This window comes from Myripristis murdjan, chromosome 23 (genome assembly GCF_902150065.1).
Source record: "Myripristis murdjan chromosome 23, fMyrMur1.1, whole genome shotgun sequence".
Lineage (NCBI taxonomy): Eukaryota > Metazoa > Chordata > Actinopteri > Holocentriformes > Holocentridae > Myripristis > Myripristis murdjan.
The window spans coordinates 26,843,850-26,915,938 of NC_044002.1; the positions used below are offsets into that span (position 1 = coordinate 26,843,850).

Genomic DNA, 72,089 nt, shown 5'->3' on the forward strand with positions numbered 1-72,089 from the left:
TGGGTTTCTTTGAACAAAATGTCAAGGACAACACATTGGGCCCTATCTTGCGCCAGACTCCCTAAACCCTCTCTTTGCGGATTTAGGATTTAGGAAGAGGCGTTCCCCCGTAAAAGTTGCTATCTTGTGCACCTCCCGCTATCCGCAAAACACCTGCGCTACCCACTATATTATGCATAGGCGTGTTTTGGGCGTTACGCCAGTTACACCAATCAGTGTGCCAGGTGCCATTGCCTTTAAGGGCAGGATGCGCTATCCTAAATCCTAAATCCTAAACCCGCGATGGAGAGAGGGAGGTAGATTTTCTCAGGGCTTCTACTGAGGCTAAAGCAAGTTGGCTTTATATACATATTATATATTATATTATAGGCGAGTTAATTCGGGAGGTGGAGCCACATGTGTCCAAGTGGACGTGTCACAAGGTTGTACTGATTGAGTAAAATCCCCGGGCCACACCACACACACACAAGAGGCAGAGGTGGAACTATGTGTAAACTAATTTATTGACAAGGTAGATTGGGCAAATAAAATATTAAAAATAAAAATATAGCACAGCTGCTTGCTTATGATAAAACAATAAAACGTGCTGGCGTAAGTGTCCAATTAAAACAGTCTTTCCTCTAAACAGTCTATATGAGTAATATACTCAGTCCATTCCGGAGGCGTCCCGGTATCAGTCCGACCATGTGCGTGGCGAGGCTCCGTCGGGGCGCGCATTGAAGCCGCCTGGGCGCGCTCTAGTAACAGCCCAAACTCAGTCAGGACCACCCGCTATCCGCTATCCCTAAAGTGTGTGCGCAAGATAGCAACTTTAGGGATAGCGCATGAAACACGCCCACGGACACACCTCCAGGCGCAAATGATGCAGTCGGCATAACAGATAGCGGGTAGCGGGTGGCGCAAGATACCGTTTAGGGATAGCGGAAGTTCCTAAATCCGCAATTTGTGGGTAGCGGGTAGTGGCAGCGGATAGCGGGTGGCACAAGATAGGGCCCATTGTGTTTCATGTGAACTGGGTTCGGGTTCGGGGTTTGGTTTTTCTCACTTGTTGCATTGGGACGATGCCATTCATTGACTGGAAATTTACTGGCCCAAGAAATGTTGTTTTCTATGAACTTTTAACATGTCATCTACAGGCTTAGCAGAGGAGACTCGGCTGCTAAAAGTTGCATGCTGGGTAATTTGAGTAATTAGCATAAGGAGCTAATCATAAAAACTGGAAATGACTATAATTTCGCTTGTAAAGGTGATCTGAGAGTCTAACTCCATGTTGGTGATGTCCAGAAAAAAAAAAAAATAATAATAATAAAAATGAAGTAATCTGAAAACATGGTCATCTGCTGATTTTGATCTAATTTGTACAAAATTTATGCAACTTATGCTAATGAGGAAAGGTCACATGACTGCAGCGTGGTAATGGATGGATTTCTGGACGTCACTAACATGGATGTAGACTCTTGGATGAGCTTTTCTTTCATTATTTTGTTCATAACAATGAATTTTAATACAGCATTTGTCACTTTTTTTTTCCCTTTATTGAATTAAGTTCAGGTCAATAACATGAAATTCAGATTTAACATTTTTCATCTGAAAAAATTCTGTAAATATATAGTATAGTATATTTGGAATAAAAATCAAATCAAAATAAGTTACAATGAGCAAAAAATAAAATGCAGGGAAAAGAAAAAACTTCAGAGAGTAAATGTGAAATATCAAAGTGATCTAATGACTTTTGTCAATTTGTGATTTAAGAAATGATCTTTGAGGAAAGCATTGAATAACTTTATTGATACTCCCATCATGACAGAACGAGCAGCGTGTTATGAATCTCTCTGTGGCGGCAACTTGTCATGAAAATCGATGCTGCTAAAGTTCTTAAAATGCAGTGAGCTGATTGGATGTTGCCAGGCAGGTTAACTGTGTGATGTTAGAAGTGTTTCTCCACACAGGAGGCGATTCTCACTTCATCTGACACACACACACTGAGGAACCTAACCCAAACCAAAACCCAAAGCCCAGGTACAGAGGCTGAGTGAATGTGGAGGTGAAGGTGTGGAGGTGGATCAGTGTGTCAGAGGAGACGCTGTAGAAGGACAGAGAGCCAGCAGGCCAGTCCAGATACACTGCCACTCTGTTAGAGGAGGGGGGGACAGGGATGGGTGTGCAGATGTTGTTGTGCCTGACAGAGAAACTTTCATCAGAGCAGATCAGACTCCAGGAGTTTTTGTTCCGTCCAAACCTGCTGTCATCACCGTCTCCTCTCCTACTGATTCCTCTGTAAGTCACTGCGATATCAATTCCTCCTTTCCACTTGACCTCCCAGTAACAGCGACCAGTCAGACCATCTCTACACAGGATCTGTTCCCAGTAGTCAAACCTCTCTGGGTGATCAGGATATGGCTTCTTCTGTCTCACTGCTGCCACCTTCCTGTTGTCCTCAGACAGGACGAGGTCTCTGTGTGCTGTGTTTGTGTCCAGTTTGAGTTCACAGGAATCTGATGGAGAGAACAAGACACAAAACACCAGCAGATTGTTATCTAACACACCTGTTGTCTTTGTTATCTGTTGCTTTATTAACAGTTTCAAGTCAATCGTTTAACACGTTCATGATGCCAGAGCTGTTTATATGGAAAACAAAAGGTTTTTATGGCAAATCATTTTTTTTTTTGTCTGTTTTTTCATTAATTTAATTTCAGCTTTTTTAATTATACACGTTGTAGGTTATGTTTTATCCTATTATATCATGCTATATAAAGAAAAACTTTGTGGCCTTGTTTTGAAAAGTGCGAAATAATTACAATAATAATTATAATAATGATTATACAACACGTAGATCCGACCGAGCAATCTGATTGGTCAATCAGACGTTTAGAATGAGCTCAAATGAGCATGACTGCAGGGCTAACCGTGCTCAAATGAAAAATACCTCATCACTGAAAATATTACTCCGCCTATATCTTATTGCCTGAGTCTGTGTGGTTTCCATGGCAACACAAAACGTTTCACTGAAACCCACACCAAAAGCCGCTGTCAGCTTTGTTCGCCTGCATAATGGACCGTTTTGTTGTCAATTTTGATTTCTTTGGCGACCTAAGTTTGGATAAATGGCTGAGCGAGGAAGACAAGACAGAATAGAAAAAGGAGAGATACGCGAGAGTGACGAGTGAAGAGCTGGATCAGCTGGAGAGGTCAAGAAATGAAGCCGGTACGGCCCGGTCAACGTCTTGGGCCGTCAAATGTCTACAAGACTACCTGACAAACACCGGGCAAACAGCTGATTTCTCACCTGTAAGGAAAGAAGAGCTAAACAAGATCCTCCGTGAATTTTATGGAGCTTTAATTTCTATAATAAAGAAAATGAAATGCCTCAGCTAGGCTTGGCACGATAACAAATTTTCCTGTGTGATTAATTGCGTCAGAAATGATTACCATAAGCGATAATATTGCGTAATATTGTGCTTTTGAGACCATTTTTATTATTTTTGTAATTTTGACATTTTCAGACCATTCTTTAAACTTATATGATAATAAAGACATAATGATGCAAATACACCCTTTTAAAGATAAATAAACATTTACTCAACAATAATATTTAAAATGTAAACAAAATTAAATATACAAAATAAATAACACGTAAAAATACCAAAATATAAATAAAGACCTTATGAATACGAAAAAATTGACCAACTGGCCCTGAAAACAAAAAGTGCACTGTAATAAAACACACACACACACACACACACACACACACACACACACACACACACACACACACACACACCAAAAACGTTGAAATGGACTCTCTTATCAAAAATTGCACTTGAATAAAAACCAAAAACAATATAAAAAACTTGGCTTGTGTTTTTTTCTTAACTGGGAACACTGGGCGGGCTGGTTGTGCTTTAGCTGTGCATTGAAATTGCTGGTATTCCCCCTTTTAGTTTGGACAGTTTGAAAACGCAGCGCAGTGATACGTCCAGAGGCCTGTATCACGAAGCGGGATTAAGGCGTTAGCGAGATAACCTCAGGCTCAACTCCGGATTTTCTGTATCACAAAGCTGGTTCACCTCTGATCGGAGGATTGAATCCTACATAAAGCACCGCCCCCTGGCCAATCAGCTCAATCAAACCGTGGCCTGCCCAATCATTGACGATCCCATTGAACGACGAGTCCAAATGAGGAGAGCATTACGGCATTAAAGGATTTTCTTTGACCAGTCATATCCGTAACATTTTGACAACTCTCTGTATGAGAGAGAGGCTGTAATATTAATGTGAAGCAGCACTTCAGCCTGGCTAACAGCTGCCTGCTATACAGAGCTGACACTCTGTAGGAGAGGAAAACAGAAATGAGAGATCATTAAGATTCAGATTCATTTTATTGATTTGTCCCTTAAAGGGCGATTTGGTTTGCAGCAGATCACATTTAGTCAGATTTAGACATAAAAACATAAAAAAAAACATGCATGATGATACGAGCAGTGAATTACATCCGATTCACCAAGTGCACAGTTACAATACAAAGAGGAATAAATTAATCAGTGAATAGATACCAACCAGCTACACAGTTGCAGCAACAAGAACCACGGTGCAATTACCTCCTCTTCTCTACAGCGTTTAAAGCCCGGATGGAGAGAGGCACAAAGGAAAATGTATATCTGTTTTTAGTAGCTGTGGGAACAGTTAGGCGGAAGCCAGAAGGAAGAAGCTTATATTCGTGGTTAAGGAGGTAGGTAACATCCCTACGAATGGACTTTGCTTTCTTAAGCACGTGAATGTTAAAAATTTCGTCCAGGCTGCTGAACTACACCCCAGCTACTTTGGAAGCAACATGCACAATTCTCCCTAGGGAGTTTTTGTCCTTGCTAGCAAGGTTTCCATTACCAACAAAGGATGCAAAAGGAAATGACAGACTCAATAAAACCACTATAAAACATTTTCATCAGGCTTGTATCTCCTGGAATTTGGCGAGCTTCCTTAGACAAAAGAGGCATTGCGGACCTTTTTTACAAAGCATATCACACTTCACATCAAATTTGAGCATTTTATCAATTATAGTGCCGTGATATTTGTAGCTGTTCACCAGTTCAACTGGCTGGTTATGGACCACACTACATTGAGGAGCTGGGGACGGACGTCTAAAATCGATACAGACCTCCTTTGTTTTAGAGACATTTATTTTAAGGAATAATTAATCGCACCAGGATATAAAAATCATCAAGTACCTGGCCATGACTAACTTCACCATCGCGAAGCAGGCTGACGATAACGATAAAGGCAATCTTACCAAATGCAATGATGTTCTTCTGTTTTATTTTTATTATTATTATTATTATTATTATTATTATTATTGTTATTATTATTATTATTATAGCCTTTATTTAACCAGGTTAGTCCCATTGAGATCAAAGATCTCTTTTTCAAGGGAGACCTGGCCAAGAGGGCAGCAGCATAGTTACAGTACATTAAAAACAATAAACAGCACATAAAGTTTACAACATTAAAACTTGATTACATAAAGCACTTTTACTTGCTTCCACATTCTTTTAATCCCTGAGGGGTCACACCTGGAGGAATTAAACTATACTTGTCATACACGCAGCACATCTGTGCAGTGCAGTGAGTTCATGGGTTTCAGCGTCAGATGTGGACTACTTGCGCCATCGATGTGTAACTTGTGCATTTATGCGGTCGACAATACATTGCCACGCATTCTGGCTTCTCTTCGCGGCGGCCGCGGTGTTCGATTTACTATGTAAATTTTTTTTTCCTCCTCAAACTTTTCCAGTATAACACGCTGCTCCTGCGCCGTGACATACGCTGTGCGTTTTTCCTTGTCGCTCATGTTTGTGATTGGTCGGCTGCCTCGGAACCCGCCTCTTATACGTGCACGTTCACAGCTCTTGATGAGGCAAACCTAGGTCGAATGAGCAAGTTGATAACCAGCGTCGTGATACCGGTTATCCCTGATCACCATGATCTCAAAGAGTGTATCCGGATAGGTCTGAGTAATCCAGTGAAAACTAAGCTTGCTTCGTGATACAGGCCTCAGGTTACTGGGCTCCCCTCTCTCATTTGAATCCAAAACATTCCCACACGGGGGCTGTTGGTGCGTTTGGTTTGGGATGTAGTTCTCGTTCTCTGAACCAGATGAACCAGCTCACCTCACTGACAGACAAGGCTCGACAGTGAACGCTCTTGTCGTCTGCTCTCTTTGGCAGAGAGAGACGAGGAAAACAAACATGCATGAATGTGGCAACAAATTGCTGTCAGAAAAGTTACCGACTTCATTTAAATTTACCGTCCAATTAACCGACTTATCGCATATCGTGACAGGCCTAGCCTCAGCAGATTCAGCACCACAGGCAGTACCTGACAGATTTTCCACAGAGATGTGCGGCTATAACTCTGTTCTTGTTATTAATGTGTTAATGTTATCAGTTATTAATTAGCATATTGATTGTTATTCATTTGTTCATTCTTTATGAGTTGCCTAGGCCATTGCCTAGGCTATACAAGACATTCCTAAAGCAGAGATATATAAGATATAAGACATACAAAAATAAACTCACCAATATCATCAGACTGAAAAAAAAAAAAAAAAAAAATACTACCACAAAGAACTGGAAAAACATAGAGGCAACATCCAAGCTACCTGAAAAACTTTAAACACCATCATTAATAAAAACACAGCTAGAAGTGAATTTCCTAGGTACTTTAATAAGGATAATACTACCATAAATAATACTAAGGATATTGCCAATGGATTCAATAGTTTTTTTTTTTTTTTTGCTGATGTTGGTCCAAGCCTTGCGAATCAGATACCAGAACCAACAAATGGTGGTGGCATAGGTTATACAAAAATAAAACTAAACCCTCATTCATTTTTTCTTAGCAGAGTAGATGAAAATGAAATTTTGACAGTTGTAAATCTACCGACAGCACAGATCTTGATATGACCCTGATAAAGACCATAATGGAAGCTATTGTCACACCACTTGCCTACATCTGTAACATTTCTTTTAGAACTGGCATTTTCCCCACAAATATGAAGATTGCAAAAATAATACCCATTCACAAAAGTGGCAATAAGCATCAGTTTACCAATTATAGACCCATATCCTTGCTTTCCCAATTTTCAAAGATTTTATAAAAATCATTTGTTGCAAGGCTTGACAGCTTTGTAGATAGATATCAATGTTGTCAGGAGGTGTTGACAACAGGGAGTATACAATGGGTGTTTTTATAGACTTAAAAAAAGCATTTGACACTATCGATCATAAAATACTTTTTTAAAAAAAATTAGAGAGATACAGAATTAGAGGAGTTGCCCACTCATGGCTTGAAAGTTACCTTCATGAAAGACAACAATATGTACGTATAAATGATACTGATTCAGAATCTCAAATAAGCACACATGAAGTCCCACAGGGATCTGTGTTGGGCCCAAAACTTTTTATTTTATATATCAACGATATCTGCAAATCACTGCCAATGTTGAGATGCATTTTATTTGCAGATGATACTAGTCTACACAGCTCTGGGAAAAATCTTGAACAACTCATGCTTAAAACTGAAAAAGAGCTAGAAACTCTCAAACAATGGTTTGATGCAAACAAGTTGTCACTTCGTCTGAGTAAAACTAAATATATTATATTTGGAAATAAAAAAATACAATAGACAACGTTGAAATTGAAAGAGTCTATCATATAAAATTTCTAGGAATGATCATAGACAGTTGTCTTAGCTGGAAAGAACACATTAAAAATACAAAAACTAAAATCTCAAAAACAATAGCAATATTATATAAAGTTAAATATTTTGTCAATACAAATTCTCTATGCACTCTATACTACTCACTTATACTTCACTCTCTCACCTACTGCATAGAGATATGGGGACATACATTTAAAACAGTTAATCCACTTTTCATCTTACAAAAAAGGCCATTAGAATCATAAACCATACTCACTATCTTGCCCCAACAAATCCACTTTTTCTTAGAAATAATATTCTCGAGCTAGAAGATCTAGCAGATCTCAACACATTAATATTTATGTACAAGGCACATAAAAACTTACTTCCATCCTGTATTCAGGGATTATTTGAAAGCAGAGAATCACAGTACCAACTTCGAGGAGCCCATATGTACAAAAAACTTTTGTATGTATGTACTGTGTGTGTATGTATGTATGAATGTATGTATGTATGTATGAATGTATGTATGAATGTATGTTTGTATGTAAGTATGTATGTATCTAGGCATAAATCCAGAACAAGCCTTCGGTTCGATGTTACAGCAAACGATTAAACTGTCTTACTTGTTCTTTTCTTTCGAATAATGTAGAAGCTTATGTCTAATAATATATTGTCTTTATTGTTTCTCAAAATTGTTTGTATAGAAACACAAAAAAAGTTTTCTTTCAGATTTCTATACATCAACATTCCTTTAAATATTGACTTTGACTTGCTATGATTTAGATAGGGTGGGCCCACATAAGCCTTGGCTTACAGCCCAAACCTTTTGGTGCCACATACTCCTGAACAGTGATGTGATGTGATACTATGTACTTCCTTCAAAGCACCAAATAAAACAATTCAATCAGTCAATCAATCAATCAATCATTGATTTAATTAATTTGTAAATTTGTTTGCATCTGTACATTGAAATGAACATTTAATGAATCAACACATCTGTGAAAACTGTCATCTTTATTTCAGAGGTAAATTGATAACAGCCTGAAAAGGTGATTATACAACTATGTTTAGCCTTAATGTGACTGCTTACTGTTGTTACTTTTGCTGCTCAGCCACATTAATTGGAGCTGACATTAAGTTGGAGTGACACAATGGGAAAATCACGATGTCTAGAAAACATGATAAGCCCAAGTTGGCTGGGTGACAAGGACTAGTTAACGTCAGATCGCATGTATTTCCACTGAAACGGAGAGAATACTAGCAAAAAACTTTGATATTTTGAGAGAGAAATTCCCACAGTATGAATACATTTTGATTATACATTTTATTTTGTTGGGAATAGTTGTATATTCTTCAGCCATGCTAACGCTGGCCGCATCACAGTCCTGAAAATAATAACAGTCAAGCACACCCTCTCGTGTAATAATGCTTAATAATAATTGTTGTTATTATTGTTATTTCTATTATTAGCATTACCATAATTGGCATTATTCTTATTGTTGTTTTGTTATTGTTATTATTGTTATTGTTATTATTATCATTATTATCATTATTATTACAGTTTCCTAGCAGACACATAACAGAACTGTGGTCATAATTCATTATAATTGGCCTGTCATTTGTTGTAAGGTTCAACATGTTCAGTTCTGTTTTGTGCCTTTCTGTGTTACTCGTTCACTTTAAGAGCTAAGTGTGTTGCCATAGTAACAGCTAACTCCTTGTGGCGGTATAAAAGCAGTTTGTGGTGCGTGTTACGGCTCCATGTTACTGAGCAGCAACACGTGTTAGCACTGCAACAAACAACACGCCAGTTGGCCAAGTCAAGCAGAGAAGTTGTCTGCCTCTGTTTCCCCACAACATCCACGCTGGAAACACACAACTTCCACATGTTAGACATTTCATTACAGAGATGGATACCACTCAGTTAGGATGATACAAGCATGGCCATTTTTACTTTGTGGATGTCAGTTGTGATCAAATGAATAAAAATCAGTTGATAAAAATGAAACAGCCAAATGAGGATCAGGGAATAAAGACGGTGTTTATTTTCGTGCAGCAACTAAATGATTTTTGGTTCAACATTAAAAGCAGCTGAGAACAAACAGCAGAAGCTGCAGCTACACCATCTAAACAGCTGAATGTTTGCTGCTTTGTGCTCAGGAATCAAACTAAATCCACACTTACACTTCCTCACGCCTGGTTTCAACCTCTGCTCTCCACCATGGTCCACCCTGGAGGAAGAAACAGAGTCAGAGCAGCAGATTCTCTTTGAGGATGGAAACATGGGCAGTAAATAACCTTCCCTATGAAGGATTTAGCAGACCACATCACTCATATCCACCATTCAACATGAGACAATATCCCTCAGGCCTCTAGAAGACATTGTGTGTGTCTCTCCATACCTGAGAGCCTCCAGTCTCCAGGTTGGATCCTCCAGTCCAGCAGAGAGCAGCTTCACTCCTGAGTCTCCTGGATGATTGTAGCTCAGGTCCAGCTCTCTCAGATGGGAGGGGTTGGAGCTCAGAGCTGAGGTCAGAGAAGCACAGCCTTCCTGTGTGAGCAGACAGCCTGACAGCCTGCACATGGACACACCAACAACAACAACACAGTCTGATACACATACATGTTGGACTTTTTCATCAGCACACTAATCTGAAATTAGCTGGGTTCATTCAGACAAATATTCAAATGTGTGATCAGCTTTGTGTTTTCATTTAGTCCAGTTTGAAAGCTCTTGAGTTCTCCGTTCCTGACCTGAGAGCCTCCAGTCTGCAGTGTGGACTCTCCAGTCCAGCAGAGAGCAGCTTCACTCCTGAATCCTGCAGGTCGTTGTTACTCAGGTCCAGCTCTCTCAGACTAGAGGACTGGGAGCTGAGAACTGAGGCCAGAGCTGCACAGCTTCTCTTTGACAGATTACAGCCACTCAGCCTGGATGGACATTAAAACAGAAGAAAGTGTCATAGTTGTCACTTTTCCTGGGACACTGCCGTCATGCTGCTAATAGTGATAATAATCTTTCTTCATGACAGCCTTATCTAAAAGCAAGCTGACAGTGAGCTCTGCATGCTGCTGTAGCTCACTGAGCTGAATGCAGCACTAACAATACCAGGGACACTGGTTTGATTCTCACTGCGTCCCTCATGCTGAAAATATAGGCACACATTGTACTGTGAGGTGGGTTGGATACATAATCCAATAAAAGGTATTTGAATTTGAAGAATCCCTAAACTCCACCAGTTTGTTAATTTCCCCACCAGAGGAAACAACACTCTGAACCACTGCTACTGCAACATTAAGCGTGCTTATTCTGCTGTTCCCAAACCCCACCTTGGTAAATCTGACCATCTTTCTGTCCTGCTCAGGTCAACTTACACCACAAGGCTGAAAGCAAACTCTGTCACTGTGAGATCTGTGAAACAGTGGACTGACAGTGCACTGGAGGAGGTGTAAGGCTGCTTAGAGGCCACAGACATCAGTCATCAGAAATCTTCAAGGACCACCAGTGACACTCATGAGTACACGGACACTGTAAGCAGTTATATTAATTGGTGCACCTCCACCTGTGTCCCCTCCTGTACCCTTCGTCTATATCAAAATCAGAAGCTCTGGTTCAATGCGGATGTACACAGCAAGATAAGGAACCGGTGCACAGCTTTCAAATCAGGAGACACCAGAGAGTATAAACATGCCTGCTACAAGCTCCAAAAATCCATCAGAGCCGCCAAGAGGACATACTCTAAGAGGCTTGAAAGCTGCTACAGGGACAACAACACAAGAGGTATGTGGCAGGGAATACAGTCATTCACAAATTACAGGACAAACTCCAGCAGTGCAGAGGTCTGTGACGCCATACAACCACACACATTGAACAGTTTCTATGCAAGATTTGACAGGGAAAATTTTGACACCGCCTTAAAGTCCCCATGCAACCCTGAGGAGACTGCACTCCAGGGGCTCTAGTTTCCCAGCACAGTGCAGGGTGGCGCAGTGAGGCGAACCCCGCGCAGAGCTAGTGGTTTTTGTGGGCATCTATTGCATTGTTAATGTGCCTGACATTCTGGAAACCTGCCTGTGAGGTTTTGGTGACGCGCGTGCACTGCACGGCGGTCAGCCAGACGTCCACTACACCAACTCCGCTCTACCTGTGGCAGTAGACCTCCATGTCAATTGTGTAAACGTTCATTACACCTTTGCACAGCGCATTTTAAAGGCGAGGACAGGGGCTCATTTGATTGGTTTAAAGTGAATCGGCTGTGTCAAACCCACTCCACGCCTTCTCTCCTCCCTTCCGCCAGTAGGAGGGACAGCGGAGTACAAGTACCAGTGCGTACAGCGTGCCAAACTTGCAAAATCCACCTGGCCACACCCAGTTGGTGAAGTGCAGCTGCGCCCCCGCCTCGCCCGGTCAGCGAAACTAGAGCCCCAGGTGTCACACAGAGGTGGTGAGGTCATTCAAGAGCGTCAATCCCCGTAAGGCTGTGGGACCTGATGGGGTGGCACCAAGAATCCTGAAAGCTTGTGCTGAGCAACTGGCAGGGGTGTACAGAGACATCTTTGACACTTCCCTCATGCTGGAAACTGTGCCTCGCATCTTTAAATCTTCTGTGATAGTCCCTGTTCCCAAAAAATCAAACACATCCATCATGAATGACTACAGACCAGTGGCACTTACACCAATAGCCATGAAGTGTCTGGAAAAACTGGTTCTCCAATCCATCAACTCTGTGGTTCCTGACAAAGTAGACCCCATGCAGTTTGCATACTGCCCCAACAGATCAGTAGACGATGCAGTGGCTCTGGCCCTCCACTCAGTGCTTCAATATCTGGATGCTAGCAGCACATACGCATGCTTACTGTTCCTGGATTACAGCTCAGCCCTCAATACCAATGAAACTGACTGGGAAGTTGGCAGACCTTGGAATACCACCCAGAACTGAATCCTGGACTTCCTGGTAGATAGACCACAGGTGGTAAGGATTGGTGCCATTGAAGGAGACGAGGCCTTTGAAGACATTTTTGGTTCTTAAAACCCTTCTCTCGCAGATGCCGTCTGATGGTTATGGGACTGCAGTTGGCACCGGTGACAAGCTTACTTTGGGCCGAGGATCGTCCCGTGTCTTGATGGACAGCCAATTGGATCCTCCGGCTCAGGGCCGGTGAAAGTTTTTGGGGTCTACGACTTGACTTTTTTGTTCCATAACCCACAGGATCTTTTAAGAAGTTTAAAATGACTGTCTTACTGCGCCCAACCTCAGCAGCAATGGCACGCTGCGAGAGGCCTTGTTGTTGGGCCTTGCTTATGCAGCTCAACAATCCGACCGCGTTCAAGGAGAGAAAGCTTTTTTGCCTTTGCCATCAGGAGGTCATGACAGTGTGGATACCTGACAGAAAATGACACTGAATCCACTTTTTTTGCCAAGATTTGGGCTTTTAAAGACTGTGGTCTTAAACTTTTGATCAGCTGATGAACAGCCTATTTCAGTTTAATGTTGTTTGCAATAAATTGCTTACTCAATTTTTTTGGTCTCACTGCCATTTCTTCTTTTTGCATTTTGAAGCTCTACTTAGAACCTTCTAAAGATCCAACAGAGTCCAACAGACAACAGCTTTAGGAGTAGCCACATCAATGGTTTGCAAAGGATTTTCCTCCAAATATTCAATATAATCCTTATAATTATAGTCATGTATGTTATATATAATTTGTCCCATCAGTTTTTAGACTCTGAAATTGGGGTGACAGTGTAAAAATCTGCCTGTAATTAAAAAACAGTAAGCACCAGAGTTTTGTTCAAACCCTTAAATTAAAGCTAAAAGTCAACATTCTTTTCCGGTCAGGAAGTCCATTTGGACAAATGTGTAAAAACATTCGGAGGAACAAAAGAAATACTGGGTCTTACCTGAGAGCCTCCAGTCTCCAGTGTGGACTCTCCAGTCCAGCAGAGAGACGCTTCACTCCTGAATCCTGCAGCTGGTTGTTACTCAGGTCCAGCTCTCTCAGACTAGAGGACTGGGAGCTGAGAACTGACGCTAGAGCTGCACAGCTTCTCTCTGACAGATTACAGCCACTCAGCCTGAGGAATTAGTGAAGAACAAGATAAATTTGAAAATATCAATTTTTTTCTCACGTAATAAAATTCACCTATAGTTCACCAAAGTTAAAGTATTAAATATATCCAATTCTAAATGAACCTACACAGATTTCTTGGAGGCTTTGACCACAGGCAGCAGCCTCAGAAGAGCCTCCTCTGAAGCAGAGTATTTCTTCAGGTCAAACACATCCAGATCTTCTTCTGAAGACAGTAAAATGAAGACCAGAGCTGACCACTGAGCAGGAGACAGTTTGTCTGTGGAGAGACTTCCTGAACTCAAGTACTGTTGGATCTCCTCCACTAGAGAATGGTCATTCAGCTCATTCAGACAGTGGAACAGGTTGATGCTTCTCTCTGGAGAGGGACTGTCCTGGATCTTCTCCTTAATGTACTGGACTGTTTCCTGATTGGTCTGTGAACTACTTCCTATCTGTGTAATCAGGCCTCGTAGGAGAGTCTGGTTGGTCTGCAGTGAAAGACCCAGAAGGAAGCGCAGGAACAAGTCCAGGTGTCCATTTGGACTCTGTAAGGCCTTGTCCACAGCACTCCGGAGGAGATGTTTTTGTTTTAGTTTGGATTTCTTTAACCCTGTAGACCACCTGGAGGTTGATTTTTGTATCAACAGATTGACTCCAGAGTTGATGAATGTCAGAAAGACATAAAGAGCAGCCAGAAACTCCTGAAGGCTCAGATGGACGAAGCAGAAAACCTTGTCCTGGTACAGCCCACACTCCTCTTTAAAGATCTGTGTGAACACTCCTGAGTACACTGAGGCTGCCCTGATATCAATGCCACACTCTGCCAGGTCTGCTTCATAGAAGATCAGGTTGCCTTTCTCCAGCTGCTCAAAAGCCAGTTTTCCCAGAGACAGGATCATCTCCCTGGTCTCTGTAGTCCACAGTGGATCTGTCTGACCTCTCCCATGATACTTGATGTTCTGCACTTTTGACTGAACCACCAGGAAGTGGATGTACATCTCAGTCAGGGTCTTGGGCAGGTCTCCTCCCTGACTGGTCTTCAACACGTCCTCCAGAACTGTAGCTGTGATCCAGCAGAAGACTGGGATGTGGCACATGATGTGGAGGCTTCGGGACGTCTTGATGTGGGAGATGATTCTGCTGGCCTGCTCCTCATCTCTGAATCTCTTCCTGAAGTATTCCTCCTTCTGTGGGTCAGTGAAGCCTCTCACCTCTGTCACCATGTCAACACATGCAGGAGGGATCTGATTGGCCGCTGCGGGTCGTGTGGTTATCCAGAGGCGAGCAGAGGGAAGCAGGTTCCCCTTGATGAGGTTTGTCAGCAGAACGTCCACTGAGGTGGACTCTGTAACATCAGTCAGGATCTGGTTGTTGTTGAAGTCCAGAGGAAGTCGACACTCATCCAGACCGTCAAAGATCAACACAACCTGGAACTGCTCAAACCTGCTCATTCCTGCTTCTTTGGTCTCAGTGAAGAAGTGATGAAGAAGTTCCACCAAGCTGAACTTTTTCCCTCTCAGCAGATTCAGCTCTCTGAAAGTGAATGGAAATGTGAAGTGGACATGCTGGTTGGCTTTGTCTTCAGCCCAGTCCAGAGTGAACTTCTGTGTTAAGACTGTTTTCCCAATGCCAGCCACTCCCTTTGTCATCACTGTCCTGATTGGCCGATCTCTTCCAGGTAAAGGTTTAAAGATGTCCTCACATGTGATTGTTGTTTCTTGTGTGTCTGGTTTCCTGGATGCTGTTTCAATCCATCTGACCTCATGTTCCTCATTGAGCTCTCCACTCCCTCCCTCTGTGATGTACAGCTCTGTGTAGATCTGATTCAGAAGTGCTGGGTTTCCTGCTTTAGCAATCCCCTCAAACACACACTCACACTTCTTCTTCAGCTTAGATTTGAGTTCACGTTGGCAAAGAGCAGCCGCAGTTTCTGAATGAACAAACAAACAAAAACATCAAAAAAACGATGTTGTATTACATATGAGAAATGTGAATATTTCCTGGTAAATGTATCTATTGGTCCTGTTCGACTGTAAGAATGTAGCAAGGTGTACCGAGACCTGAAGGCTGTTTTACGAGTTCTGCAATCGTTTCTATAGCAACAATATGGTTTCAGGTTAAAGTTCCTGGAAGCTGATTTGGGCCCTGCTTCAGGAACTTTTAGTTCGAGCTAAAAGGGCTGTCCGTCCTGATTGGTCAACGCGTTGCCATGACAACACTTCTGTAAACATGAGCTATCAGAGGACGACGACACAAGGCAGCCACCGCCAAACAACAGACTGCAGGAACAAATGAAGAGCTGCACGTCCCGATCAAGATTTGGGGAGAATAAAGTTCACAGTTTAACAAACAACACAGCGCTGCCTCAGCCGGAGCGCCGCCACTGTCCCGGGGAAGCCGGCGGGACGAGACGGGAAAGGAAGCTGCTCTTCAAGCCGCCCCCTGCTGGCCGGGAGGAAAACTCATTGGCTGAAATAATCTGTCATCAAGCAACAGCCTGACGCATCACAGCTGGTTTGATCTGATTGGCTGTTTCACTCGGCTGGTAAACTGACATTTTTCGTTAACTAGTGAAAGTTTCTGAGAAATGAGGAAGAGAATTTAAAAGTTTAGGAGAGCTGGATGTCGAGTGCACAACCAAAGAAGAAAAATCATGAAGCAAAAAGACTAAAACTAAGATTTTTTTATTTAAAATTTTTTCCCCCTTACTGGTCTGCAGACACTCAGCCAGCTCCTCCTGCTTCATCCTCCTCAGGAAGTGCAGTGTGATCTGCAGAAAAAACTCTTTGCTCCTCCTCTGCTCTTCCTCCTCATCCTCCCTGTGCCTCTCTGAGCATTCTGGGTAATCTGGCCTCAGAGACCTCTGCAGGTTTTTCAGCTCATTCTTCACAAAGGTGACCATGTTCTCCTCCAGCAGCTGCAACACAAAAATAAAAGAATTAAACTTCCAAATTAAGATTTGGACACAAACACAAAATCAAATCCAGGTCAAAGAGCCTGAGGCTGGGCTGCACCAACGAGGATTCATTTTTAAACCCAGTTAAATCACGGTTTGCACCAACCTTTAAAACGGCATGAAAATGAAGACGGGTTCAGTTTAAATCTCTCTTTAAACCCCAGTTAAGTTTCTACTCTAAAACTAGATTAAGTTTAATCCTGATCCTCCAAAACTGGTGTTTGATCAGTTTAAACTATGATCTGGTTTTAACTTTAATTTACACTTGAGGGGCTTTAACTTTGAAAATGTCTGCATTTTGAAGCAAAATGATGGAGTTCTTCAAAGACAGAGACAGACTGTCCTGTCAGTCAGAAAGTCTCTTTTTTCTAATGATTTTGTTTTCTTTTATCTTGCAGAATTTGTCCGGCCTGCTGCATTTATTCAGCCCAACCTGTTTCTCAGAAGAGGAGGAGAAGTTTGAACGTCTGTGGAGCCACGATGAGCAGCTCACTGCTTGTTAGCGAGCACTGGCGGTTCTGAGGAGGGGCCAACAGGGGCCAGTGCCCCCGTAACACTGAGTCTGGACCCCGCTGTGCAACCCCCCCCCCCTCTGAACAAAGATTAGAAATTGTGATGCGGCTTTCACATAGCGTGCGGTTCGGGCTCTGCGCTGTGTACCGCAGACTTGCGCAAAGCAGCGTGCACACGCGTGCAGAGTAGGGCGCACGCATGCACGGCATGCAAGCATGCGGTGCTGGTTGCTACGCGACCGAAACAGACGTTAGGAAGTAGTTTTCCGTTCTGGTGCACTTTTTCTCTGGCGGACAATACAGCAGCTTCAGATGAATCATGTAAATAGGCAAATACATTCTTTAATTTATGAATTAGCTGAACTAATGCTTCTAAATAAATTATGTTACATGAATGAAGGCTGTATTTTTTTCCCACCTGTTACCTGTTGTGTGTGTGACTTCACATGGAATTTTATAATAAATGTATGACTATACTGCATTGTCTTTGCAAAAGTGCAGATCTCATGATGTCAATCATCATATAAACGCAGACCAGTGCGGCCCTCGCGCTCCGCGATCACATCCACAATGACTAGCTGCGCCGGCCGAGGGCTGCACCGTGCGCGCGCTATGTGAAAGCCGCTTTAGAGCGCTGCAAATGGAAACGGTCAGTTTGGGTGATCTACAGCGAGCTCGAAAAGTTACCAACCACCCGACGAGAGGCAGTCAGAAGCAAGAAACGACTACCACGAACAGTATTTTATTGTTACAAGGTAACAATAAGCTTTTAGAGTGTAAATATGATGATGATTTATTGATGAAGATGATAAGAAGACAGTGGTGTAATGAAGATGTGATGATGATGTTGATGAAACTGCCTGATAAAGATTTTAGAAGCAGGACTTTGTAGTAAGTGAGGAGTTTGTCTGCACTAAGGTTGCACTGAAAAATAGGATGTTTCCATTGTTTCTGTCTCTTATATTTGTGTCTCAAATGTGATATTTTGAACCATTCAATTTGGGTACAATGGGTTATCACTAGTTTTATGGGGGGGGGGGGGATCAGATATCATTTCGAATCTTTGTCTTTTTCGCCCCGGGTTGAATGTGCCCCTCTGACAAAACCCCTGGCCCCAGCCAGGCCCCTCCAGTAAAATTGGTCTAGAACCGCCACTGTTAGCGAGCCACAGCAAACTGGTTCCCCTGTCAGAGGAAACAGACAAACTGGTTTCTCTCTTTCTGCTTCCTGGCTTCTGACAGCATGTGAGTCCAGCTGGTTTTAGTCCTCAACCTTCATGTGATCACTTGTTCCTCTGTTTTTCCTGTGAGCATCTTCACTTAACTGTCATCCACTGAGTAAAGTTTAAATCTGTAAACTTGGATGAACTGAATCAGGATCAGTTTTTAATTGAGCAGCAGAGCTCTGCTTCCTTTGAAATCTGATCTGTTCTTTTTAAACCGGGCTTTGCTAAACTCCCAGGGCTCAAAATGACGTTTTTCCCTCAGTGTCCGGAAGCTGTCCCCAATTCTGCCTTCAGCTGTCCCAGACTGAACAACCCCTGTCCAAGATCTTTTTTTCATTGTACACAGTACATATGGTGTAATAACTTTATTTCAGTAACTCATCACTTTACTGACTCACTCTGGTCCAACATGGAAGTTCTGGTTGTTCACTGCACTGATATCTGAATAAAGACATGAAATCACCCAAGGTGTTTGGCCACAGTCAGTTTTCAATATTCTGTTGGTCACTGGCTGAGTGACAGTTTTTTCTGTATTTCTGCTGCTGCTGGATCAATAAATGCATCACAAACTGCAGTGCAAATGCAAACCTGTCTCTGATTGGTGTATGCCGATGGAAATTTACACACACACTGTCTTTCAACATCAGTCCTCTCCTTCTGGTGCAGCATTACATTTTTTCCTGCCTTCTCTGCATCACAGAGTCGAACCTCTGGGCCGTGGACGGAGGTGCACAGCTGCCCGTGTGAACCGGCTGATTTCTGCAAACAGCCCGTGTTGGAGATCCAACATGGAAGCATTTTGCATTCAGCCTTGTGAGCGTATTCTTGTCTAAAGCAGCGAGTTCTGCAGGCAGCTCGGCTCACATTACACTGATTCTTGGGAATTTGGATAAAACAGGTTTTAATTTTGAAAAAAAAAAAAGTGCGTTAAATTACAAAATCTGAAGGTATATCATTATAGGCCAAGGTCTTGGCTGTTCAGCAATGTACCGGTGCAACCTCCTCATTTTGCATTTTTTTCATAAAATAGGTTTTTCCAGTTATTAGGCTACTTTGTTTTTGTCAACACCGTCACCGTAATGTTTTTTTTTTTATTTGAAAAACATATTTTTGTATTAAAGAGACTATTACTTTAATAACTCAACAGCACCACAGAGACATATTGTAAACATATTCATTTAAAATCCTTCCAAATCCTTCTTCTCACCTTCAAGGCTATCAACAACCTCGCCCCTCAGTATCTTGCTGAACTCCTTCACATTAACATACCCACTCGTACTCTCAGGTCTTCCTCCTCCATCCAATTAACCCTCCCACCTGCTCGCCTATCCACCATGGGGTCGAGAGCCTTCAGCCGCTCGGCCCCCCGCCTCTGGAACTCATTGCCACAGACCATACAACACTTAGACTCTGTCACTACCTTTAAATCCCGCCTTAAAACTCACCTCTTCAGACAAGCATATGCACTTTAATCTTGGGACTGGAATGACATTACTGTTGCACCTTACTGTTGTTTTATGTATTGCACTTTGTTTTTCATTGATTATTATGTTTTATTGATTGTTTTTATTGTCCTTTTGTACGGTGACCTTGAGTGTCCTGAAAGGCGCCTTTAAATAAAATGTAATATTATTATTATTATTATTATTATTATTAAAACCAATATAACTGCCTCTGACGGTGGTGACACTAATATGACGGTGGTGACAGTCGCCTCATTAAAACATACATTTCCAAAATTTATACCACTCAAGTCAATGGCTTCTTGCTTAAAAACTTTATTGAACTATTTGGTACAAAAAATAACAGTCCTGAGCTCTGATATAAGCATTTTTCAGACTTCAGTCATCACCGTCACACAGAAAACCTGACGGTGGTGACGTCTGACGGTGGAGACAAAAACCTGCTCTTTCACATGATAAGCATGAGTTGTTCACATTAGCCAGCTTGTTTTCGCCCTGTTGCTACCTGCATCAGACCTCTTCTTAAAAAGTATACATTTGTTCCATAATCTAATTTAATATTTTTTATACAGAAGTGACGGTGTTGACAATTTATGGTTGTGACAGTAGCAGTGTCCAAAAATATGAAGAGATTTAAGAGAAAATAGAAAACTTCCAGGAGCCTGAGCGGTCTTGAAGCATGCAGTAGAGCTGAAGGTTTGAAAAGGGCTCCTCAGGAATGTAATTGACCTTGTAGTTTTTTTATTATTATTTTTTAAATAAATATCTGACGGTGGTGACAAATATCTGGGACACATTTTGAGCAACCACAAAATAATAGTAAATATTGTTCAAAACCCATCGTTTGTAGTTTTTAATACATATTATGATGTACTCTTTCATGTGGTAAAGATATTATTCAATGAAATTATTACTTTTTGTTGTTTTAATCAAGTTGAAATGATTATCTCCTATCCGAGGACAACTGGTTTTGTAGGGTATGGGCCAACATATAATCATTAAATTAATACAAATTAAAAATAAACCTATAAAAGAACCTTACAAATGTGCAAAGGATCCCCTGATTATGCCCTTGATTCTTTTTATTCATTAAAATGTTGTAAATTTCCAGCAGAAATAGCATTTTTCTTAGTGGGACATGATTTATCCAAATTCTCAAGAATCAGTGATTAGATATTTTACAAAGCCAAGTAGCAGCGAGCCAATGGAAGAAAACCTGAGCGCTGTAGAAGCAGTGAGAGACACGAGCTTTTAATCTCTGTGGACAGAGTGACTGACACAAACCATGTGGACACAGCCTCCCAGTGACGCTTTGCCTTCATCACCAGTACGCACACTGACACACTTCACTTATTTTAGAATCATTTCATTTGTGATGCTGAGTTTCTCTCCTGTCCCAGACACTGTATATTTGTGTCCCCAGTGCTGTTTTTATCGTCCCCAGGACAACGGGACATCCTTCATTTCCAATGCTGACTCTGACTGGACCTAATCTCAGATTAAATGAATCCTTGTTGCTGTAATCCAGCCTGAAAGATGTGAAGAGAGCAGCACGGAGATGATTCAGAGCAGAATGGCTGTTTTTCAGTTGGTATGTTGTTGGACATTTACACACCTTAAATATGGAGGCCAGGTCTGTTTGATGCTGCTGGTCAGACTGAGCACTAGGAACCTCTGAGCTCTGCTGCTGGACTCTGTGGAGGACACACACACACACACACACACACACGGTTATTGGATGTGATGTTTTGAAAGAGGAAACTCAGTCAACAGAGTCTGAAGGATCAAACCAATTCTGGATCTCATGAATCTGATGACAGAAAAACATCTGATGTATCATCAATTTGAAATAATTACCCATCATCCTCAGAGAGGAGGCTGCCTCTGAACCAAATAGGAAGACCCTTAGAGTGGTCACTCTTCATGGACACACAGCTGGGCTCAGGTCCAGGTCCAGGGGAGTCTGGTCTCTCCTGCTGGATCCTGATAGAAACATTATGAACACACTGAAGAGATCTGCTTTGTTTTCTTAGTAACATACTAAGAAAATGATGACTAACTTATGTTCATAAACAACATTCTGTGTAAAATATAATCTAAGCACACCCACAGTCAGAGATCCTCATCTCACCTCTTAGCTTTGGTCTGGCTGTCATGTTCCCCAGACAGAGAGCTTTCAGAGGCAGGGAGCCCCTCCTCTCTCTCCTCACACACATCCATAGCTGAGCCGACACCTTGACACAAACACAGTGGCTCAGAACTTTGAATCCTCTGGGACTCTTCACAAATGGACTGGGGGGAAAACAGTTTGAGTGAAAGGTAATGAATTATAATTCATTTGTTTTCAGTCAAGCATATCCATGTCACCGGCTTAGATATGCTTGACTGAAGAGCATTTCTTGTGTTGTTCCTCCTACATATTTCACCACATGATCTGAGATTAAAATCAAACCGATGCTCACTTCGGTCACCACTGAAAAAAATTCAGGTAACCATCTTTAGACAATATTAATGTTAGATAGATAGATAAATTTATTTCTGGATTAGGATGATAAAACAGCAATCCAAAGAATGACATGCTAAAAGTACAAAACTTATTTCCAGCATGGTCCTTGGTGTTACACACAATAAACAAATCAGACAATCTCAAGACAAAAGACATACAGGATTAGGTGGGAACAGAAGACAGGCTATAAAACAAATAAATAATTAAATAGCAGTAAAACTATCTAGAATCAATACACATTCACCTTCCTCCATCAAACAAAACGATAAGCAGCTTCAACGCTCTCAAGATGGGCAACATTGATTCTGTAGTTTTATGTATTTTATTTTGTCTTCGTGAAGATGCAGAAAATTAAGATAATTGTTACACCTCACAAATTGCAACAGACTATCCCAATTAAAGTAATTGTACACATGGCTACATTGTAACGTACCTGATGCGCTAATGGTTGCTATGGAAACATCACGCAAAATGCCTATCTAACTCATTTAACTAAACTTGCATTTACAGGCGTTGTTTGGATACAGTTAACAGCTAAACCGAATCTATGGTGGTAGTTATAGGCATGAAAACTTATCAAAACGTCAATATATAAAAATTAAGATGGTCTAAAACATGCTTCACAATTCCAGCAATGGTGGCTGATCCAGAAATTCAACTGGACCGAAAGGTACCCTGGGAAGGCTGTGATGTCGGCGGCGAAGCATTGTGGAGGTGTATCCTGCAAATTAGTCCAAAATAGGCTGGATCTGTCGGTCATACAATCTCAGAGCAATATTATATATGAATTATTAATTATATAATATTACATATGAACAAAAACGTCACAAAAGTCACAAGCAACTGCTTTGGCATTTGCTCTTATCACCTTTCCGCAGTTTGGGCAGCAACCGCTGCAACTGATGGTAGGCTTGCTTTGCTGGTATTTCGCTGTTTGCAAGACTGTTGGGCAAAGGCACTGATGGATATCTCCCGAAAGCAGTAGGCAGATGGGTTCCTCCAGATCTTGCTTTGCATGCGGCTATGGATTTCCAGGTCATCAAGGCAATACCACCATATCCACAAAGTTTGTCAGCATTTACTGACAGGCGACCGGTTATGTCCAAACGCTCAGCATTCCGCTGCAAAAACGTATCATATTCCAAGCACTCCTCAGAAATTTTTAAAACAGTGACCTAAAATGCTTAAAAACACAGTATGAACTGATACTGCTACTAGAGCTCCAAACACACCTGGTGCACCTGACACCATTGCGCTGAGGACCACTTCTCTGATTAGTAACCTACCACTGCTGAGAAGGAGGAAGATGAATTGAGAATGTTGTTGACAAAGTCAGATGTTAGCAATGAAAACACAATGGTACAAAGAATTCCAGTAAAAATGTATTTCTACAAAACATCAAAAGCTCATTTTGACAGATATCACTGCCATCTTGTCATCCCAGTGTGCTCTCCAGTCCTCCAGTTCTAAAACACAATGTAGGAGCCTGTTCATCAAACATTTCTAATGATCCCTGGTCGGCTCTTTACCTGCACAGTCACATCCACATCAAATCCAAGAGACTTTCCAGCTTCACCTGGAGGGGAAACACAGAGAGAGAAGACGCTGCTTGTTCTACTGTGTCAGTTCTGTCCCTGGAGTTTTGATCTGCAGGTGAGGCCACATTCTCATAACTTTAGTATGAAAATAAAACCTCATCAAACTGGTCTAACCTGTAGCCACACGCCCACAGTCTGCAGCAACACATTCCTGGATCAGGTGATGTAGTTCCACACTGTGTAGAAATACCCAACAGAAATGTGAAGGACCTGTTGAAGTTTCACTTTCAGCTCTTTCTGTTCAGTAGAATAAGACATGCAGCTGTGCAAGAAATTCTTACACTTCACATCCTTTCAGAATGCCATCAGCCACTTACACTGATCAAAATGGAGTTTTATTACATTACATTACAAATCTCTCTCTCTCTCTCTCTCTCTCTCGCTCTCTCTCTCTCTCTCTGTCTCAGACACACACACACACACACACACACAGAGTGAAAAACCGAAACCATCCGAGACGTGGGGCCATTGGCGCCCCCTCCTGGCAGGGACCAATGGCAACAAAAGGAAATACAACTTTAAAATCATTGTTCTTATCAAGTATGACATGTATTTTTATTGATCATGGGACTGATAATAACTTTTCTCCCCAAGTGTGACCAGTCATTTGTGTTTCAGCAGGATGCCAGATATTGTAACAGTTTATTAATATCATGATTTTTTTTTTCTTAATTTTACTTTCATGATTCAGATCAGGGTCTGTATTAATCATGAACTGCACACAGTTGTACAGGTGAGGTTACAGTGTCACACGTCAAAATCACAATGCTGACAGTTTCAGACACACACACACATCTTTATGGGCCAAAGGAAGGAAAACATCTCCAAAACCAGTGTAAGAACCATTTATTCCTTTGTTTTCCTTTGTGTTTATTGTTGGATGTTGCACTACACATTCTGAACACTGGGTGGCAGTTGTCTGTAATTGCGGGTGCAAATACACAGGAAGTGTCACTGAGTCACAGGTGTGTTGCCAAGAGGGGAGGCTGGCCCTGCGTTCCAATACCCATACTACCATACTATTTAGTATGCAAGAAAAAGAGTATGTCCCAATACATAGTATGTCAGATGCAGTATGCCAAGAGAACCAGGATGTTTTACTACACCCGCCCTGCGTTCCAAATCACATACTTATACTTTTTACTTTTAGTATGTACTGCAGCTGGCCTAACAAAATATGTCGTGTAGTATGCAATATGCATGCGAATACATGCTTTATTTAATTTGACACTACATATTAGGACAGCAGTGATCTAATTATACACTACTCCCAAAAAGTTAGGGATATTCGGCTTTCGGGTGAAATTTCAGGATGAACCTAAAATGCATTCTAACCTTTACAGGTGAACTTAATGTGACCTTCTGTAAACTTTTGAATGCACATGTTCAACTGTTCAATGTTTCAGTACTTTTTGCACAAGTTGCTGTTCTCTAACAAGGAGCTTAACGGCAAAATTCACAACAGGTGTTTGATCCATGAATCGACCAATAAATTTCCTGGTTCAATAAGAATTGGTATTTAAACAGTCCTCCTCATGCTGTTCACATTTTGACATCATGAGACCAAGACGACACCGAACAATTGATCAGCAGCAACTCGCCATTGCGAGGCTTCAAACAGGATGTTCTCAGACGGAAGTGGCCACTGAGCTTAGAGTGTCACAGAGTGTCATCAGTAGGTTGCAACAGAGATACAGAGAGACTGGAAGAGTCACAGAAAGGCATAGAAGTGGACGTCCTTTGGCCACATCCCACACTGATGACCGCTTCATTGTGAACAGTGCCCTGCAGAACCGGATGATGAATGCCACTCAACTCCAGGCACGTTTAAGGGAGGTGAGAGGCACCCAAGTGTCACGTCAGACCATTCAAAACCGTTTACATCAACATGGTCTGCGTGCTAGATGACCTGCAAGGGTACCTGACCACACCACCAGGCACAGGTGTCATCGTCTTGCATGGGCCAGGGAGCATTTACGCTGGACGAGGGACCAGTGGGCCTCAGTGCTGTTCTCTGATGAAAGCCGATTCATGTTGAGCAGAAATGATGGCCGCCAACGATGTTGGAAGCGTCAAGGAGAGCACTATGCATCAGCCACTGTTGTCACCAGACGAGCCTTTGGTGGTGGTGGTGGTGTTACTGTGTGGGCAGGTGTGTCTAGTCAGTACAGAACTGCCCTACACTTTGTGAATGGTACAGTGACAAGCCCATACTACCTGAATAACATCATTAATCCAGTTATTGTGCCCCTGCATGAACAACACAGGCCTAATTTCATCTTCATGGACGACAATGCTCCAGCTCATCGAGGTCTTATCATTAGGGAACGGTTGCTGGAGACTGGGTTACTTCAGATGGAGTGGCCTGCACTTTCTCCAGACCTGAATCCCATAGAAAACCTATGGGATCAGCTGAGTCGCCGTGTAGAGGCTCGGAGCTCTGTACCCCAGAACCTCAATGTCCTGAGGGCCACCCTTCAAGAAGAGTGGGATGCCATGCCTCAGCAGACAATAAGTCGACTTGTGAACAGCATGAGACGTCGTTGTCAAGCTGTAATTGATGCTCAAGGGCACATGACAAGTTATTGAGACATTGACATTTTTTGTTGTGGTATATCCACCACTGTTGTTGGCTTTTGTTTCAATAAATTGTTTGAGATGAGGAAATCACCAGTGCATGCTTCTACTTAAATGCCCTACTTTCATGATATAATATCACTGTAGCGTGAACTTTTTACATTTTCCGTAAATTTCACCCGAAAGCCAAATATCCCTAACTTTTTGTGAGTAGTGTTTACTGTCACATATCATACAGTTTTGCAAGAATATGGTTACAACATTAAGTTTTATTGTGACTGCACAGATAATAAGTACTGATTCAATGTTAGGGTTCAACTATGACTACATTATAGAAGATTCTACCAGTATAGGCAATGGTGTAAGTGTGGTATAAATAATGAATAAATATGACTAAATATGAATACACTATGGGTCAGGTATGAGCAGTATAGATGAGTAAATATAAAAATAGTAAAAGTCAAATATTAAGTACTGTAATAAGAATGTGCAAGTGTGTGACACTACAAATAAAAGTAATGTGACTGTAAGGCTGCTTCACATGCAGACAGAACATAGTGCCAGCAGCTGCCCAGCTGTGAATATATTTAACAACAAACATCTGCCAGCAACAGAGAGCTATGTGTGAAGGAGGCTCATATGCCTGCTGGTGACTAGTTCAATAGACAGGCTACTAATAATATACAGTACAGGCCAAAAGTTTGGACACACCTTCTCATTCAATGCTTTTTCTTTATTTTCATGACTATTTACATTGTAGATTCTCACTGAAGGAATCAAAACTATGAATGAACACATGTGGAGTTATGTACTTAACAAAAGAAGGTGAAATAACTGAAAACATGTTTTATATTCTAATTTCTTCAAAATAGCCACCCTTTGCTCTGATTACTGCTTTGCACACTCTTGGCATTCTCTCCATGAGCTTCAAGAGGTAGTCACCTGAAATGGTTTTCCAACAGTCTTGAAGGAGTTCCCAGAGGTGTTTAGCACTTGTTGGCCCCTTTGCCTTCACTCTGCGGTCCAGCTCACCCCAAACCATCTGGATTGGGTTCAGGTCCGGTGACTGTGGAGGCCAGGTCATCTGCCGCAGCACTCCATCACTCTCCTTCTTGGTCAAATAGCCCTTACACAGCCTGGAGGTGTGTTTGGGGTCATTGTCCTGTTGAAAAATAAATGATGGTCCAACTAAACGCAAACCGGATGGGATGGCATGTCGCTGCAGGATGCTGTGGTAGCCATGCTGGTTCAGTGTGCCTTCAATTTTGAATAGATCCCTAACAGTGTCACCAGCAAAACACCCCCACACCATCACACCTCCTCCTACATGCTTCACAGTGGGAACCAGGCATGTGGAATCCATCCGTTCACCTTTTGTGCGTCTCACAAAGACACGGCGGTTGGAACCAAAGATCTCAAATTTGGACTCATCAGACCAAAGCACAGATTTCCACTGGTCTAATGTCCATTCCTTGTGTTTCTTGGCCCAAACAAATCTCTTCTGCTTGTTGCCTCTCCTTAGCAGTGGTTTCCTAGCAGCTATTTGACCATGAAGGCCTGATTGGCGCAGTCTCCTCTTCACAGTTGTTCTAGAGATGGGTCTGCTGCTAGAACTCTGTGTGGCAATTATCTGCTCTCTGATCTGAGCTGCTGTTAACTTAGGATTTCTGAGGCTGGTGACTCAGATGAACTTGTCCTCAGAAGCAGAGGTGACTCTTGCTCTTCCTTTCCTGGGTCGGTCCTCATGTGTGCCAGTTTTGTTGTAGCACTTGATGGTTTTTGCGACTCCACTTGGGGACACATTTAAAGTTTTTGCAATTTTCCGGACTGACTGACCTTCATTTCTTAAAGTAATGATGGCCACTCGTTTTTCCTTAGTTAACTGCTTGGTTCTTGCCATAATATGAATTTTAACAGTTGTCCAATAGGGCTGTCGGCTGTGTAGTAACCTGACTTCTGCACAACACAACTGATGGTCCCAACCCCATTGATAAAGCAAGAAATTCCACTAATTAACCCTGAAAAGGCACACCTGTGAAGTGAAAACCATTTCAGGTGACTACCTCTTGAAGCTCATGGAGAGAATGCCAAGAGTGTGCAAAGCAGTAATCAGAGCAAAGGGTGGCTATTTTGAAGAAACTAGAATATAAAACATGTTTTCAGTTATTTCACCTTTTTTGTTAAGTACATAACTCCACATGTGTTCATTCATAGTTTTGATGCCTTCAGTGAGAATCTACAATGTAAATAGTCATGAAAATAAAGAAAACGCATTGAATGAGAAGGTGTGTCCAAACTTTTGGCCTGTACTGTAGGTGTGGAATTGTTTACGTGAACATGTGAATAACTATGAAAATAACACTGACAGAAAAATGTTATTATACTGTAGTGACCCCTTTGCCCATCAAAATAGGTTTGGTTTTGACACGTTACCAAATAACAAACGATGGTGCCATGGTCACGGTCACGGTCAAAAACTGTTTGCTCCTGCCAACCAGCAACAGCTGAGTCCAATCAACCCCCTGAATATATAGACCTTTGAACTCTGGCAGATTAGCAACATTGCTCCCCCTCTGTGGGATGTTTAAGGGTGCAGCAAAACAAATAACAGAAATGGCTCTTAGACACCGGCCCCTAATTGGTTCTGACAGAAGACAAACCAATTCAAAATCATTTTACATAACGAGCCATTAAATTCAAACCAAAATTAGAGCTATACAAATGAAAACTTGACTGATTGCAAACAATCAACCTTACAACAACATTATAAATCATGAACTGTGTTTCTTTATCTTGAACCATGCATATGGGTTCATTATTTTTTATTAATTTGCCTCACAAAGAAGACATATCTTTGTCACTGGTCTTTCAAGCACACTGGTCTTTGTCTGAAGTAAGTAAGTAAGTAACTTTTATTTGTGTTGCACTTTTCACAGAGAAAGCTCACAAAGTGCTTTCCAAGATTAAAAGGAAAAACAACAAACATGATTGCATTCAAACAACAAACATGAATGCATACAAACATAAACATAAATAAAATAACAGTAACGGCAAGTCGGGTGTCAGGCCGAAAGGAATGCCTGCCTAAACAAATACGTTTTAAGGTGCTTTTTAAAACTGACAACAGATGCTGCAGCTCTCAGGGTCTGGGGGAGAGCGTTCCACAGTTTAGGAGCAGCTATTTAGTTAATAGCCTAGCAGCGGCATTCTGCACAAGTTGGAGGTGATCAGTGGAGGTTTTACTGAGGCACAGAAACAGGGAGTTACAATAATCCAAGCGGGATGACACAAATGCATGAAAAATCATTTCAATTTCGGCATTTGATACAATAGAACTCAGTTTTGCAATATTTCACAGGTGAAAGAAGCATGTGCAGGTCAGGGCCAGAATATGTTTATCAAGGTGCATGGCCTGGTCAAAAATAACTCCCAGATTTCTCAGACTAGAGTGAACATTGGAATTCAGTTAGTCAATTCAGCATTATTATTACACAAATTTAATCGAGAATTGATCGATGTCACCATTGGGCCACATACAGTTAAGTGTTAAGTGTGCAATGGCCGCCGCGTCAGCACGTCGAGCACCACAGCGCAGTGACGTATCTAGCTTTCTCTCTGGCTGAATCTCAATCTCCTCCCTAAGCCCTGAGCCCTCACTGACTTAAGCAGCTGCACCTGGAAAGTGATTGAGTGCATGAGGCTGCAAGGGGCTGCAGTAGTAGTAGTACTATAAAAAGGGAATGGGACAGCCCTTTGTTTGGTTGTCAACAGCAATGCATCATATTTCTCACAATCGCAGCTTTGGGACTTTTTTATTTTACGTTTTTTGCTCGGTATTTTTGAGGAGTTATGAAAACTTTGTGAAAAAAGTTGTGTCACTTTTTTTTCATTTATTGAATTAAATTAAGGTCAGCAACATGAAATTCACATTTTACAAACATTTTTCACCTGAAAAAACTCTGTAAATATACTTTGGTATAAAAATCAAATCAAAATAAGTTACAATGAACAACAAATAAAATGCAGGGAAAAGAAAAAAAACTTCATGGAGTAAATGTGAAATATCAAAGTGATCTAATAATTTTTGCCAATTTGTGATTTAAAAAATCATCATCGAGGAAAGCGCTGAATAACTTTATTGACACTCCCATCGTGACAGCACGAGCAGCGTGTTACGAATCTCTCTGAAGTGTTTCTGAAGTGTTTCTCCACACAGGAGGAGACTCTCACTCCATCTGACACAGAGACACTGAGGAACCTAACCTAACCCTAAACCCGGGTACAGAGGCTGAGTGAATGTGGAGGTGAAGGTGTGGAGGTGGATCAGTGTGTCAGAGGAGACGCTGTAGAAGGACAGAGAGCCAGCAGGCCAGTCCAGATACACTGCCACTCTGTGAGAGGAGGAGGGGGCAGGGATGTCTGTTCCTTTGTTGTTGTGCCAGACAGAGAAAATTCCATCACAGCAGTACAGACTCCAGGAGTTTTTGTTCCTGCCAAATCTGCTGTCATTACTGAGTTCTTTCCTGCTAATTCCTCTGTAAGTCACTGCGATATTAACCCGTCCTTTCCACTTGACCTCCCAGTAAGAGCGACCAGTCAGACCATCACTACACAGGATCTGCCACCACCAGTAGTCAAACCTCTCTGGGTGATCAGGATATGGCTGCTCCTCTCTCACTGCTGTCACCTTCCTGTTGTCCTCAGACAGGACGAGGTGTCTGTTTGCTGTGTTTGTGTCCAGTTTGAGTTCACAGGAATCTGATGGAGAGAACAAGACACAAAAGATTGGCAGATTTTTATCTAACACACCTGTTGTTTTTATTATCTGTTACTTTATAACAGTTTCAAGTCAATCGTTGAACACGTTCATGATGCCAGAGCTGTTTATATGGAAAGCAAAAGGTTTTTATGGTAAATCATTTTTTTTCTTTTCATTCCTGTTTTTTAATGAAAATAATTTCAGTTGTTTTAAATCTGAACTTTGTAGGTTATGTTTTATGTTTTATCCTATTATATCTTGCTATATAAAGCACTTAGCTTTGTTTTGAATAATGCAAAATAATTACAATAATAATTATAATTAAAGCTGCAATCAGCGTTGGACGGGATGCAGGCAGATAGAAAAATCCTCATTCAGTCCAGTGGAGAAATGGAGAAAACCCACCCCTGTTTGAGGTGGCACAGCTCGGTCACCGTTTGAGTGACAGACTTAATTTTAACTTTAAATGTGTCACAAGACCTTGATCTACAAATCTCGTAATTACAAGTTTTTTCCATCTTTTACCATTTTTGGGTTATGGCAGTTTTAGTTTGAGAGTGTTTTCTGCTCCCTCTGAGGTCTTACAATGGGTGTGTATTGCACATTCCTGGGGCAGCTAGAGTGAGTCACATTTCTCCATTGGATTGAATGAGGATTTTTCTGTCTGCCTGCATTTTGGTCAGACCATGACTCAGCTCCCAGTACTCATGTCACACACACACATACACACACATACACGCACGCACACACACACACACACACACACACACACACACACACACACACACACACACAAACATACATTTTGGTCAGACAGTGACTCAGCTGCCATTACTCATGTCAATCACACACTAGGACATCCTCGGCCTTTCAAAATAAAAGCCCCGAATTCTTTCTCCATTGGATTTAATGAGGCTTTGTCTGTACAACGCTGCTTGCAGCTTTAATTGTTATTACTATTATTAGCATTATTGGCATTATTCTAATTGTTGTTTTGTTATTGTTATTATTATCACTATACTTATTATTATTACAGTTTCCTAGCAGACACATAGTAGAACTGTGGTCATAATTCATTATAATTTTCCTGTCATTCATTGTGACATTCAACATGTTCAGTTCTGTTTCATGCCTTTCTGTGTTACTCGTTCACTTTGAGAGCTAAGTGTGTTGCCATAGTAACGGCTAACTCCTTGTGGCGGTATAAAAGCAGTTTGTGGCGCGTGTTACGGCGCCATGTTACTGAGCAGCAACACGTGTTAGCACTGCAACAAACAACACGCCAGTTGGCCAAGTCAAGCAGAGAAGTTGTCTGCCTCTGTTTCCCCACAACATCCACGCTGGAAACACACAACTTCCACATGTTAGACATTTCAGCACAGAGATGGATACCATTCAGTTAGGATGATACAAGCACGGACATTTTTACTTTGTGGACAGTTGTGATCAAATGAATAAAATTCAGTTGAAAAATTAAACAGCCAAATGAGGATCAGGGAATAAAGATTGTGTTTGTTCTCGTGCAGCAACTAAATGATTTATGGTTCAACATTAAAAGCAGCTGAGAACAAACAGCAGAAGCTGAAGCTGCACCATCTAAACAGCTGAATGTCTGCTGCTTTGTGTTCAGGAGTCAAACTAAATCCACACTTACACTTCCTCAGGCCTGGTTTCAACCTCTGCTCTCCACCATGGTCCACCCTGGAGGAAGAAACAGAGTCAGAGCAGCAGATTCTCTTTGAGGATGGAAACATGGGCAGTAAATAACCTTCCCTATGAAGGATTTAGCAGACCACGTCACTCATATCCACCATTCAACATGAAACAATATTCCTCAGACCTCTGTGAGACATTGTGCGTGTCTCTCCATACCTGAGAGTCTCCAGTCTCCAGGTTGGATCCTCCAGTCCAGCAGAGAGCAGCTTCACTCCTGAGTCTCCTGGATGATTGTAGCTCAGGTCCAGCTCTCTCAGATGGGAGGGGTTGGAGCTCAGAGCTGAGGCCAGAGAAGCACAGCCTTCCTGTGTGAGCAGACAGCCTGACAGCCTGCACATGGACACACCAACAACAACAACACAGTCTGATACAGATACATGTTGGATTATTTCAGCAGCTCACTAATCTGAAATTAGCTGTGTTCATTCAGACAAATATTCAAATGTGTGATCGGCTTTGTGTTTTCAGTCAGTCCAGTTTGAAAGCTGTTGAGCTCTCTGATCCTGACCTGAGAGCCTCCAGTCTGCAATGTGGACTCTCCAGTCCAGCAGAGAGACGCTTCACTCCTGAATCCTGCAGCTGGTTGTTACTCAGGTCCAGCTCTCTCAGACTAGAGGACTGGGAGCTGAGAACTGAGGCCAGAGCTGCACAGCTTCTCTCTGACAGATTGCAGCCACTCAGCCTGAGGAGGAATTAGTGAGGAAGATCAACATGTTTAAAATATTAGCTTTTTGTATTATGGAGTAAAGACCATGTCCTGTATTTAAGATATCAAGTTCTCTATGAACTTACACAGATTTCCTGGAGGCTTTGACCACAGGCAGCAGCCTCAGAAGAGCCTCCTCTGAAGCAGAGTATTTCTTCAGGTCAAACACGTCCAGATCTTCTTCTGATGACAGTAAGATGAAGCCCAGAGCTGACCACTGAGCAGGGGACAGTTTGTCTGTGGAGAGACGTCCTGATCTCAGGTACTGTTGGATCTCCTCCACTAGAGAATGGTCATTCAGCTCATTCAGACAGTGGAACAGGTTGATGCTTCTCTCTGGAGAGGGACAGTCTTTCATCTTCTCCTTGATGTACTCAGCTGTTTTCTGATTGGTCTGTGAGCTTCTTCCTGTCTGTGTCATCAGGCCGCGTATGAGAGTCTGATTGGTCGGCAGTGAAAGACCCAGGAGGAAGCGCAGGAACAAGTCCAGGTGTCCATTTGGACTCTGTAAGGCCTTGTCCACAGCACTCTGGAGGAATTTTAGTTTGGATTTGTTGAACACTGTAGAAAACCTGTAGGTTGATTTGTGTGTCAGCAGATTGCCTCCAGAGTTGATGAATGTCAGAAGGACATAAAGAGCAGCCAGAAACTCCTGAAGGCTCAGATGGACGAAGCAGAAAACCTTGTCCTGGCGCAGCCCACACTCCTCTTTAAAGATCTGTGTGAACACTCCTGAGTACACTGAGGCTGCTCTGATATCAATGCCACACTCTGCCAGGTCTGCTTCATAGAAGATCAGGTTGCCTTTCTCCAGCTGCTCAAAAGACAGTTTTCCCAGACACAGGATCATCTCCATGGTCTCTGGAGTCCAGAGTGGGTCTGTCTCAGTTCTCCCATGATACTTTACATTCTGCACTTTGCTCTGAACCAGCAGGAAGTGGATGTACATCTCAGTCAGGGTCTTGGGCAGGTCTCCTCCCTCACTGGTTTTCAACACGTCCTCCAGAACTGTAGCAGTGATCCAGCAGAAGACTGGGATGTGGCACATGATGTGGAGGCTTCGAGACGTCTTGATGTGGGAGATGATTCGGCTGGCCTGCTCCTCATCTCTGAATCTCTTCCTGAAGTATTCCTCCTTCTGTGGGTCAGTGAAGCCTCTCACCTCTGTCACCATGTCAACGAACTCAGGAGGGATCTGATTGGCCACTGCGGGTCGTGTGGTTATCCAGAGGCGAGCAGAGGGGAGCAGGTTCCCCTTGATGAGGTTTGTCAGCAGAACGTCCACTGAGGTGGACTCTGTAACATCAGTCAGGATCTGGTTGTTGTTGAAGTCCAGAGGAAGTCGACACTCATCCAGACCGTCAAAGATCAACACAACCTGGAACTGCTCAAACCTGCTGATTCCTGCTTCTTTGGTCTCAGTGAAGAAGTGATGAACAAGTTCCACCAAGCTGAAGTTTTTCCCTCTCAGCAGATTCAGCTCTCTGAAAGTGAATGGAAATGTGAAGTGGACATGCTGGTTGGCTTTGTGTTCAGCCCAGTCCAGAGTGAACTTCTGTGTTAAGACTGTTTTCCCAATGCCAGCCACTCCCGTTGTCATCACTATCCTGATTGGTCGATCTCTTCCAGGTAAAGCTTTAAAGATGTCCTCACATCTGATTGGTGTTTCTGGTGTGTCTGGTTTCCTGGATGCTGTTTCGATCCATCTGACCTCATGTTCCTCATTGAGCTCTCCACTCCCTCCCTCTGTGATGTACAGCTCTGTGTAGATCTGATTCAGAAGTGTTGGGTTTCCTGCTTTAGCAATCCCCTCAAACACACACTCACACTTCTTCTTCAGCTTAGATTTGAGTTCACGTTGGCAAAGAGCAGCAAGAGTTTCTGAATGAACAAACAAACAAACAAAAAACAGAGAAATTCATTTCAGAAATGTCTGGATTTGCAGTCGAGTTTAGAAATGAAAATATTTCCATTCTCCCATCATTCCTCCTCTCCATCCTGTTGAAGGTGTTAAGATTCTCTTACTGCTCTGCAGACGCTCAGCCAGCTCCTCCTGCTTCATTCTCCTCAGGAAGTGCAGTGTGATCTGCAGAAAAGCCTCTCTGCTGCTCCTCCTCTGCTCTTCCTCCTCACCATCCAACACCTCCTCATCCTTCCTCTGCCTCTCTGAGCATTCTGGGTAATCTGGCCTCAGAGACCTCTGGATGTTTTTCAGCTCGTTCTTCACAAAGGTAACGATGTTCTCCTCCAGCAGCTGGAACAGAAAAACATACGACTAAAACTTCAGTTCTAAACTCTGGACACAAAATCAGACTGGACACAAAAAACAAAAAAATCCAGCTTGCACAGATTGAAAGTCCTCACATTTTGGCTGCTATGAGCAGAATGGTTCTTCTAAAATTAGTGAGCAGCTGAAGTTAAAGGCTGGACATTTACACACCATTAATATGGAGGCCAGGTCTGTTTGATGCTCCTGGGCAGACTGACCACTGGGAACCTCTGAGCTCTGCTGGTGGACTCTGTGGAGTCAAGTCAAGTCAGGTCAAGTCATGTTTATTTCTATAGCACATTTACAACAGCTTAGCTGAAACAAAGTGCTTCACAGTAAAAATAAATTCACAGTAAAACAGGGGTACAGACACGGTAAACGCATTACAGTAAGAAACAAATGCGCAGGGTAAAACAGCAAAATAAACAAGAGACAATTACTCTAGTAAAAGAGCAATTTGCAAGAAAAAAAGTGTGTTGAGAGAACAGGAATAAAATACAAGAAGGGAATAACCTTGGGGAAGATCTAATCACAAGCAAATGCAAGTGAGAAGAGGTGGGTTTTGAGCAGGGATTTAAACCTTTCCAGGCTCTGGGCTGCTCTGATGTGGATGGGGAGGCAGTTCCAGAGCCTGGGGGCTGCAACCGAGAACACCCTATCTCCTCTGGTCTTTTGTCGGGACCTAGGTACAGCGCCAGTCCATGAATGCATTTGAAGATCGTGAGCAGTACCTTGAAGTCAATACGGTAATGGATCGGGAGCCAATGAAGTGAGGATAGAACCGGGGCGATATGATCATGTTTCTTAGTGCTGGTGAGAAGCCGGGCAGCTGAGTTTTGAGCTAGCTGTAGGCGGTGGAGTTGTGACAGATCGACACCAGTATATAGGGCATCGCAGTAATCCAGCTGTGTTGTGATGAAGGCATGGATTACCCTCTCCAAGTTGCTCTGGGACAGGTAGGCCTTGGTCTTTGCTAGGGTACAGAGCTGGAAAAAGCTGTTTTTTACGACTGCACTGACCTGCTTTTCAAATTTGAAGCCGCTATCAAAAATCACGCCAAGATTTCTGACGGAGGGCCGGATGTTGGCAGCAAGGGGGCTGAAGGTGTCAGTGGAGAGGTCTGGAGAGGTTTTGCCGAAGACGATGATCTCGGTCTTGCTCTCATTAAGGTTTAGGAAGCTTGCACCCATCCACTCCCTGATATCAGTTAGACAATTGAGGAGTGGCTGAAGTGCAAGCCTTCCCTCAGCCCTAAGAGGGAGATATACACTATATTACCAAAAGTATTCGCTCACCTGCCTTTACTCATACTATGAACTGAAGTGCCATCCCATTCCTAACCCATAGAGTTCAATATGATGTCGGTCCACCTTTTGCAGCTATTACAGCTTCAACTCTTCTGGGAAGACTGTCCACAAGGTTGAGGAGAGTGTTTACAGTAATTTTTGACCATTCTTCCAAAAGCGCATTGGTGAGGTCACACACTGATGTTGGTCGAGAAGGCCTGGCTCTCAGTCTCCGCTCTAATTCATCCCAAAGGTGTTCTATCGGGTTCAGGTCAGGACTCTGTGCAGGCCAGTCAAGTTCATCCAAACCAGACTCTGTCATCCATGTCTTTATGGACCTTGCTTTGTGCACTGGTGCACAGTCATGTTGGAAGAGGAAGGGGCCCGCTCCAAACTGTTCCCACAAGGTTGGGAGCATGGAATTGTCCAAAATGTTTTGGTATCCTGAAGCATTCAAAGTTCCTTTCACTGGAACTAAGGGGCCAAGCCCAGCTCCTGAAAAACAACCCCACACCATAATTCCTCCTCCACCAAATTTCACAGTCGGCACAATGCAGTCTGAAATGTACCGTTCTCCTGGCAACCTCCAAACCCAGACTCGTCCATCAGATTGCCAGATGGAAAAGCGTGATTCATCACTCCAGAGAACGCATCTCCACTGCTCTAGAGGCCAGTGGCGGCGTGCTTTACACCATTGCATCCGACGCTTTGCATTGCACTTGGTGATGTGTGGCTTGGCTGCAGCTGCTCGGCCATGGAAACCCATTCCATGAAGCTCTCTGCGTACTGTACTTGGGCTAATCTGAAGGTCACATGAAGTTTGTAGCTCTGTAGCAATTGACTGTGCAGAAAGTCGGCGACCTCTTTGCACTATGCGCTTCAGCATCCGCTGACCCCTCTCCATCACTTTACGTGGCCTACCACTTCGTGGCTGAGTTGCTGTTGTTCCCAAACGCTTCCATTTTGTTATAATAGAGCTGACAGTTGACTGTGGAACATTTAGGAGCAAGGAAATTTCACGACTGGATTTGTTGCACAGGTGGCATCCTATGACAGTTCCACGCTGGAATTCACTGAGCTCCTGAGAGCGGCCCATTCTTTCACAAATGTCTTGTTTCACAGTCTGCATGCCTGAGTGCTTGATTTTATACACCTGTGGCCAGGCCAAGTGATTAGGACACCTGATTCTGATCATTTGAATGGGTGAGCGAATACTTTTGGTAATATAGTGTAGCTGGATGTCGTCTGCAAAGCAATGGAAGGAAATATTATGTTTGGCTAGGATTTCCCCAAGGGGTAACAAGTACAGCAGGAAGAGGAGTGGACCGAGGATAGAGCCTTGAGGGACACCGCAGGTAAGTGGGGCTGCAGTAGAAAAAAACTCTCCCAGCTGGACGGAGAAGCTCCGGTCAGTCAGGTAGCACTGGAAACAGCTGAGGGCTACACCTGAGATGCCAGCATACTGCTCCAGCCGAGACAACAGGATCCTGTGATCCACTGTGTCAAAGGCAGCTGTGAGATCTAAGAGCACCAGGATCACAGGATTACCTGAGTCGGCGCCTATGAGCAGGTCGTTTTGCACCCTCAGGAGAGCGGTCTCAGTGCTGTGAGATGTTCTGAAGCCAGACTGGAACTTCTAGTGGATTTTGTTGGAGGCTAGAAAAGATTGTAGCTGGATATACACTACTCACTCAAGGACTTTTGACAGGAAAGGTAACTGTGAGATGGGCCTGAAGTTGGACAAAACGGATGGGTCAAGGTTTTTCTTTTTGATCAAAGGCTGTACCACAGCATGCACACACACGCGCACGCGCGCACACACACACACACACACACACACACACACACACACACACACACCAATAAGGGTGTTAATGAAAATGTTGCTCTGATTATTGGATGTGATGATTTGAAAGAGGAAACTCAACAGAGGATGAAGAGTCAAACTCATTTTATATCTCATGACTGTGAAAATGATATCACCTTGGACCAGTAGAGTGCTGTCCATCTTTGAAATTTATAATTGGATCCATAGACCGGTCACTCCTCATGGACACCCAGCTGGGTTCAGGGGGGGTCTGGTCTCTCCTGCTGGATCAGGATCAGATGAGATCAGACTTTATTGTCTCTCTTGACAGAAATTTGTCTTTTGAGAGAACACAGTTAACATAGCAGCATACAGCCTCTCCATACACACACTCAAATCTTGAAAACAGGTTGTTCCAAAAAAAAAAAAAAAAAAGGCTCCTGTAGTCGGATTAGACCACGTGAACAAGTCTGGTTTTTGATCTGCATCAAACCTTTAGTTTATGTTGTTTCAAACTTTTAGGTAGGATTGCATAGATAGATAGATAGATAGATACTTTATTCATCCCACAGGAAATTCGCAGCTTTTCAGCAGTATCCACAGATTACAGATTAAATAAATCAATAAAAAAAAGATCAAAAATAAAGAATAAGATCTAAGTACAACAGAATAAGATCCGAGTACAACAGAATAAGATCTAAGTACAACCTAGTGTGCAAAAAGCAATGTGCAACAAAAAAACAGAAAAAAACAGAAAAAACCGTGTGCATGGGTGTATAAAATGTGCATAGAAGTAGGTCAATGTGCAAATTTAGAAGAAATATACAGTATACACATGATAAATAGCAGTAACCAATATAAACACTATAAACAAGGATTATAAAAAAATAGAAATATGAACAGTTTAAACAGAAGTATTAACAATTTAAACAGCAGAGGAAAATAACCTAACCTGAAGAACACACGCTCCGACCGAGGTTCAGAGTTAGTGTGAAACTATGAGACCAAGACCGTCGACAGAACCTGACGCCCGGTACTGGGAATTCAGGAACTGTCAGACTTGATCCAGCCTCATGGAATCACCCCTTCCCCTCCAGTCTTTACGTGTTATCTACCAGTATTGCAGTATGTGTATAATGAGTTATTTCCTCCGGGTGGCGTTAAAAAGCCGCATGGCGTGGGGGAGGAATGATTTCCTCAGTCTGTCGGTGGAGCAGGACAGTGACAGCAGCCTGTCACTGAAGCTTCTCCTCTGCCTGGTGATGGTGCTGTGCAGTGGATGCAGTGGATTGTCCATGATTGACAGGAGCCTGCTCAGCGCCCGTTGCTCTGCCACAGATGTCAGGCTCTCCAGTTGTGTGCCCACAACAGAGCCCGCTTTCCTCACCAGTTTGTCCAGTCGTGAGGCGTCCCTCTTCTTGATGCTGCCTCCCCAGCACACCACCGCATAGAAGAGGGCGCTTGCCACAACAGACTGGTAGAACATCAGCAGCAGTTTTTTGCAGATGTTGAAGGACGCCAGCCTCCTGAGGAAGTACAGTCAGCTCAGGAGGCTGGCGTCCTTCAACATCTGCAAAAAACTGATTGGGACACATTTGATCCAAAAAAGATGGATTATTCTGATCCCAGGGGAAGGCTGGATTCAGTGTGGATTTCAGGAGCAAAATATAATTACAGCTGCTGTGCAGCAATGGGTCGGGTCCCGGCAGTTTTAAGCAATTCTAAGCAACAAGCAGAATAATATGAACTTAAACTGAACTGACTGACACACCTGGTAAGAAAAGGGCAGGACAAAGGCCTGGAGGGGACAGATGATTGGCCAAGACACAACAAAGACATGCAACATGGGGGCGGGGCTAATGAGGCAATGCAGGGCAGGTGTGAGGACAAACAAGCTGACAAGACTATGGAGGAACAATAGGGACAAAATGAACACAGCAGACTAAAATATAATAAACCTTATAGCTGCTGTGCAGCAATGGTCAGGGCCAGGCAAGTTTAGGCAATTCTGAACAACAAGTAGAGAATAGGAAGATGGCATTCTTATGTGCATTTTGTATCAGCTGAGACTTGAACTCACAGTTTCTGGCATGAAGGACAACACTCTATCTCACTGAGCTAATTGGCAAGTGTCATTTCATGTGAGGCTTCACAAATTGACTAAGCCAGTCACATGACAGCAGCCGCCTATGCATGGAAAGGCAGATTTCAAACCACTGTAAAAATAAATAAATAAGTCATCAAGACAAGAATCTGACAATGATGATCTGGCATGGGACTGGACCTTTGTGCAAAGTTTGGTGAATTTTTGCATGTGGGAATGTTGCACAAGCTGAGGCTTGAACTCACAATCTTGGACACTGAGGCCTGGCCTCTATCTCACTGAGCTAAAACTTCACATGTAGCTTCACAGACTGACTGAGCCAATCACTGACATGCAGAACAGCAGGCAGCCATGCATGGAAAGGCAGATTTTAAACAGCTGTCAAAAATTCAGTTATTAAGACAAAAATCTGAAAATACACATATTGCATCTAGACAGCATGGAGATGTTGATCATTTGTTTTTAACAATGATTGATTTGCTCCATAAGGGAAAAACTGATGTTTAAAAATGCCATTTTTGCATTGACTCCAATTGTTCACATGAGAGCAAAATTCAAAATGCTGTCAAAAATTCAGTTTTTGAGATACACATTTGAAATTGACCACACATCATCTACCATGACTCTAGAATTTTGTCAATTTTTTTCATGAACTTTGAAGATTTATTTAGCGAGAATTTGCAGGTATATGTTTACAGTACCATTTACAGTCAAACATTTTGATGCACTGTAGGCTCAATTTTTGATAAATCAAAAATCTGAGAAACAACGTTTGTGTAGGACAGTCTGAAGATGCTCTGTATCGATTTTTGTGTCAATTGAGCAAAAATTGTGGGAGGAGATAGGTTTAATAAGTTTTACAGTTTTTGAAAAAAACAGAGTGATGGACTTCATAATTTGCAATAGGTTTGAGTGCACAAAAGTTTCTTCAGTACAGTTTGATGAAAGTTGTGAAGTTGTAGCACATATGGTTGATTTGTTAAGAATTTTCAAAATTTTGAACTTTAGAGGCTTGCTATAGCGCCACCATCAGGACTATTGGCTTGAGCTTGCAGCAGGGGTAATCTGGCATGGGACTGGACCTTTGTGCAAAGTTTGGTGATTTTTCACCCATGGGAAGTATGATTTCCTCGGAAGAAGAAAGAAAGAAAGAAGAAGAAGAACACATAGGAATACAATAGTGTCCTGGCAGCATAGGCTGCCCGGACCCTAATAAAACTAACTTAAACTGGTCCAATAGTACACCATTCCTGGACAGCAATGAATGGGATTCCTAAATCCGGATCACTTTCATCCAGATTAAATATTTTTGTTATGTTTTTTTGTGGGTCAGATGAAATAATATAATTATTTTGTATTGTTTTATTTTCTCTGTCTTTTCCAATAAAACTTAAAGTGACCTCATGCTATTCTACCTGTTATTCCTCATATAGCTTATATTTTAATATTTAGTCCAATTTAGAGCCTTTTTATCTGGTTTTAGTAATCCTGAAAAGTCTGTATCTGGATCAGAGTAATCCAATCGAATGTTGCTTTGAAAAACCAAATGTTAAAGTAAGACAGATTACGTGATCCTGGACAGCAAAGAATGAGATTCCCAAATCTGGATCACTTTCATCCAGATTAAATCTTTTGAACAACTGGCCCTGTCACACACACAGGTCCATACACACCAGTACACACTGAAAATACTGCAGACTCCCACACTAATACTGCACATTCCCCTATTATCCATTCACTGCAGCAGATATTGCACGGCCTACACCAAGACAGAAACATGAGGAACACACTGAAGGTCTCTGTGTCCTTATCTAAGGACTGTGAAGATGATACTATCAACTCCACCTGTTCTTCATCATCTTTTTCTTTTTAAAATTACCTTTTATCAGCAGAGTGGCGTCCATATTTGAACTCAATAGGTTTATCCATAGACCAGACACTCCTCATGGACACACAGCTGGGCTCAGGTTCAGGTTCAGGGGGGTCTGGTCTCTCCTGCTGGACTGGGCTTCAACACAACATACACAGAGTTCTTCCTGTGAATAATGCTGCTGTGCTGATTTGCCTGCTGAGCTCTGAGATGGAGAACAGTCATGGACAGTCAGAGATCCTCATCTCACCTCTTAGCTTTGGTGTGGCTGTCATGTTCCCCAGACAGAGAGCTTTCAGAGGCAGGGAGCCCCTCCTCTCTCTCCTCACACACATCCATAGCCGAGCCGACACCTTGACACAAACACAGCGGCTCATTCATGACAACAAGCTTTCCATCACAGGACATTTCAGTCAAGCATATCCATGTCGCCAGCTTAGATACGTCTGATTGAAGAGCGTTTCTTATGTTGTTCCTCCTGCATATTTCACCACATGATCTGAGATTAAAATCAAACTGACGTTCACTTTGTTTGCCACTGAAAAAAATTCAGGTAAACATCTTTAGACAATATTAATGTTGCTGACAAAGTCAGATGTTAGCAATGAAAACACAATGGTACAAGGAATTCCAGTAAAAATGTCGATATACAAATCATCAAAAGCACATTTTGACAGACGTCACCGCCATCTTGTCATCCCAGTCTGCTCTCCAGTCCTCCAGTTCTAAAACACAATGTAGGAGCCTGTTCATCAAACATGTCTAATGATCCCTGGTCGGCTCTTTACCTGCTCAGTCACATCCACATCAAATCAAAGAGACTTTCCAGCTTCACCTGGAGAGGAAACACAGAGAGAGAAGACGCTGCTTGTTCTCCTGCGTCAGTTCTGTCTCTGGAGTTTTGATTTGCAGGCGAGGTCACATTCTCATAACTTCAGTATAAAAATAAAATCTCATCAAACTGGTCTAACCTGTAGCCACACGCCCACAGTCTGCAGCAACACATTCCTGGATCAGGTGATGTAGTTCCACACTGTGTAGAAATACCTAACAGAAATGTGAAGGACCTGTTGAACTTTCACTTTTAGCTCTTTCTGTTCAGTAGAATAAGACATGCAGCTGTGCAAGAAATTCTTACACTTCACATCATTTCAGAATGCCATCAGCCACTTACACTGACCAAAATGTAGTTTTATCACAATACAAATCTAAAATAAAGCTGACACACACACACACACACACACACACACACACACACACACACACACACACACACACAGTGAAAAACAGAGGCCATCCGAGATGTGGGAGCATTGGCGCCCCCTCCTGGCAGGGACCAATGGCAACAAAAGGAAATATAACTTCCAAATCATTGTGCTGACATGTATTTTTATTGATCTTGGGACTGATAATAATTTTTCTCCCCAAGTGGGACCAGTCGTTTGTGTTTCAGCAGGATGCCAGATATTGTAACAGTTGATTAATATCATGATTTTTTTTTTTTCTTAATTTTAATTTCATGATTCAGATCTGGGTCTGTATTTATCATGAACTGCACACAGTTGTACAGGTGAGGTCACAGTTTCACACGTCAAAATCACAACGCTGACAGTTTCTCAGTCCCAGGCCAGAGATTAACCTGCTGCTGCCCCCCTCCTTGCAGCTACACACACACACACACACACACACACACACACACACTTTCACTACACATCTTTATGGGCCAAAGGAGGGAAAAAATCTCCAAAACCAGTGTAAGAGCCATTTATTCATTTGTTTTCCTTTGTGATTATTGTTGGATGTTGCACTACACATTCTGAACACTGGGTGGCAGTTGCCTGTAATTGGGGGTGCAAATACACAGGAAGTGTAACTGAGTCACAGGTGTGCTGCCAGAAGAGGAGGCTGGCCCTGTGTTCCAATACACATACTACCATACTATTTAGTATGCAAGAAAAAGAATGAGTATGTCCCCGTGCATAGTATGTCAGATGCAGTATGCCAAAAGTACCAGGATGTTCTACTATAGACAATTTTATGAGCCGTTTCCGCTCTACATCCTAAACTCCTCCCATCGATGCAATCCATTTCCATTTTGGCGTGCTGGTTTGTTTTTAGCCACAGACATACATAGGTTTTTAGCTAGCTAGCTCTGTCCTGCCGACGAAAGGAAATTAAAGATGGATACTTAAAAAAAAAAAAAAAAAAAAAAAAAAAAAAGTGGTTCGGGAACAGCGTGTGCGGTAGTGTGCTGGCCTAGTTAACCTGAAGAGTCCACTGATCAGAGTGCCTCGTGAGGTTTAGAATCTTGTCTTGTGTCCCTGTCTATCAGCACCCAGCCATGTTGTTCATTAAATACAGATAAACACAACAAATACTGTGTGCATTGTATTTTTTAATATTATATATGAATATTTTTATAGTGATGCAATTATGTGGGCTGCTTCTGTATTTTACGGTTTAATACCTGTTAGGATTAAACACGTTCTCTTTCTTGTTGAAGCCATATGTTTAGTTTCCTCAAAGCAATTAAGTGTTATTAATGTACAGCATGAGCTTACTATGAATGATGAACTGTGTTAAAAGAAACTGTTACACTAAGGAACATAAGGCCTAGCATTCATGATCGTAGTTCAGTGCAATAATGAAATTACATTTTTACATTTACATAAACTTTTATTTTCACACAAACAGTCAGGGTGGTTGAATCAGGTTCCCATTGTAAGGACATAATTATTAAAATTGAAACCTCACGAGCAGCGAGGTTTCAAGACGAAGCTGCGTTAGCATGGAAGTTTGTTTACACCGGCCCCTGGGGTTTGGTGCGTAAACTTGTCTATACCTGGTCAGATTTCGCAGTATGCATGTCAGCATGCTTCTCTGGCCATTCTGACCCACAATCCTTTGCTCAGCGGAAGTTATGTCGCACTGACTGGGCTGTGTGTACAAGCCACGACCACATATAAACATGGAAGACAACACGACACACACATTGCACTCACCTCGTTCAGTGACAGCAGCAGCAACAGGAAGACAGAAGATCAGAAATATGACAGACACACCCTCCAAATAAAGCCACAGGATGGGCACGTTGGGGTTGAGGTGGCAGTAGCCTATGTTGTGTGGACACACTGTGAATGTGAAATTAATTAATCCAATATGATGCAAAAGCCTAATCTGAATTCCTGTAAAATCCCATTCTGCCTGTTTTATATTGGTACAACTAATCTCAATCATGCCAACACTAATAATGATGGTGATACAGCAACACTTCCTTTCATACATGGTTTATTTAATTTAACACTTCATATAAGGACTGCAATGAACTGATTATATACTGTCACATATCATACAGTTTTGCAAGAATATGCTTACAGCATTCAATATTATTGTGACTTCCTGGCAAGTAGAGTGGAAAATACCGTATACATGCAAGAATGACTCAACATATCATCGCTCTAGCTTTTCTGTCTGTGAAGAGGACAATACTTATGAACTGGAAGATACACAAGCCAGATTGCAACAATAAACACAACTGGCTGAAGGACCTTTTAGACCTACTGTCAATGGCAAATGCAACCCCCCCCCCCCCCCCCCCCCCCCCCCCCCCACACACACACACACACACACACATCCTGTTTTCTCTTTCTTTCTTTCTTTGTGTCTTAAATTTTGCATCATTGTAATGTCTCTTTTGTTATGTTATGTGAAATGTGGTGCTATCATTGTCTTTTTTGTTTTTTGAAAAATTAAAAATTAAAAATATATATAAAACAATTTTTATTGTGATTACATAGAGTGTACGTACTGATTCAGTGTTAGGGTTCAACTATGACTACAATATAGAAGATTCTACCAGTATAGGCAGTGGTATGAGTGTGGTATAATTAATGAATGAATGTGACTAAATATGAATACACTATGGGCCAGGTATGAGCAGTATAGACGAGTAAACATATAAATAGTAAAATCCAAATATTAAGTAATGTAGTAAGAATGTGCAAGTATGTGACACTACAAATAAAAGTAATGTGACTGTAAGGCTGCTTCACGTGCAGACAGAATATAGTGCCAGCAGCTGCCCAGCTGTAAATATATTAAACAACAAACATCTGCCAGCAACAGAGAGCTATGTGTGAAGGAGGCTCATATGCCTACTGGTGACTAGTTCAATAGGCAGGCTACTAGTTCAATAGACAGGCTACTAATAATATAGGTGTGGAATTGTTTACGTGAACATGTGAATAACTATGAAAATAACACTGACAGAAAAATGTTATTATACTGTAAGGAATAATACTGCATGTAAGTATGACGGACGGCGGCGGAAGTGAGAAAGAGGGTCGGAGTTCAGGGATGACGTACGTAGTGTGCCCCAATAGTATGCATATGCATACATACTGCATACTACACTACATACTTCGTAAGGGCAGCTGCAGTACATACTAAAAGTAAAAAGTAGAAGTATGCGATGTGGAACGCAGCCCTTCAGTTTTTTGACCGTGGCCGTGGTGTCCACAGGGCGTGGCAGTGCTGAGGCTGGGCTGTGCTACATGTGTTGTTGTACATCCTCTCTGTGACAATAAAGAAGCTTCACAAGTTAATGGACGTTGTCATTTGTTGTTTGTTCATTCCAACTCATCGGCGGAAACCTACAGCGTGTCAATCAAGTACACCGGCTTGGCAACACCAGGCAGCAACTTAGTGGTAAGCTGCTATAAGTGGTATCAAAAGGATGTGCATTAAATCCAAATATCTGTGCCAATCCTGCAAAATATTACAACAACAAAATACATAAAATAGGAAAAAGAGCATATAAAAAAGTATACCTATATACACCATATATGGCACTGTTGAATTGTTGTCAAGTCCTTCAGGTGTAATATTCTGAGAAAAATACTCCTGATTAAATTTGCAAATTTCCAAGAAAAATTTGAGCCCTCTATGAGATTATAGTGGTAAATATGAGAAAAAAAAAACCTCAAAAATTTGCAGATAATGAAGCCAAAAATTTATGAGAAAAAAACTCTGAATTTTTGAGATTAAATTAATAAATTTGCAAGAAAAACACTTGAATATTCTCTGATATTAAATTTGTAAATTTGTTAGCAAAAAACACAGATATTGTCCAGGACAGTGTTGTTTAGGGAATTCTTTGTGGAAATTGTTGAATAACTTTATTGACACTCCATCGTGACAGAACGAGCAGCGTGTTACGAATCTCTCTGTGGCGGCAACTTGTCATGAACATCGACGCTGCTAAAGTTATTAAAATGAGGTGAGCTGATTGGATGTTGCCAGGCAGGTTAACTGTGTGATGTTAGAAGTGTTTCTCCACACAGGAGGAGACTCTCACTCCATCTGACACAGAGACACTGAGGAACCAAACCCAAACTCAAACCCAAACCCAAACCCAAAGGCCGGGTACAGAGGCTGAGTGAATGTGGAGGTGAAGGTGTGGAGGTGGATCAGTGTGTCAGAGGAGACGCTGTAGAAGGACAGAGAGCCAGCAGGCCAGTCCAGATACACTGCCACTCTGTGAGAGGAGGGGTGGACAGGGATGACTGTTTTGATGTTGTTGTGCCTGACAGTGAAACTTTTATGAGAGCAGAACAGACACCAGGAGTTTTCATTCCTTCCAAACCTGTTGTCATCACCGGCTCCTCTCCTGCTGATTCCTCTGTAAGTCACTGCGATATGAATCCATCCTTCCCAGTCGACCTCCCAGTAGCAGCAACCAGTCAGACCATCTCTACACAGGAGCTGTCTCCTGATGTCAAACCTCTCTGGGTGATCAGGATATGGCTGCTCCTCTCTCACTAATGTCACCTTCCTGCTGTCCTCAGACATGACGAGGTGTCTGTTTGCTGTGTTTGTGTCCAGTTTGAGTTCACAGGAATCTGATGGAGAGAACAAGACACAACACACCAGCAGATTTTTATCTAACACATCTGGGGCCTGTGCCATAAAGCTGGATTAACATACCTGAGGTTTCTCTTAGTTATCTGGCTTAACCAGACATCCGCAATCCTGATTTTCGGTACCATGAAGCCAATTATCAACTCGCTAATTTAACCCAGGGTTTTCCAATCTAGATCTGTATGTGCTAAGAATTTCCCAGTTTGGGATCAATAAAGTAAATCTATCTATCTATCTATCTATCTATCTATCTATCTATCTATCTCCCATACAAAGGGCGGTGTTTGCTGCATACAGCCAATCGCAGACATGAAAAAAATTCACCCGAGCCGCATACTTTACGATGGAGGAGGAGAGAATAATCTGAAATAAATACAAGGCATACAAATCCATCATCCAGGCAAAAAGCAACACAGTTGGAGCTGCCAAAAGCCACAAGGAATGCTGGAAAAAAATCGCTAACTGTCAATGTGTAAATTAGTGGGATTTTTTTTTTTCTTTATTTATGCATTTATAGTTTTAAACAACATAGACAGAACAGAGTTCCCAACCCCTCACCCCTGGGGCAAACAGAGACAGAAAACAAGGAATAAAGCATACAAAATATATATATACAAGACGAAAAATAATAATAATAATAATAAAAAAGAAACAATCAATCAATAAATCAGAGACATGCTCTCAAAGAGTACCAAGTGATATTATCAATCAAGCAACCAGCACCAACAAATAAATTTCCACGGGACGCCTTGTTAACCAGGAGAAATGTTTACGTATCATATGCATATATATAAAATATAGTACACATACTTATAAATAAATAAACACAGGCATACTCAGATTCCCTAGGTCTTTCTTGACAAATAAGACAAAAAAGGTTGCCACATTTTATCAAAGGTGGCAAAATTGAGAGAAACAGTATGTCGAACCCTCTCCATAAGTAACATGCTGGTGATTTCCAGATCCCAAAAGATGGTGTGTCCTCTTTTTTCCAAAAGGTATAATATTTCTTTTTGCAATAACCATGCCATATTGTACTGTCTTTCGTTGCAGGTGGGATAGGGCTGATAGGTGTCGGGTTCCGCCGAGAATGGCAACACATGGTTCTGGTGCAATATCACAATTATATACACCAGAAAAACATTTAAAAATGTCAGACCAGAACTTATTTATCTTGGGGCATGTCCAGAAGAGGTGACCAAAATTTACATTTTGGGCAAATTGGTGAGACCATGGGCTCTAGTTTCGCAGACCAGGCGAGGCGGGGGCGTAGCGCAGATGCGCTTCGCCAACTGGGTGTGGCCAGGCGGATTTTCCAAGTTTGGCACGCCGTTCTCGGTGGCGCAAGTACTCCGCCGTCCCTCCTACTGGCGGAGGGGAGGAGAGAAGGCATGGAGTGGGTTTGACACAGCCGATTCACATGTAACCAATCAAATGAGCCCCTGTCCTCGCCTTTAAAATGCGCTGCGTGAAGGCGTAATGAAAGTTTACACAGCTGACATGGAGGTCTATTGCCGCAGGCGGAGCGGAGCTCAGGAGACCCACGCGGAGCGGAGACCGGCGAGCAGTGCGGACACGTCACCAAAACCTCACAGGCAGGCTTCCGGAATGTCAGACACATGAACAATGCAATAAATACCGAAAAAAACACTATTCAATGCTGCGATCACAATCAGCACATACATATATCTCCATATCAACTGTCCCGTCACAGCTGATGTCAGATCAAAGGAGATTGGCACCGTTTGTGCTGATTGTGAGGTTTTGGTGATGTGCGCCAGGCAGCCAAACTTCCACTGCGCCGGCTCCGCTCCGCCTTGCGCTGAAAGTAGACGTGGTTTCAGGAGGCGAGCTTTTGGCACACCTCGGCGAAGCCTTTTGGCACGAAACTGTCACTGCGCCAAGCCGAATCTGTCGGCACCTCCCCCCGCTGCGCCGCCACTCCCATCTCGGCGAACCTCCGCCTGCGAAACTTGGAAACTGTCCGCCTCTGCCGTTTCGCCGGTCGAAACTAGCTCTGCGCGGGGTTCGCCTCACTGCACCACCCCGCGCTGCACCGGGAAACTAGAGCCCCAAGGGGTAAAAAGAATGTAGTTTGGTGCAGGAATAATGGAGCCTATGTAGTGTTTTAAACTGAATCAGCTGATGTCTGGAATTTATGGAGCAACTGTGAATATCTTTAAGACAAGTTACCCAATTATCATCACTAATGGTTATGTCAAGGTCTTTTCCCCACGCCTCCTGAAAGTATTGTGTTGAAACTGAATTAAGTGCTGTGAAAAGTTGGGATACAAGTCTTTTTGCGTTAGGGGTCTGTTTCATAAAAGTGTAAAGTTCAGTAGGAGCTGGAATTGACTCAAAATGTGAAACATTCTTACGAATGTAATCTCTAACGTGGAGTTAACGGAAGAAATGTGTATCTAGGAGTACATATTTTTCTTTTAGCTGTGCAAAGGTGGCAAAAATATTGTTAATGTAAAGGTCTGCTATAGTGATGATGCCCTTATTTCTCCAAAGCTTAAAAATATTATCAGTAAGTGAAGGGGGGAAACCATGATTGCCACAAAAAGGAGCGTAGGCAGAAGTTTCAGGTAAGTTAAAAGATTTTCTTATCTGGTACCAAATTCTTAAAGAATTTGTAAGCATAAAGTTACCTGTGATAGCTGCTGGAGATTTAGTTATTGAAAAGAGAATAGCAGGGAGAGAGCTTTTGGGGAGATCTTGTTCAATTGCCAGCCATGAGGGGGTAGAGGCCATGACTTTACCTGGATATGCATCTTGCCAAAACATCAGTGCTCGGGAGTTTGCAGCCCAGTAATAATATTGAAAGTTAGGCAGACTGAGGCCTCCCTCGAGTTTTGGCTTGGTTATATGTTTCTTAGAAATGCAGTGCACTTTGAATCCCCAAACAAAAGGTAAAATAATAGAATCTAATAACTTAAAGAAAGCTTTAGGCAAAAATATAGGCACATTTTGGAAAAAATAAAGGAACCTGGGAAGGATCACCATCTTAATTGCATTAACGCAACCTATCATGGACCAAGGTAATAATCTCCAGTATTCAATGTTAGATTTCAACTTTTCAATCATGTTCAAATAGTTCAGCTTATAAATCAATTTCAGATCTATGGGAATAACAATACCTAAATACTTAATTTTATCTGTAGCAATATGAAAGGGCAAGCTTTTGAGAAAATTTGGGTCTAAGTCTCCATTAAGGGGCATGAATTCAGTTTTATTCCAATTTATAGTGTAACCAGAAAGTTCACCAAATGTTCTTAGTTCTAACAAAGTTCTAACAAAGGAGGTACTGGGTTAGTAGTAGGGAAACTTCAGGACAGGAGACAAACAAAATTACATCATTTGCGTAGAGCGAGATGCGATGTTCAACCTTACCTAATATTAATGGAGCAATAGATGGATGCTTTCTTATGCTAATAGCAAGGGGCTCCATGGCAATTGCAAATAATAATGGACTCAGAGGACAACTCTGTCGACATGAGCGTTGTAGGGAGAAAGCAGACGATTTATTACTATTAGTTATAACTGAGGCCATTGGGGAGGCATATAGCATTTCAATCCAGGAAGCAAAGTTATCACCTAAGCCAAACTCCTTTATCACTGTTAAAATGTACTTCCATTCAACCTGGTCGAAGGCTTTTTGGGCATAAAGAGCCACGACAGAAATGTTAGAATCTTTGTCATATTTGGAGTACATGATATTCATCAATCGCCGGACATTAAAAAAGGAAATTCTTCCTGGAATAAATCCAGTTTGGTCATGGTGGATTATGCTTGCAAGACATGTATTGAGTCTGTTTGCAAGTATTTTAGTGAATACTTTGAGATCAGAACCAAGAAGGGCAATGAGACGATATGAGGCTGGGTCGGTCTCATCCTTATCTTTTTTCAGTATCAGGGAGATGTTTGCTAAGTATAAAGATTCGAGGAGTCAACAGGTTGCAATGGAGCGATTAAACATCCTTAACATAATAGGTGCAATCTTGTCCAACAATGGTTTGTAAAACTCTATGCCAAATCCATCTGGGCCAACGGTATTCCCATTAGGGAAAGAATGTATTGCGTCTGCTACTTCTCTCGTTATATTTGCAATCAAGTCTGTTTGTGCTGACGGGCTCAATTTGGGTAGGTTAAGAGCATGAAGGAAATCAGAAATTTGTGTGGTGTCAGCGGTGGTTTTTGAGGTGTAAAGGTCCTCATAAAACTTGCGTTCATTACATTCATTAATTACTTGGGTCTGTTGAAATGGTTCCTGTTTTGGTTTTAATTTTATGAATCGCTCTTTTAGCCTGCATGCCTCTGAGCTGACACACCAGTAATTCATCTGGCTTGTCAGCTAGATCAAAATGTTTTTGTTTCACTTTTAAAAGTATCACACTCACTTGGTTGGAAAGAATAGAATTATATTTAAATTTTAATTTATGATATCATTCAACTTCGAGGGTGAGGTAGTTGTTCTGTAGTCACTTTCAAGCACTGATAGCTGAGCAGTGATTTCTGACAGTTTCTTCTGTCTGTCATTTTTCAATTTGGCCTCATAGGCTATAATATGTCCTCTGATCACCGCCTTAAAGGCTTCCCAGAGAGTGGAATCAGTTACATCAGGAGTATCGTTGTGTAATACATAGTCTGTTATTAAGGTATCCATATGTTGGAGAAATTGTGTATCATTAAGTAATAATGGATGTAATCGCCAGTTAAATGTGGGCTTTACTCTGCCTAAATCAATTTTTAGTTCAAGTGGGCTATGATCAGAAATTAAAATGTTGTGATACTTGGTAGAAATTACATAAGAAGTCAATTTAGCATCTATTAGAAAATAGTCAATTCTTGATTTATGCACATGCGAAAAGAATGAATAATCCTTGTCGGTTGGATGTTGCAACCTCAGAATCAACCCCAGATATCAACAAGATTCATGGATCCAATTAGATTATTAAGGACAATGGTTGAGTTGGAAGGATTAGTTGGACAAGTGGAAAGCCTATTGATCCTGCAATTAAGTGTGTATTTGATAAATCTGGGATAAGAATAAAAACCTTTCTAAAGAAACCAGGGTCATCAAAATTGGGTGCGTATATGTTTAAGAAAGTTACATGTCGTGACAGAATATGGCCTGTTACAATAAGATAATGACCGTTTGGGTCAGAAATGGTAGAAATACATTCGAAGGGGACATTACGGCGAATTAATATGGCAACACCTCTGGCCTTGGAAGAAAAAGTTGATTGATATACCTGAGATATCCAACTGCATTTTAATCTCCATTGCTCTATTTGTTTTGTATGCGTTTCTTGCATAAAAATGATATCCCCAGATAAGGATTTTAAGTGGGAGAAAACTTTGCCCCTCTTTAAGTTAGTCCTTAATCCTCTGACATTCCAGCTAAATAAGGTTAGACCGTTGGATGAACTGGGAGAACTACTAGCAAACATAGAGAAATATTATTTGGTTGTAGGTTGTCATAACATGTTAACAATAGCATCAGCGTTGGTGCAGAATAAAAAGAGCAAAAAGTAAGTGAGAGGAAGAAAAAAGCAAAAACAGAACACAAACAAAAACATACATTCACACATTCTTAGTCCCACCCCCCTTCCACTTCCCCAAACAAAGTGGAACATGAATTCCCAGCTAAACACTGCAAGGAAGTATCTAATTAGACTAACTCCATAAACTAACAAAAGTAGCATGGTGCACCTTAATGCTGGACACAGTAAACAGTCCCGTCCATCCTCATGTATTTACACTTAACACTTGCTGTTATGGGCTAAATTGAGCAAATCTCAGTTTTTATTGGAACTGGGAAACCAAAAATCCGCAGGCTCATCTTGCGCATCTGGAAAGAGCAGCGACATGATCAGGCACAGGTCCATTAAGAGGTGGTGGCAGTGGCAGGTGTAACAAACCTGCCATTTCAGCATCAGCTGGGTCCTGGAATATTTTCTGTTCTGTCCCATGGGTGAAGATCAGTCGCGCAGGGAAGAGAAGACTGTGTTTAATTCCCACATCTCTCGGTTTCTTCTTTGCTCCGTCAAAGGCTCAGCATTGTGCAAATACTTCAGGTGAAAAATCTGGGTATACACCACCCTGGGCTCAATTGAAGGACAGGGAAGAAGGCAGGCGAGCAAATTTCAGGATTTTCTCCTTCTCTGGAACGTGATGGATTTTAGTGATCATGGTGCATGGTCGTGCAGATGAGGGTTGTGGACCTATGCAGTTCGCCTGGTCCACTTTAATGCCACTGGGGAAATTGTTGGACCCTAGCAGTTGCGGTAGGAGCTCTGTAACGAACTGCGTCGGGTTGCCCTTCTCAATTTTTTCCAGTAAGCCTGTGATTTTGATGTTTGAGCATCTTGAGCGGTTTTTGAGATCAATTTGCTTATGCTTCGTAGTTTTGTTGATTTCAGCCCCTCGCACCTCTTCTCAAGGTCTGTAATGCGGATCTCGTGGTTGGTTGCACAGCCCTCTAGTTCAGCAATGTGCGCTGCATGGTCGGCCAGAGAAGTTTGGACTAGGTGTAATTTTGAGTCCAGTGCAGTAAATCTAGAGTTTATGTCATGTTCCAATTTCCCGATAGCTGCTAGGATGTTGGCCAGTGTGGGCTCTGAGTTTGAGGTATTGCTAGTGCTAGCATTAACGTCACTAGCTAATTCTGCCTGGCCGCTAGCACTGTCAACCACTTCAGCGTAAAAGACGTCTTTGCCATCCTTCTTGGAGGTTGATTTGGGGTTTGCAGGTTTTCCCTTCGCGACATTTCTTCCGGAGCTGCTCATAATTGAACATTTGTAGTGCAAGTGTGGATTGTTATTATAATTTTAGCGAGGATGTAGCGGAGCCTGTCGGGGAAGTGTCTACTCCATGCGGTGCTCACTAGCGCCCCGTAAATTAGAGGGATTATAATATTACTTGACGGCACAAGTAGATCTGACTATAGTAACATTATTTCAGATGCAACCCCAGTGGAGCAAAAAGAACGTGGGAGCAAATAAAAAATAGATATAAAAACATACTTCAAAGTGGTCAGTACACTTACTATATCTTATACATGTAGCATATGTGTATGTACATGTTATAGGCTATATAGCCTCCAACATGTACAAGGCTTCACTTCTTCATTCTGTCTCATCAAATGGGCAGGCCATTTTCCATGAGAGCTGATTGGTCAGTAGGTGGGGCTTTTCTACCTGCTGAGCTCTTATCCTGAACTTAACCTGCTCCGGAGCAGGTTAGGCGTTCAGCATATGTTACCACGGCAACGTACCCTGAACAGAGTAAACCACCTTCGTGGTACAGAAATCACAGGGTTAACCCTGAAATTAGCTCACTAAGCCGAAATCCAGCTTTATGATACAGGCCTCTGTTGTCTTTATTATCTGTTGGTTTATTAACAGTTTCAAGTAAATCATTTAACACGTTCATGATGCCAGAGCTGTTTATATGGATTTTTTTTTTTATGGTAAATCTTTTTTGTTTTGTCTTTTTATCTCTGTTTTTTTTAAAGTCATTTAAATTTCAGTTGTTTTAATTATGCACTTTGTAGGTAATGTTTTATGTTTTATCCTATGTTGTCTTGCTATATAAAGTACTTGGTAGCTTTGTTTTGGAAAATGCTAAATAATAATAATGATAATGATAATAATAATAATAATAATAATAATAACTGAAGTCTTCTGTGTCTCAAGACATTGCTGAGCTCTGGGAGGAGCAACTGTCACCACCCCTTAAATCTAGAGTGAACTGCCAACACCTGTAATCAATCTGCCTGAAGCAGTGCTCCCATAAGTAACAGCGGAAATCATTGCTCTGTTTGCTCTTCCACCAGCAAGATCATCCGTTTATGCCTGCAAAGTGTGTCAGAAAACACCATGTGCTCAAATTAAAAGGCCCCATGCTGTACACTTTTCCAGGATTTTATGTTTTATTTTGACTGTTGATATCCCCAGCAAGATGTATTTGTGGTTTTGAGTACCTGTGCTTCGCTAAATATAGTTTCCCAGCTCCTCTCTCTTGCCTTTCTCCCGGAGCTCTGGCAGCACGGTTCGTTTTGCCAATCAGAAGAGAGAATCAGCACCTCTCCACTGATTGGCTGACTGTTTTCTGACTGACATATGGTCAGGCCAATCACAGGCAAGTAATTGAAACCTTCACTGCTCAACGGAGCTAAACGGTGCTCACTGGTAAACAGGAATTATCATCTTATATAGATCTGTATTATGTATGAAGACTGCAATGAAACGTAAGTCTCCTTGCATCCATATATGGTGCAGCAACGTTTCTTCGCCATGTGGCTAACTTGGTAGCTTGTTGCCTGGGGAGCGGAGGCAGGCTGGCTAGTTTACGTGGGCAGTGTCGCCTTATGTGTGACATCACAGAAGGGAGGAAGTGCTGTCCGCTCGTCTTAAAGGGAGAGTTTCAAAGAACGGGCTGTGTGAATTTCTCCATGGGACAGTGCATGGGACAGTATTTATGAGGCCCCGAGACCTTCCGTATCACAAAAAAAAAAACAATGAAAATTGCATTTTTCATGCCATGGGGCCTTTAAACAAAATAAAGGAACTGTGAACGTCTTGCCAGAGGGCAGCAGTTCATATTCTGAATTTAGAACATGTGATGGGTCATTGCATTTTTCATGCCATAGGGCCTTAAAGGGAAGTTCTTGTGACAATAAATGGCAATAAATAAAATGAGGAGCCAAGATGGCAGACGGCAGCAAGTAGAGACGTGCTGCTCTGACCCGGGGAGAATAATATCAGTTTTCTAACGAATACCAACGCTGTCTACGCTAGTTACTTTTGTGTTTTTTCTAATGTGTTGCCAGAAACGCGTTAGACTGATGTCCAAACAATTGTGTCCAAAGATTTAACCACACATGTCCTTCATGCCTGTTGGCACTCATTCTAAACCACCAATGGAGAAAATTCAGGAAATTCTGGAGTCTTTTGGGAAGAGGCTGGATAAAACTGAGTCTGATCTACTTGAGCAAAAAACCCAGCAAGACGCGCAGGAATTACGCATCAAAAAGCTGGAAGCAGACTTTAAAGATGCCCTCCTGAAGATTGATCAACTTGAAAATAGATCAAGAAGACACAACCTACGACTTCTGAACATACCGGAAAAAAGTGAGTCTGGCACCAACATGTCTGCGTTCCTCGACGCAACCCTCCCCAGCTTACTCAGGATTCAACTCCAGGCTGCGGACATTAAGGTGGCTCACATAATAGGCTCTCCGACTGCTGTGGGGAATACCAACAAGCCCCACACCGTAATATTCAAACTCCACCACTTCCAGAAGAAGCAGGTCATCCTGGCAGCGGCACGGTCCAAAGAGCTCCACTATGAGGATCATCAGATCATCAGGATTGTTGCGGATATGTCAGCGCGTCGGAGGGAGATGCAGAGCGCATTCTGGCAGCTGCGAGAGCAGCTACATGAGAGGGGCCTCCGTACTCAGATCCGTGATCCTGCTACACTATGGGTCTGGATGGATGGCAGATCCCTCATCTTTGACAGTGTGGAGGCCGCTACAGCTGCCATGAAATCCAGATTCCCTGACATTAAGGGCTAACGGCCAGCATGAGCTTTGGAATGCAGGCTTTCCCCACAACCCCAGTACATATCGGGGTAAGTGTGTGCCGGCTTGCTCTTTTCGTAAGGTTATGGACATGTAGACAGTTCATCTGATCCCTAACAGTTCTTTTAGACTTTTGGAACATAGCCCTATTAGCCTAATAGGCTGGCCTACTGAATGCTTTTAAACTATATGCTACTCCAAGAATCTTTTGTCTGTTTTTTTCCCTCTTTTTCTCCTTTCTCATTTTGATTTAGACCTATTCAAAGTGTAATTTAATTTAATTAGTATGCTTAGCCTACTCCAGGTCACCTGTTTTGGTACTTTTTGTCAGGTTTCGATTGCTCAATTACAGGGAAAAATACCCGGCTACCTGATAATGCTTCTAGAAGGCTCTTTCTTTTGTAATCGCATTTTCCCCCTTTTCTTTTATCAGTCTCAGAATAAAGATTTTTTAAGTTATGGACACAATCCCTTGAGAGTAGCTTCTTTTTGTACAGCTATAGGCCTATCTCATTTTGCCTTTTGTTTTATTCTCCCCCTGGTCTTTAGAGTTGGCCTTCATTTACCTTTTTGTTATGTCAGCCCCAAGGTTAGCTAAGCTTAGTGGCTTGGCGGTGGGTTGTCTGCGTTTGTATGTGTCTGTTTATCCTTGTCGTCTATTTGTTTTGTGTTTTTTATGTTTTAATGTCTACTTGTTGCCCGTTACATCAGCTGTATTGGTGCATGTGTGTGTGTGTGTGTGTGTGTGTGTGTGTGTGTGTGTGTGTGTGTGTGTGTGCACTTCTGTGTCCATGGGGATGTTATGGGAGTGTGCGTGTAGGCCCATGTGTATGGGTGTGTGTGTGTGTGAGTGTGAGTGTGTGTGTGTGTGTGTGTGTGTGTGTGTGTGTTATATGTTTTTATAACATATAAAAACATAAAAACAACAAAATAAAAGTATAACGAATGAAGACGCAATAAAAGTAATTATACTCTGCCAAAAGCTAAAGTGAACAAGTGCATCTTCAGTTGGGCTTTAAAAGTAGAGAGGCTATTCGCAGTACGCACACTGAGGGGTAGCGCATTCCACGAAGTGGGAGCTGCAACCGCGAATGCTCGATCCCCTCTGGATTTTAAAAAGGATCGAGGCACGTCTAGGACCACTTGGTTAGCAGACCTAAGGGCTCTGGAGGGCTGGTGCAATTTACAAGGTCAGATCAAGGTCAACAAGGTCAAATAAGGACAAATAAGGAGAGGGTGGACGTAGCTATGATTCGTGAATCTCACGTATTACAGAAAGATGTGCATAGACTGCAAAATCATTATTACCAGGCGCTAACTTACTCATCCTCTTTGAACAAAACCAAAGGAGTGCTCATTTTGGCGCGGCGCAACCTCCAATTTACCAATTTACCAATTTAAGCACAGGGGGTGACTCAGAGGGCAGAATAACATTTATCAAAACCTTGATTGCCAATAAGAAAATTGCTTTTGTCTCCATTTATGCTCTAAATATATTTGATATTAATTTCTATACACAGCTAACCAAAATGATATTAGATCTTCAGGATTTCCGACTTATTATTGGTGCTGACTTTAATGCCGTATGGGACCATTCAGTGGACAGGACTGCCACATCAGAGGGGAGAGACCAGCACCTCACGTCTGCGGCCTTAAGGAAATGGGCTGACATCTTATGAATCCCTCGGTTAGGGACTTCTCCTTCTTTTCAGGAAGACAATTCTTTTTCCAGAATTGATTATATTTTTGCATCCAAAGACCTATTTCATAATATCTGTATTGAAATGACTCTGCTTGTTTTATCTGACCTTAAGGCTCTAATTTGTAGGGCTACATTGACAACAAACTGGATCCGCGCTCCCCGTTGGTGTTTCAATACGGCTCTACTACAGAATGAAGATTTCACTAGCCAATTCCAGTCTGCTTTAGAGGAATTTATCATGTTTAATGAGCATTCTGTTAACGATCCCCATATATTATGGGATGCAGTAAAGGGTTTCATTAGAAGTAATAGCACCTCTTTTGCGTCACACTTGAATAAAACGCGGCATTTCAGGATACAGGAATTGGAACAAAATCTCTTGAATGGTGAGCAATGCATTCTAATGTTACTTCCGATTTGCTCCTTCAACGGGACACAATAAGAGCAGAGTTGGACTCCTTGCTTAGACAGCGGGCAGAGCTTCGCATACATCGCACCCGGCAGTTGCATTACTTTGAAGGCTCATGCCCAAGCTGATCATTAGCCTTGAGCCTTCGGACAAGCAAGAATTTTGCGTACATACCTTCTATCCAAACTAATTTTTATTCTAATCTTTATAGTTCTGAAGTTGCCTATGATCCAGCCAAAGCAGATGCTTTTTTTTCCTGATAATTTACAACTTCCAAAATTGTCTTCTACCGACAGAAAGTCCCTAGAAAAACCTATTACGTTAGATGAATTAGAAAAAGCATTGTGTTCTATGAATAAAGGTAAATCACCTGGCTTTGACGGGATCCCCCCAGAATTTTTATTGAGATTTTGGCCTCAACTGGGCAAACTGATCTTGAACATGATACAGTATTCCATACAAACTGGCTCTTTTTCAAGAGATGTCAATACAGCCACTATAACTATGCTACTCAAAAAGGGCAAAGACCCAAACAAATGCTCTAATTGCTGTCCAATTTCTCTCCTGAACGCCGATATAAAATGATATGCAAAGGTGCTTGCTCTTCGTCTGGAACCTTTTAAGGCTAAGCTTGTAAATCCTGATCAGACTGGGTTTATTAGTCCGGAAACTCCTACATATTATAGATTTATCCCCTACTTGCCCAACTCTTTGTGCTGTACTCTCTTTAGACGCAGGGAAGGCATTTGATCGCCTGGAATGGCACTATCTTTGGGCAGGCCTGCGTCACATGGGGCTTGGAGACCATTTTATTAGTATGATTCAGACAATATACTCATCTCCCACTGCAATGGTGATGACTGGGAATCAGTGCTCTCCTCAGTTCCCAGTTTCTAGAGGTTCCAGACAGGGCTTTGTCTTCTCTCCTTTCCTATTTACTCTGTCTTTAGAGCCTCTGGCTCAGGCGGTCCGTCAGTCACCACACCCTCCAATCAAAGTAAATAACACCTCCCACTATATTTCGTTATATGCATATGACATTTTACTTTTCCTGGGGGATGCAGTGAATTCAACTTTGCATCGCTTGTCGCTTTTTGATAATTTTGGTAGCATATCTGGATACAGGATCAATTGGAATAAATCTGCTCTGCTTCCACTGAAAAACGCTACCCTGAACACTACTATTCCAGTAGTTCAGAAGTTTAGATATTTAGGCTTAGAAATCTACCCTTCATTACAAATGACGTCCACAACCAACATTGACTCAATCACCACACAGGTACAATTTGTTTTGGCACGCTGGTCTGATACGCCAAACTCTTTCCAGACTCGAGTTTCCATTATTAAAATGAATGTACTCTGACGAATAAATTTTTTCAGCTCTATGCTCCCTTTGTTACCCCCTGCTGGCCACTGGGACAAATTACACAACTATTACTAAATTTATCTGGAACTATAAATTCCTCATAGGCAGGCGTCCCATCTCCTTTCCACAATGGAGGGACAAAGGAATTAACACTCCTTCTGACATCTCAGAAAACAACAGCTTACGATCATTCCAGGACCTTCAAGTTCATTCTAATCTTCCTGGCACTTCTTTCTTTTTTTTTTTTTTTTATCTATATACACCTTCGTAGCGCTCTAAGAGCTTATGGGATTCCATGGGGTCAAGACCTGGAGATCCACCCCTTGCATAAACTCCTCACAATCAAGTCTACCAAGGGTTTGGTCTCCTGTCCATACACCTTTATGGCTAAAGCTATTGAAAAACCTTTACAAATGAATACCCGCTGGATCCATGACCTCTCTATTTCATCAAACACGATTAATTGGAAGACGGTGTGGAAGAATATACTCCTGTCTTCCTATTTTTGATGAACCGATCTCAGAGTCCCAATTGTGAACTGTGTTGGAACCCCAGGAACTTTTACTCATATCATCTGGGAATGCTCAGCTGTTTTATTATTTTTGTAAATGGTTGCAAGGAAGATGTCAGAAGTGGTAGGGGTTGCTGTTCCTTGTTCCCCAGTGACTTTACTATTAAATGACTTCTCTGGTCTTGAACTATCCATCAGACAGAGAAACTGGCTACTAGTTGGCCTTACAGCGGCTAAGAGGATGATTGCCCAGAGATGGAAGGCCCCTCACACTCTGCCATATCAACAGTGGGTGTATACAGCAATAGTTCTAGCCAGTAAGGAAAGATCAGTGGCCCGTATGCATGGTTCCAACATGGAAAACACAAATTCATGGTCTGTGTTTATTGACGCCATGCATGCAGGCATTGCACAAAGAAATTAGCCTACTATGGTTTATTATAGTCCGTGAAGATTCATAGTGTCTACACTTTATATAGATCATAAAGTTTCATCTGTATCAGACACGAAACAGGTTTCTTCTTACCTTACATGTTTCGGCGGTAAGCTTCCGCCTTCATCAGAGGTGTCACTAGGTGGTGTGTGACGTGTACGGATAGTTTATGTGCAACTGGGTGTTCAGAAGTCCATAGCAGATATTGGTCCGTGTGTGTTGGTTTTCTGTAAATTTTGATTTTTATGCTGCCGTCATTTGCGTGATGTATTTTTATGTCCAGGAAAGCTATTGTGTTGTCCGCCTCCTCCTCATGTGTAAATTTGATGTGGCCTGTTTTGTCCATTGTGTTGAGGTGATCCGTTATTTACTTCTGAACACCCAGTTGCACATAAACTATCCGTAGTCAGGACACTCTATGACCGAGCCAGTATCATAACGGAGGAGGATGACAGGGAACAGGAGGAACAACACATTCACAATGCACTACAGGCATGTCAATATCCAAACTGGGCCATAGAAAAGGAAAACAGCAAATAAAACAAAAACAACATAACCAACCAGAAAAAAAGAAACAGGCACGCAAAACCGACAGTGTGGGAGCAGTCACCTTACCGTATATTAGGGGCATCACAGAACGCATCCAGAGAGCATTTAAGAAGCGACACATTAACACACCAGTAAAACCACACATAAAACTCAGACAACTTCTAGTACATCCGAAGGACAAAATAGACCAACAGCACAAATGCAACATAATTTATGAGATACCATGCAAATCATGTAATAAAACCTACATAGGTGAAACAGGCAGGTCACTCAACACCCGAAGAGAAGAACACCAAAAAGAGTGTGAAAAGGAGACGGAGAGAAAAGACAGACACGAGCAATAAAGAGCAGGCACTGCAGGAAAATTTAAAATCGGCAATAACAGACCATTGCAAACGGGAAAATCACATCATGGATTGGGAAAAGACAAAAGTCATCCGCACTCAAGACAACAAACAGCAGCGCTGGATAATGGAGGCGGTGGAGATCAGAAAACGAGCGCAAACCACAATGAACCGGGACGAGGGGGCCTACATGCTTTCCACAACCTGGGACAGCGTACTCAAGCAGCGGAGTGACAGCAAGAGGCGTGGCCGACCTGTCAAATTTGACAGGTAGGCTACGCCTCTAAGCGTAACATCAGCTGATAAGACACGTCACACACCACCTAGTGACACCTCTGATGAAGGCGGAAGCTTACCGCCGAAACATGTAAGGTAAGAAGAAACCTGTTTCGTGTCTGATACAGATGAAACTTTATGATCTATATGGTTTATTATGTTGCCCGGAAATCTTTATTTTTATTTATTCTTGTGAAGATGTGCTGATGGGTCCTGTGGGAGGGAGGGTAGGGGTTTGAATGTGCTTGTTTGTTTAATTGTTAAATGTCTTTTTTTGTATTTTTTATGTTGTCTGCATCCTGTACATTGTTTTGTGTGTCATATAAAAAATAAAAACATTTTATCACAAAAAAAAAAAAAAAAAAAACGGGCTGTGTGCGTTTCTCCATTTATCACAGGTTTAATGCATGCAGCAGTATTTATGTGGCCCCGAGATCTTCCCTATCATGAAAAAACAATAAATATGAAAGAAATATGAGTGAGGATAACCTTAGCCAAGCCTGCTCCTGTGGACCTGATATTAATGTGCATCGTTCTACCAACCTACACCTGCAGCGAGGAGGGATATCTCTTCACAGTGTGATAAAGGGGCCAGACCCCAGACAGCACCATTAATCCGTGGGACAGGAAGGGAGAGACAAGCTCCTGCTCACTTAAAGGACTATATAACCCCCTCAACGCAGTGGTAACATGGCCGGAACAGCTTACCAGCTTACCAGGAGAGGAGTTCCAGACATAGCTCCTCCTCCTCTTTGTGAAGCAGAGGTTTAAAGAGGTTTTGGACCTTGTCCAAACAGCTAAACTGGAGCTAAACTGGAGGAGAAACTTAAACCTATGGAACTGGGAGAGCTCCATAAACAGCAGCAGTAGGAAGAGCAGGCAGAAACATTTTACAGGACACTGGATGACCAGGCTCGTGAGACCACTTGGTCGCGGGAGGCTTTAACTACCAAACTGTCAAGAGCTGGGAAACTTAGGCAGGTGGAAAGGGAATATGAAGAGGCAAAATTCATATCATCTTTGCTGAAGAGTGGGGAATCTGAGACTGAACAAAGAGGTGATAGCACAAATGGACCAGGCTTCCAATCACAAGCCTTTCCTCCTTCATCTTCCATACATGGTGCTGAAGGAGACTCCTCTATGAACCAACAGCTTCAAATGTCTGAGTGCAAGTAAATGCAGCAAGAGATGACACTCCCCATCCCTCCACTGGGAGATGATCTAGCCCTCCCCCAACAGCGGCCGTTGCTGTTTGCAACTTGGCATGCATTCAGAAGGACTACACCTCACCTGTGGCACAACATTAACGGCAGGCACGGCACAGGGGGGTGGCTTTTGGGGCTTAAGCCCCAGATCTTTCCTCAAAAGCCACGGATCTTTTTTTTAACTTTATTTTTTATTTTTATCATTAGTTTATTATCCTATACGAACAATGTGCATCTTGTGGAGAAGAAGCGGCAAGTCAGTTTTCAAACCGATCGGACTTTGCGTTTTTTCGTAACTTATCAACATAAATGGACAGTAAGCCCAAACCATTATAAGAAAAACAACCCCTGATGGCCAAGTGGATAGTGTCTTTACCTGCCATGCAAGAGACCGAGGGTTCTATTCCCGACCCATACAAAAGGGCATCCATACCTTATTACCTAATTTTGTTGTTGACTATAACAATAAAGTGATTCTTATTATTCTGCCTGTCATTGGCTAGATGAAACACACAGTGGCATTTAATGTTTCTGTAATTTTCATTTCTGTGCTCTTTTTGTGAATTTGTGTTGTAACCCAGTGCAAACGGCTGCCTGTTGCCTGGTTTCAGGAAGTAGCTTCGCAGCTGCCGAGCCGCGGTTGTGACAGAGTTTGCTGCCGGTGGGTTTGGAGTTATTAACAGTTTCTTTGTTGATGTATCGCTTTATACTCACCATGACGAGCCCTAACTTTAAGGAGCCGCTTACTGCTGTGTTCTGTTGTGAGTATGCCTGACATCATCATGTAAAACTGAACTGAAAAGCGAACTGCTGAGTGTTTGTTTGTAGCCGCTAGCCTAGCTGACTCCATATATTTCAAAGGGACCATTAGCCCCGCTGCTAGCACTACTTGTTGAGTGTGTATTTTGACTTAAAAGTCTAGTATTGGGTGCTTATAATGATTAAAATGAACCGGAATGAATGTCAAATCAGAGATTATTGTATTGCATTGTATTAAATTGACAAATGAAATTATATATTGATGCCTGTTGCTTTTGATGACAGATCTCTTGTAACGCACTTTGTAACTGCACTAACTGAGTTCCCCTTGAGAACCCTTCTTGTTATTTATCCACTTGTTATTTATTCACACTGGATTCCAGTTAGAATATCTCTCTCATTCTTCCCAAAATTAAATGATAAGTAGTGTCTCACAAGAAATCATAGGGCACATTGTGAAGGAACTGAAACAGGCCAGGATGTACTGTGAGTAGGTTAATGTGAAAAATAAGGCATTTTTAAGCCTTGATCTAACTTTATGGGGAGATATATATATATATACCAATCAATTCAGATTCAGATATAAACAAGGATTTGTGCAGTATACTTTGTTTGTCGCCATGGCCTTCCTATGTGCAGTTTGGGCTCATGCTCCATTCATGTTGATAGGCACCAGCACTTACTAATCTGAAATAGATGCCCAAAAGGCGTTACCAATATGGCAAGTGAACAGGCTTGGCCTAAAAGGACTTTGATAGAACTACATGAGTGCTTTCAATTCCAATGAGCCACCTACAGGGCATATTGGCCCTAATTAGGCATACATCCATAATTGATTATCACTTGAATGCATTATATTTTAAGTCTTAATTTTGCCATTATAAGTCTCTTAAAAGTCCCCTGAAGCCAGTATTTAAGGGGTTGTTTATCAAAATTTTCTCCCGCATTAAGATAGAAGGTTTCATCAACATAAAATAAGAAATAAGCAAACAGCCTTGCCACAGTGTAGTGCCAGGAGCTGCGAGTGGACACAGGGTTGGTAACAGACCAATTTTCCCCAGCTGCCACTAATCATCCCTGCAGCAGGGGAAAATGTTTGAAGATTTGGAAATAAATAAAGAAAATTAATTAATTAATTAATTAAAATATATGTTTCTAATGCCACCTTTTGGTTTTCTATTCAATGCTTTATTCATGTACCACAATAACGGAATGTTTTTGAGTTAAAATATCCTCATTTGGGGATTTTCCAAGCAAATATTGATATATGTGATCGTTTGGTATTAAATCAGCATATATATTTCTGCCACACCTTAAAGTCCCCATGCCACCCTCTTGCCACCCCATGAATATTTGTCTAGATCCGCCCCTGGTCTTCTGCTAAACTTTTTTCTCCGGTTTTCATCGAACCAGGAAGTTTTGCAGAGATTTTGGTCGGAGGCGCAACAGCTCTATATGGGATTTGCCGGATATGCCGTCGGGGGGAAACGAGCAGAAGCGCTTGTGAAGCAGTGGCAGCGGGGATTACACACCGCACTCCCCTCTATCCATCTGGCAAACGTTTGCTCTCTGGTAAACAAAATGGAAGAACTGCTGCTTCTCAGCTCTAAAAACTCAGACTGGTGCTGTTCTGCCGCCCTGTGCTTCACCGAAACCTTGCTCGGCAAGCACAACCTGGACAGCCACGTACAGCTGGCAGGCTTCTAGTGGTTCTACGCGGACTGAGATACGGACCATTCGGGGAAGATAAGGGGATGTGCTTCTACATAAACGAAGGTTGGTGTACAGAAGTCACAGTGTTGAAGAAGTCATGCAGCCCTCATCTGGAAACTTTTTTCATAAACTGTAAGCCTTTTATACACCGTGGGAGTTTTCGTCATTTGTTCTGGTCGAAATGGACAGGGGAGTCAAAGCTGGAGCTACAGGCCTGCTTTGACTGCACTGATTGGAGTGTTTTCAAAGCTGCAACCACAGATCTCAACCAACTGTCTGACACTGTGACATCATACATTAGTTAGGACATGTGAGGACACATGTGAGGACATGTGTGTGCAGACCAAGACATTCTGCACGTACAAAAACACCACACCCTGGTTCTGCTCAAAACCGAGGAAACTATGTCAAGCCAAGGCGGAGGCCTACAGGAGTAGGGATAGAGACCTGTACAAGCAGGCTAGAAACACTCTGACAAAGGAGATCAAAGTAGCTAAGAGGAGCTACTCTGAAAGGCTGAAGCACAGCTTTTCAATCAACGACCCTGCGTCAGTGTGGAGAGACCTGCGGACCATCACCAGCTACAGGAGACCATCCCCCACCCTTGTGGGAGGCATTCAACTGGCCGAGGACCTTTTACTGCAGGTTTGAACAGCCAACACCCAGCTTGTTCACACCACTCAGCCATCCCACAATGGTCTTTCTGCACGCCCTGCTGCTCCCTCTTACCACCGCCCCAACCCCCCACATGCACTGACGATCTGCAAGGAGGATGTTCACCAGCTCTTTGTAGGCAGAAGATCAGGAAAGCTCCAGGACCTAATACTGTGTCCCCCTCCTGCCTGAGAGTCTGCGCCGACCAGCTGGCCCCCAGCTGGTGTTCTCTCCCCACTGCTCTTCTCCCTCTACACAAATGACCGCACCTCATTGGACCCATCCGTCAAACTCCTTGCAGACGACACAGCTGTCATCGGCCCTCATCTGAGACGGTGAACAGTATGCCTACAGACGGGAGGTGGAGCGGCTGGTCCTCTGGTGCGGTCAGAACCACCTGGAGCTGTATAGTTGTTATAGTGGTTGTTTGTTTACTTGTTTATTTTTTCTAGCCCCTTCTGTTTACTATTTTTTAATTTAATTTATGTCAACTTGCACAGTTCACTTCTATTTGCACTGAGAGTTCAAAAGTTTACCGGAGTCGAATTACTTGTATGTGAACGCATACTTGGCCCATAAAGCTGATTTTGATTTCTGAGAGAGAGAGGGTCTGTAGCCATGCAACCTCAACATCAAGGACTCACTTCAGCATAGGCTGTTTCTCAGGTATCTCATTTGCACTGCAACAGAATCACAGTGTAGATTCACTTCCTTCATCCTTTCCTCAATGCACACTTTCTTCCTCAGCAGTCATCATGGTCCTCTTTAGGTACATCCTCCTACCAACCTGATGCTGCTGGGGCCTATCTAACCTCATACCGTGTTCATGGTCCATCATTTACTCAGCCAGACAGCAGGTAGCCTCTTCTTCTCATTGGACCATCACTCAAGTCACCATCCTGCAGTGTCAAGTAATGTGGCACCAGCCTCTCAGGCACCATACCGACAACCAAGGACTCAGCCTAACTTAACAGAGCTTCTGGCTGCATCTACACATGGCATACCTAAACCCTGTTTGCCATACCTCGAGTCTGGAAGTAATGCGACTTCCTCTTATTGAAGGCAAGCCTTTGATAATCTAGTTAGTAACTAGACATCTCTCAGATTAATATAAATATCAGCTCCCTCTTGAACATCCCAAACACCCGAGTTGCTTATAAGCTTGCAAGAGCTTACATTTATGATGTATGGACAGGTCAGTTGATTCAAAGTGAGATAAATAGCATTCTTAATGTCCCAGCAATTAAGGTTGGAGAAGGTTGGAGAATTAAGGCTGGAGATGTTGAAGCCTTTGAGGAATTCTCACTGTTTATTCATGCTGGCTACTCATGCTCTGATTGGCCTACTGAAATCTCTGGAGGGGTCCCCGATCCTTGAGCAAGATATTGAACCCCTCGGCTTCTCCAGAGTGTGTCAAAGTGTCCCTTGAGCAAGATATTGAACCCCTCACCGCTCCTGATGGACAGTGAAGCACCCTGCATGGCAGCCTCTGCCATCAGTGTGTGTGAATGGGTGAATGTGAGGCAAACATTGTAAAATGCTTTGGAGTGGTCAGTAGACTAGAAAAGCGCTATAGAAATGCAATCATTTACCATTTGGTGTGGGTCACGTCGATAGATTGATCAGCAAACTGCCCTGCCAGCTATCGCGATTCCTTTGTAGAACATTGCCTGCAAAGAGGCGTCATACAGGATGGAGTGGGACACATTGCAAGACCTCTCAACTTGGCTGCAAATGAAAGTCTATGCTAGGCACATAGCAAATTGCAACCCCTTGTATCAGGGGACCACCTCTAGCCAACTTAAGAAGCCAAAGAAACCCAAATTCTTTCCCTTCTGTCCCTTTGGCAATAACAAGGATCATTTTCTGAACAGCTGCCCAGAGTTCACCAAACTATCAACCATTCAGAAACCCAATGGATAACTGAGAACAAGCATTGTTGGAAATGTTGCAGACCACATTCTCCTGAGGCCTGTACTCTCCTAAATCCTGCACTGTCTGTAAGGGTATCCATTTAACAATCTTACATGACACCGTACCCTCAGTGGATAATGTCTGCATCATGGTCAACAACACCATCTCCAACTCTTTTCCCCTGATCACCCAAACAGATCCCCTCGTGTCATCTTAAAGGTAGTTCCAGTTGTCCTCCATAGGACAACTGCAACAAGCTACTTGAAACACATGCTATCTGAATGATGGTCAGAACGGTCCATCATCTTACCTGCTGCAGCCAAATTCCTTGGTCTGAAGGGTCACCCTGAAGTTCTTTGACAGTCAGACAGGACATATCGAATGTTCATGGATTCTCTTGTGACCTTCCCTATATCTCCATTAGGAGACCAGTCTTCCGTTACCATGTACAAAATGCCTTCATTGCCAAAGACCTGACTCTAGCGGAGAATTCGTGTCCTGTAGAAGCGTTGCAACCCCTCTACCCTCATCTACAGGGTCTCCCACTCCCTGAGCTCCAGAATGTCCAGCCCCTGGTCCTCATTGACTCCAATTATCTCCAATTGATCTTGCCCATTCAGCCAATCCATACCGGCCCCCATAGCTGTCCTCACCACATTGGGATGGACCATTCAAGGACCCACTGGTGCCTTTTCACTTCTACCCCTTCATCATTGGATGCCCAAGTAGAAAGCAAGTAGATGGCGCACGCTCTGCTGCGACAGCACTGACCTGTACTCTGTGTCTCCGTGATCGCGTGCTTTAACGTGTTTGTGCATAGTCTATATGTTATCTGTGGGCCTAAATCAGACCGCTCAGCAATGACAACGAACTACAAGGCGATTGCTGTCTGGCTCGCAATCCTATGGCTGGTCTGTGATAGCTTCGCACTCCAGTCCGACACCGGCAACCGGCTACTCACCTACAGTCGAGATGAACTCCCTGCTACACCGGGCCTCGCTGTGGAGCCAACACCAAGCCTGCCGTGGTTTCTACCGCCGGGCTTAAGCCGAGGAAAAGGGGAAACGGGGCTGTATCCGCAGCCGGGTAAGGAGACGTCCCTTCAAACCACCTCTCCCCACCATTCTCATGTCCAACGTTTCGGTCACTCCGTAACAAGATGGACCTACTACATGCAAGGTGTCGTTTTGAAAGGGCTTTCAGGGACATCTGTATCATCGCTCTTTCTGAGACCTGGCTGGAGGAGTCGGTTCCCGACTCTGAGGTGAGCTTGGACAACTTCACCATCATCAGGTCCGATAGGACGAGGCACTCAGGGGAAGACGCGAGGCGGTGGGGTCTGCCTTTTACATCAACGACAGGTGGTGTAATAACATCAAAGTGCACCGTAAGTCTGTACTCCTAACCTGGGCGTGTGGACCCTGTCCCTCCGTCCCTTCTATCTCCCCCGGGAATTCCCCACCTGTTGTGGTCAGCTGCGTCTATGTAGCCCCCAGTGCTAACAGCATCATAGCAGCGGAGCTAATAGCCGAGGATGCTAATGCTATGTTAGCCAAGTATCCCGGCGCTCCGCTGTTCATTCTGGGGGACTTCAACAGTTGCAGACTGGACTGTGTGTTACCCA

At 42.6% G+C, this 72,089-nt stretch overlaps 1 protein-coding gene across 1 annotated transcript; it reads right to left on the reverse strand.

Moving 5' to 3' along the window:
• Positions 1-1,841: 1,841 nt before the first annotated feature.
• Positions 1,842-55,832, reverse strand: LOC115355641 (NACHT, LRR and PYD domains-containing protein 12-like). Its single transcript, XM_030046498.1, has 11 exons — positions 55,477-55,832; positions 37,072-37,249; positions 35,809-36,028; positions 33,870-35,664; positions 33,586-33,759; positions 33,234-33,407; positions 13,596-13,769; positions 10,453-10,626; positions 10,101-10,274; positions 9,883-9,929; positions 1,842-2,495 (listed from the first exon to the last, which is right to left on the reverse strand). Exons 1-11 carry the CDS (start codon positions 55,830-55,832, stop codon positions 1,960-1,962), a joined length of 4,002 nt encoding a protein of 1,333 aa, XP_029902358.1. The 3' UTR covers positions 1,842-1,959.
• Between the last annotated feature and the right edge of the window lie 16,257 nt (positions 55,833-72,089).

Excerpts from the sequence above, each read along its gene's own strand:
- LOC115355641 (XM_030046498.1), bottom strand. The coding sequence starts at position 55,832 with ATGAGCAGCTCCGGAAGAAATGTCGCGAAGGGAAAACCTGCAAACCCC. Across the intron at positions 10,627-13,595 it reads TGGAGACTGGAGGCTCTCAG|GCTGAGTGGCTGTAATCTGT; the intron begins GTAAGACCCAGT and ends ATGTCCATCCAG. Across the intron at positions 9,930-10,100 it reads TGGAGACTGGAGGCTCTCAG|GGTGGACCATGGTGGAGAGC; the intron begins GTATGGAGAGAC and ends TTCTTCCTCCAG.